The following is a 72,089-nucleotide window of genomic DNA, read 5'->3' as shown; positions in this document are numbered from 1 at the left end:
AGTGTCTGTGTGTGTGAGTGAGTGTCTGTGTGTGTGTGAGTGAGTGTCTGTGTGTGTGTGAGTGAGTGTCTGTGTGTGTGAGTGAGTGTCTGTGTGTGTGTGTGTGAGTGTCTGTGTGTGTGTGAGTGAGTGTCTGTGTGTGTGAGTGAGTGTCTGTGTGTGTGTGAGTGAGTGTCTGTGTGTGTGTGAGTGAGTGTCTGTGTGTGTGAGTGAGTGTCTGTGTGTGTGTGTGTGAGTGTCTGTGTGTGTGTGAGTGAGTGTCTGTGTGTGTGAGTGAGTGTCTGTGTGTGTGAGTGAGTGTCTGTGTGTGTGAGTGAGTGTCTGTCTGTCTGTGTGTGAGTGTCTGTGTGTGTGTGAGTGAGTGTCTGTGTGTGTGAGTGAGTGTCTGTGTGTGTGTGTGAGTGAGTGTCTGTGTGTGTGAGTGAGTGTCTGTGTGTGTGTGTGTGAGTGTCTGTGTGTGTGAGTGAGTGTCTGTGTGTGTGTGAGTGAGTGTCTGTGTGTGTGTGAGTGAGTGTCTGTGTGTGTGTGAGTGAGTGTCTGTGTGTGTGAGTGAGTGTCTGTGTGTGTGTGTGTGAGTGTCTGTGTGTGTGTGAGTGAGTGTCTGTGTGTGTGAGTGAGTGTCTGTGTGTGTGAGTGAGTGTCTGTGTGTGTGAGTGAGTGTCTGTCTGTCTGTGTGTGAGTGTCTGTGTGTGTGTGAGTGAGTGTCTGTGTGTGTGAGTGAGTGTCTGTGTGTGTGAGTGAGTGTCTGTGTGTGTGAGTGAGTGTCTGTGTGTGTGAGTGAGTGTCTGTGTGTCTGTGTGTGAGTGTGTGTGAGTGTGTGTGTGTGTGTGTGTGAGAAAACTCTAAAGTATTTACTGCAGCTTCAGTTGGATGTATGGTTGAATTTAATGATTAACCTTTTTAGTTTTACACCCTAAAGCGTCTGGTTGCTGCTTTTCTCTGGTTACTTTAAATGATCTTTTCAGTGCCTTCTATGTGGTTTTACGCCATATTTGACCTTAAGTACTCTCGGCCAGCTCGTGACCTTAAGTACTCTTGCCCAGCTTTCACATTGTAGAACATTTCATAAGACTTGAGCATTACCATCTCTGCCCTGTGATCTACACTCAGTCTACAAATCTGTGTAATCACCATTATTACAGTGCACAATACGGCTTCGGCATTCGCTTTGTGCTTTTGTGACTCTGGTCTAATTTAATTTCCTGAAATGTTTTCCCCCTAGTATTATATTCAAAGTGGTGAACTTTCCTTTTTTGTATTGGGTTTAAATGTACTTCAGGTCACCTCTCTCTTCTCTTTGCAGGCATACATTTATGTTTTAAAAGATTCAAATTGGTATTTCAATTATGCATACCAACTGGGCCGAGACAATAGCAACAGCCAGAATAAGACACTTAAGGGTAGGTTTGAAAATGGAGATTTGTGCTAATTAGCTGGGATATTTCACCCTCTGTGATTGATCGATTTGAAGGGAAATGATAAAATATGGCACAATGATTAAAGAGAAGGGAATTAAAACTAACTTTTGACTGCACTGCCAGTGCTGGAGACAGCTGTCAAAGCTATCACCTGAACTTAAATTGAACAGCTTATTTATTATGAGGATGCAGTTTTTTTTTTTTGTTTGTTTTTTTTTTTCTTGATGGGGTAGCGGGTGGAGGCTGGATCCCTGCAGCGTATAAGGTGATGGGAAGAATTTTATCATCATTGCAAGACCCTAAGGTGGCCATTATCAACAGTAAACACACACACAGTCATACTTCATGCTGGAATCTAAGCAGTGTCCTTTCAAGGATCGTGCAGGAATGTCAGGATGGGGACGGATCTGCGCAGGCAGGCTGAGCCAGGGATGTTTTTGTCAGGGAAATCACGTCTCTTAGCGAGTGCTACATAGCGCAATAAAGAGCGAAAGAGAATTCGCAGAGCAAAATGGAAAAGAGAGAAATTCTGTACACGCAGCAGTAGCATGGTTGAAAGGAAAGCCAGACGCCCGCTGCCACCCCCCCATCACTCCGAAACAATGGCTTTGAACTTTTAAGTGCAGCACAAGTGGCCTCTTTTCCCCTCAAAGAGACAGATATTGCTCTGATAACAGCCTCTGTCTGCAGGGCCTGATTGACGTCGCTGTCAGCACAGGCTTAATTTGACCTTTCACAAGCCCCTCCATGGATGGGCCATCTAACGCTATAAGTACCCTTACAAAAGTGTGTGTGTGTGTGTGTGTGTGTGTGTGTGTGTGTGTGTGTGTGTGTGTGTGTGTGTGTGTGTGTGTGTGTGTGTGTGTGTGTGTGTGTGTGTGTGTGTGTGTGTGTGTGTGTGTGTGTGTGTGTGTGTGAGCGTGTGTGTGTGAGCGTGTGTGTGAGCGAGAGATAAAGTAAATACCTGACAGAATATAGGTTTATCATATTGATGTTTGTAAATCTGTCTGCATTTCATGATAGGTAGCTTTGGCAGAAATATAGTACAAAAAAGAATCGTACTGTAATTATTAAGAAGAAGAAGAAGATGCCTTTATTTGAAACATATACATTGTAGCACAGTGAAATCCTTTTCTCATACATCTCAGCTTGTAAGCAGGTTGGGGTCAGAGCACAGGGTGAGCTGTGATACAGAGCCACTGGAGCAGAGAGGGTTAAGGGCTGTGTGGCAGTTTGACAGTGCTGGGACTTGAACCCCTGACCTTCTGAGCAGGAGCCTAGTGTTTTAACCATTGAGCCAGCAATACCCCAAACACCTAGAGCTTTGCAACAGCACAGCCTGCAAAAAAAAAAGTGATCTCATCAGAGGTTCTCTCCATGGAAATCTTTAGTAAAAGGCCAAAGATTTACGTGCGAACGAAGAGAAACCTGAGCTATTAGATTTATGCATATTGTTACCAATACCAGTGTGATTACTTTGACACCGTGTCACCTAACTGACACGAAGGAAATGGAAGAACGGTCCAAATTATACCGTCATATTTTTAATGCATAACCTATCATCATATTTACATTTAATCATCAGTCTAGCTCAGTAAGAAATGGTCTATTATTAAGTAGAGTGAAAACGTATACATATTAATATTCCCTGGCAAGATGAATAGAATTTAGTTTTATAAATAGTTTTACTAAATATATTGTCTGTATGTTAAGTGATGTTAACCTGGACTTCAGCGTACAAGTCAGTTGCGCTAGTCGGAGAATACCGGTGTACTATTCCGTTCTGCCGTGTTTCACCGACTGTCGCCTCCGGAGGTCAATTTGACGACATATCGAGCCGTGTCATCAACGCTGCTGTTATTCATGTTCAATGCTCAGTTCAGAGCTGGCACGAGAGAGAGAGAGCGCTCATTACCATGACAGATTTGTGCTTAGGATATGATTTGGGATTATTATATTGATGATGTGCAGGGCTTAAAGATTTCTCCATATGAAAGATTTGATTCATGGAACTGTGACCTATAATCAAAGCTACTGCATTGAAACCTGTAGTTAAATGCAGGGATCCTTTTTTCTTTTTTTATGAATGGCTTAAGATGAAGCTTCGTACAACTGGCATCTATTATGTTATATTCTAGATATCGAGGGAAATTTCACACGGTACTCTCGGTATCATCCGTTTGGACATCTCGCTCTTAAATAATTACATTTTGTAGAAAGTAACATGTTGAACACAATTAAATGAACGGCTGCCTGGTTTATCGGCAGTTTATTTACAATACATATTTTGATGCTTGTGATCGTCTTTTAGTGACATTACATTTTTTTAAGAGGACGAAAGAAACAGATAGCTCAGAGATATCGTGCCTATATCCTGAATGTAAGCATCGTATTTGCTCTACTTTGAAAATTCAACTGAACTTTATGTAAGCTTCGTGCGTTCTCACAGCAAACCTTTTAAAGCATTCGACATGTTTTTTTTTAGCTTCATCCTCACCCTTCATCTTTTATATTTCACCTAAAGATTATGTTGATGTCATATTCATATGGTGGATCATTTTCGGCTCAGGATCTTACTCATCTCTCTGAGCTCAACAAGTGTGTGGTTAGTGTCAGATGTTAGAGAGTTTCCGTGTGTTACGTTTTAAACAGCGTTTGAGTGACGGTGTGTGAATTTTGCTTTGTGTGTCAGTCAGTAAGGTGATAATTTTGTCGACTTGCAAATTTTAGTCTCCACAAACGTAGGAAACTATACTTTGAGAAGTACGGCTTGTGTGCACGATTACCGTCAGGATGGAGTTGTGTCTAATGCATTTCTTCCCGCTACCTCTCTTTAAAGGCTCCCCCCAAACCTATAGCCTTGGAGCCGTGTTCAGGAGGCAAAGCAGCAGTTCTGACCGTGCTCCTGTGCCTCCCAAGAGGACCCTCAGGGTTTCCACCTCCTGGACAGTCAGGTATGTATTTCATTTATATCTACATACAGACAAACCCTGATGCACATGACTAGATGTACAGTCGTATGCAAAAGTTTAGGAACGCCTGAAAATTTCCGTGATTTTCATTTATAAATATTTGGGTGTTTTGACCTATCAGATAACTGAAGGACATGTAAAGTAATAGTTCAGTAGTGAAATGAGGTTTATTGGATTAACAGCAAATGCACAATATGCATCAGAATGAAATTAGACAGGTGCATAAATTTGGGCACCCTAACAGAAAAATCACATCGATTTTTTAGTAGAAAGCAGAAATAACAGCCTCTAGACGCTTCCTATAGCCTGTAATGAGTGTCTGTATTCTGGATGAATGTATTTTGGACCATTCCTCCTTACAAAACATCTCCAGTTCAGTTAGGTTTGATGGTTGTCAAGCATAGACAGACCGCTTCAAATCACCCCACAGATGTTCAATGATATTCAGGTCTGGGGACGGGGATGGCCATTCCAGAACATTCTACTTGTTCCTCTTCATAAATGCCCAAGTAGATTTTGAGCAGTGTTTTGGGTCGTTGTCTTGTTGAAATATCCAGCCCCGGTGTAACTTTGTGACTGATTCCTCAACATTATTCTCAAGAATCTGCTAATATTGAGTGGAATCCATGCGACCCTTAACTGTAACCAGATTCCCAGTACCGGCACTGGCCACACAGCCCCACAGCATGATGGAACCTCCACCAAATTTTACTGTGGGTAGCAAGTGTTTTTGAACAGAGAGAAGAGCGATACACACCTTCTCTCTCCACCAAAGCTACAACACCACTGCCGCTTGCAGCCGTTCAGCTCCAGATGTCACCTAAACCCGGCCCGATATCATGATCGTGACGTCTCTCAGCTCCCAGTTAACCTCTCGTCCATGGAAAGTCGCACAAACCCGAGAGAAATACACCACAGTAAATAAAATGGAAATAATTTAATGTTCCTTGGGCGGCCCGGTACCTGTCCGTGGACCGAATGGTACCGGGCCGCCCAAGGAACATTAAATTATTTCCATTTTCCGGGGGCATTTTCCGGGAGCTGGGGACCACTGCCCTAAACCATAATGTTGAACAGTCTTTGTTTTCAGATCATTTGAGAGTTGTTTTGAGGCCTCCATGTTGCCTACTTGCAATTGGCAACTGTCTATGAAGTACAAGGCTTAATGAGCTCACAAAACCAATTGTGTGTTCTAATTAATCAGTGCTAAGTAGTTACAGGTATTCAAATCAACAAAATGGCAAGGGTGCCCAAATTTATGCACCTGTCTAATTTCGTTTTGATGCATATTGAACATTTTCTGTTAATCCAATAAACCTCATTTCACTACTGAAATATTACTTTAGTGTCCTTCAGTTATGTGATAGATCAAAATGAAATTGCTGATCCAAACACCCAAATATTTATAAATGACAATCCTGGAAATTGTCAGGGGTTCCTAAACTTTTGCACATGACTGTATACTGACAATTATTTGGCTTCATCATAAAACAGTGACATGCTAGCTTTAAATAGCCATCGAAAATAGGATTGTGACGTGCCATGTTTGCCCAGCTGTGCTCTAAACACATTTGACAACACACATTTCTCACCCTGTGAAACACCAACATACCCTGTTGAATATTTGAAAGCACATCTAACACCAGGGAGCCAATTTGATATGTAAAAGTGCCTCTTCTGGGAAGATACAATTTTGTTATTGTGTGAACTTGTAGCAGGACAAAAGTGGCCCTGAAAATACAAACAATAAATGACTACAGAAACAAACTTTTGACAGAATGTCCATGGGGAATTACATAAAAAAAAAAAAAAGACTCGACAAAGCTAGGCTGGCAAACACGTAAACTATTTATTTATTTATTTATTTATTTATTTATTTATTTATTTTTGTTGCACTGATCAGAATAAAAAGCATCTTTTTGTCGTTTTTGACATTGTTTGGCTGACACTGTAAATACAACCCAGTGAAGCACAGCATGGTGTACTGCTCATCAACCTCGAGGGTAAGAAGGTGACACCCAACTAGTGGGCAATCTTTCCAGAAAACTGCACTGAATCAATGCAAAAAAAAAAGTGCATTGTTTAAAATGTTTCATCCACATAAATCACGTTAGCACACACTTACCGCTAGACATGTCTCTGTCCTCGTTTCCGGCATTTGTGTGCTTTTAGTGTGTGGATGTGAATCCTAATTTGAGTAACGCGTTTCTCCTCCCGATATGCCCCCTCACGATACCGACGGAGACTTGAAGGTGCTAAAAGCACGGTGGACACCTCATTGCCTCTCCGTGCTAACACTCAGCAACAGGTTGAGTCACAAATATTGTCTAAAAACAGCATGTGCCCACTTCATGTACTGTATCAAGGTTCCTGTGAAAGATGGAGGAACTTGCCATAATATTGACTCATTTTGCCTTCAGTTTGCTGTTTTCTTTTTCCTACACGTTTAATTGCTTCACCTTGCTCACCGGGTTTATGTTTTGATGGCTTATCTTTTAATGTATTTGCTTGCTATAACGAGCTTAGTTATTGTGAAGAAGCGGTTGGAAACAGAAGTCGTCTAAAATGGGACCACGGCAGAATTTTAGCAAATGGAGACGCTTCATGTTGTAGACATTCTTCTAATGGGTTATTATAGATTTGTTAGAGATGGAAGTACACGTGTGCATATTGTTACATTATTCAGACTAGAAATCTGAGCTCAGACAGGAAGTCAGTCCATTGGATCCATGCTAGTGGTTTGAGGTAGATGATGTGTGTATGTTGGTCATATCCTCTTACACCATAGTGACTCACCTCGCTGTTAGTCTTGATGTCTTTGGTCTTGGTTAGAGAATCTCTACCAGGCTCTGTGGTCTTTTCTTACATGTAAACCGAGACACAGAGTTGTCTCTGTTCTTGACGTCGAGGGTTGCTCCCAAGTGTGTAACAGTGGAGTCAGTTAAGTTATGAGAATCTGAGAATCTATACTTATGCGCAGCTCCTTTCTTCCATTTTTACGTCATTCGTACTTGTTCTAAGATGTAAGCATCATCGAGCTGTATCTCGGGACGCTTTTAAGACCGTGTGAAGGTCGTGATGTGCCGCACAGTCTTGCTGAACTTTAGATCAAGATTATCAAAAACCTTAAGTTATGCCTCTTCCTTCTTAGCCTCGGAAGGTCTTGGCTAGTCATCTGGCTGTTTTATTTTATCGAGCTAAAATGTAAATTACTTAATAAAATTAAAACGAATGCACTAAAGTCAAACTGCAATTTAACGCTCTTCTATGCTTGCAAATCATGTTAAACCCTGTTGCTATGGAAGCCTGAGAAAGGTTTCCAAACTTCCTACCAATCATTGCTTTCACAAAGAGATGTTAAACACCTAAAATATACAGCAATTGTGTTTATTTTTATTTTATATTTTTTTTTTGGAATACATAATCCCAGAAATGTTCCATTTATGCCTGCTTTAATAAACCTTTCCGCTGTAAGTGATGGTGTGAGCGAAAGAAAAGCTTGTTTATTCTTTCCTCTCACAGCTAGACTGTCAATCAACATGCTGCTTTATGAAACCTCAGCTCAGCTTCCTTATCACAAACTGACTGATCTGGAAAAAAAACTCCTGTTTCAGTGCATCCCCTAATAGTCCTGGTTGACAAGCATACCGACTCAAAACGCTACCACTGCCATTGTGCAACAGCAGAAGAATCAGCCTTTCATTCTGAAGGGCGGCTGTTTCATATGTCGTCTTGTTGTGCTTTGTCATTAGAGGCAGAGCAGAGAGAAAGAGGCAAAGAATATTCTCTAAAATGGAAGCTAATGCTCAGCAGAGATCTTTGTCCTGTCAAAGCAAAAAAAAAAAAAAAAAGACACCGATTTGAATACACCGATTTGATCTGTGCTTTTTAAATGTACGAAACCTGTACATCTGCATGGGTGTAAAGTAAAGTCAGCTTATGATTTCAGAGTGCCGTGCAGTCATGAAGGCTGTCATCACCATGCAGCTGCACATCTCCCACTACCTATCATGAAGACAACACTGTTTTATTCAGTCGTGTCAACTGCTTGCAGCTTTATTAGATCACTCACTGCTGTACGATTCAGTCAGCGTCATATGACACCGGAATCTCGACTATAACCTACTGGTCCTGCTGTCATCATGTGCTTCCTGTTGATAGCAATACAGATAAGCAAGTGAGCCGGTGACTCTTATGTACTGCAACAAAAAAAAAAAAAGCTTTTTAGTCATTCTAAAATAAATATTAATGGTTTAAAAGACTCCTACACTCTGATTCGGCATCTGATGACTCTTCTAGTCAGAGCAGCAGAAAGTTGGCTTCTGTGGAAACTTTGTTAAAAAGTAAATTAAATGATGGTTTTTTTATGGTTATTTTTTTTTTTTGATAAGTGGGAAAGGCATCCATGATTGTTAAAAGTTAAACATCAACAACATTAAAAGCAAACCCGTGAGTGATTTATGCTATAAACCAGTGGTCCCCAACCCCCAGGCCGGTCCGCAGACCAAATGGTACCGGGCCGCCCAAGGAACATTAAATTATTTCCATTGTATTTACTGTGGTGTATTTCTCTCGGGTTTGTGCGACTTTCCATGGACGAGAGGTTAACCGGGAGCTGAGAGACGTCACCTAAAGCCGCACCAATACCGCGCATGCGCAAAATATCATGATATCGGGCCGGGTTTAGGTGACGTCTGGAGCTGAGCGGCTGTAAGCGGCAGTGGTGTTGTAGCTTTGGTGGAGAGAGAAGGTGTGTATCGCTCTTCTCTCTGTTCACCGGTACTTTGTCATGTTTAACAGTGCTTGGTGTACGTGTATATTGTGTTTGCTCAAATTTAACCCACAAATGAGCAAAAATGAGCACGAAACACGTCGTTAGAAAGTTAGAAACTCTGCCGGTGTTCTGGATTAAAGTCATGGCGGAATACCCTGAGATTGCCACCACAGACAGCACTTAAATCCATATCGCCATTTCCGACATGCTCTCTGTGTGAAGCGGGGTTTACTGCTGTGACGGCAACCGAAACAAAACAAGGGAATAAACTGGACATAAGCAACACACTTCGGCTGTCATTGTCTCCTATTACCCCAGATGGAACCGTCTCGATGCAAAGCAACAAGCTCAGGGTTCTCATTGATTTAACGTTTAAATATAGTTAAATAAAAATTATTTATTTTATTTTAATTGTACAGCCGCCACCTCCGGCGGGCCGCGGTAAAATGATCAAACATTGACCGGTCCGCAGTGAAAAAAAGGTTGGGACCACTGCTATAACTCATTACTGACACATCTGATTCTTTGTTTCAGCTTATTTCAAAATGGTTTACAAGGCTTCAGGTGTAGGGAGCAACACCAGGTCACTAATGCTGGGATTGATAGTTAAAGCATCAGAAAACACCTTGCAGCACGGAACTGAGCTCTCAAGGACACGATTTGTGTATCTTGGCTAGCAAAATACATGGTGTAGCAAGTTTGGTCAGCTAAATGATTTAGTCCAATAAACAATTAAAAAAAAAAACATTGGCTGTATTTTTTGGGAATTACTTATGCACTAAACTAGAGACTGTCGTAGCTTCTTGGCACATGTTGGCATTTTCTCTACTCTAGTTCATGATGACTAATGAATCATATAAATTGAAGCAGGTTGGAATTGCAGCCTTAGAGTCCGTTTGTTCTTGGATGTAAATCCTGGTTGCTTGGAACAGCCATGGCTTCAGCTTGGCAAGTTAAATCCAATTCATTATGGCCACCCGTTCCTGAAGTAATTAATTGTTCCACTCAGATAATTGTATGGCTGAAATAGCAGGACTCCCTGCACCAGGTCATGGCTGTTTTGTTTTGGGATGGATTTGTGAGATGGCACAGGGAGACATTTTTCTGGGGGTCGTGTCTAATGGCTTTCTCTTTCTCAGCCTTTTTCCTCTGAATGCTGCCATGAAGCACAGCAGTAGGGCACACTGGGCTCTGGGCCATATTTTCTACACACCAGAGATGTGTGAGGGATATCCCATAAAGCAACAAATCCATGATGGATAAAAAAAAGATCATGTACTTGCTGGAATTTGGTGCTTTGTTCTAACATTGGATTCATTATTTGGAAAATGACCCAGATTTGGTTTCTTTAATCCAGTTGTATGTCCATATATACAGTAAGTAGCCAATATTAGACCCATGTCATAGTGGTGTCTACTGGCTCGGACCTTTAACATCGATGCTTGTGTTTCCATTTCTTTTCTTTCTCTCTCTGTCTCTCTCTTTTTTTTTTAACAATTTAAATAGCACAAGAAGAGTTTGACTTGATTTTTCCCAATAGCTAGACCGTGTTTACACAGCCGCTGCTGCTATCAGTGGTGTTCATCTGTTTTCATGTTATGTCTGAAATAATAATAATTATATGCAATCTTGCTTGGTATGATTGGAATCCAGCCGCTATGTAAACTTGCCTTTTCTTTCGTTTGTGTTTCGACAGGTATCGCTATAGCCAGTGCACTGATCGACACCTCACAACAGAAGCCCATGGACTTTAAAGAGAAGAATCCAGGCTTAAAGAACCGAAAAGCTCTGCCTACAGCTCACCAGGGCACCTGTGTGTGAGGCTCATTCCCCTTGTGGCTGCCATCTTACCTGAACAGTCCTTTTCCAAAGAGCTGCGCTTTGTTCCACTGCTGTGGGGCATCGGCAGCATCTGTTTCCACAGAGAGATCCCAACGATGGGGTTTTGCTAGGTAGCAGAGTGCTTCGTCCTCCTCCTCCTCCTCCTCCTCCTCTTTAACACTAAACCTATATCAAACTCCTCCTGCACTACAGCATGTGGATCTCTCAACACACTTCACTATTCCTTCTGCCAATCAGCTACTGTATGTCTCACTAGAAGTCTTTTTTTGGACAGAGCAAAAAACCTTTTCCAAAGTATCTAAATTCAGTCCTATCCGAGGTTCAAGGCTTTAGTCTGGACCTCCTTAAACAGCTTCATAGTCTTTTGAGCTGGACTGTAATCTGTAAAACAAACAAACAAACAAACAAAACTGGCCCGTCTCCCTCTCCCCTACAGCAGTGAGACTGCCGTCCCTCTCATCTGATTTGTACCTTATAGTGAGGACAGAGGAAGTGCGAGATCTCCGCTGCTTACCCAGCAGTCGAGCCTTTCACAGGTGACGTTATAGACTTTTGATGGTATTGTATATGGGTGTAAAGCCCGTTTCTTTGCTTGCCAAGTACACTCTGTGTTAGCTAAAAAGCTTCTTATTTACCATTAAATGCATTTGTAACCAAGTCGGGCTTTTCTAGTTCAAATCCAAGTTCTGTCTTACTGTACGTAGCACAGAAGAGCTGTTAGGTTTGTTTAAGCTAACAAAGTTTTGCTGCTGGTTATATATAAGATTCGAAAGAAATCGATCATGTTTGACTAAAAAAAAAAATAACATATAGCAAAGTTTCTATGTTTCATCTGTCTGCTATTCTTGCAGAGCTTTTGCATGACATACACACTAGATGCTTTAAAAGTCTTTAAGTCCGAAAAAGAGTCTATATTGTTTTAGCCTATAAAACAGTGGTTGGGGAAAAATAACATGCAACATTTCCAGCCATAGAACCCGACACTGATGTGATGAACTCGTTTAAATGAGATGTGACACAGTGGCTCAGTTGTATAGTATTCTTATTATGTAATGTTACTGAAAACACGACTAGGAAAGTTTTTGTCTTAAATTTTTTTTTTTCTTTTTTTTTTCTTTTTTTTTGAGAACGGCTTGGTACTGATTGAAAAAAGGATCGCCTCGTGGTGTAAAACATTTCTTTATAATGGATTGTCAGTCTCTTACGTTTCACATATTGTGAATGCAGCAGTTGGACTTTGGGCACTGTTGAGGCTGTCAGTGATGGAATTTAACTCCACATGCTTCATCCTGATCTCACAGGAATCCCACCAGGACAGGCTTTTCCACAACCCATGCACTTTCTTCCTCCAGCTGAGAGCGAGCCATTAGCAATATTACCAATACAGGACCCGAAGAAGAACGCTCGTGAGGAAGTGTACTGCGCTCTTCCACTCATGTGCTCGTGTAACCCACAAACAACTCAAATGTGAATCACTTGCTTCTTCATCTAGATATTCTAATGGTTATGTTCACATCTGGATTTTATTCTTGTTTTTGTTTTTGTTTTTTTTTTATTAAAGAGCATTTAAAGGTCACATTTCTTTTAGGTCCATGCTTTGTACAATACCCATTGTGGTGGTGATGATGATGATGATGATAAACCATGTCTTTTACAATGTATGTGAGAAAGAAATGTTAGTTTTGTTTTGATAACTGATTCTTGTGTAATACCTCTGTTTTGTACTTTAGTCGTCGACGTCCTGTAACTAGCTTTATTAACCAGTTTTTCTTATTCTGCATACGGTTGCAGTTTATTGCAGCTGTTCGAGGAGACTACTTTGGGCATTTGTAGTTACTTTCAGAAGTCTTCGGTGAATATGAACGATATTTTGATCAGGTTTTTTATTTCAAGCCTGCTTTTGAATGCGAGTAGTTGTATGCCGTAGGAGCACAATGTACAGTCCCGTTACACAGGAATCTCACTGTAAATCGTCACAAAATGTGGAATATGAATGAAACACTCATTCTTAAGTGCATATCATTCATCTTCAGTGTATTTTAAAGATGGACTGAAAAATAAAACACATGATTCATAGGGCCACTGATGTTTTGCACTTTTTGTGTTAACATGAAAAACTGTTCTTTTTATCTTTTATTATTCCCATTTGCAGTTTTAAACCTAATCACTGTTGCCAGGTCTGTGATTATCCAACACAGCAGAGATACTTTTGAACTGTAACTGTTGAATTTATTTTTTTATTGGCTTTGCTTAGGACGTTAGACACTTTGCATACATTAGGTTTTATTTTATTTTATGCAAACCATAAATGCATTAGTAATGGGTTTGTTATTCATAATGTGGTTCTATTGAGCTCCTGAGTAGCGCAAGAGAAAAGCATTCACCCTGATGTCAGGGGATAGCATATCTAAATCCTGTCATAGCCAACCAGCCCTCAAGAGAGGAAAATTTGCCTGTGCTTTCTGGGTGAGACGGATAGGATTCTCTCTCGATGACTATCATCTACCATCACTGAGCACTTTATTAAGAACACTATACTTATACTGGTCGAGTCTCCCTTTGCTCTCAAGAGCCTCAGCTTTTCAACAATGGCATAGATTCCACAAGATGTTGGCCACGATCTTTTGAGATTCTGGTCCACATCGACTGCATCACAACTGCTTCAGTTTGCTTTACTCCCTTGTTGCAGATTTTTCAGGTTCTTCTGTATCCCAAATGTTGATCTACTGGATTCAGATAGACACCCAAAACATTCCCCACACCATCACAGCATCTCCACCAGCCTGGAATGTTGACACAAGGTAGATACAGTCCATGTATTCATGCTGTTGGAGTATTTTAGATGTGCTTATAACCACTACAGCCTCAGATTTCTGTTCCCAACTTCTGCTGTTGTAGCTCATCTGCCTCAGGGTTTAACATGTAGTGCATTCTGTTTTGTTGTTTCCATATCAGAGTAATTATCTGAGTTACTATAGCCTTACTGTCAGCTCGAATCAGTCTGAGCTCTCAGGTCAACAAGGTGTTTCTCCTTCAAAACCGCTGCTCACTGGATGATGTCTTCATTGCTCCATTCTGAGTAAAATTTAGAGAATGTTTTGTGTGAAAATCCCAGATCAGCAGTTATAGAAATACTTAAACCAGCCCAAATGACACCACCATGTCATAGGATTACATTTTTCCCTTTTCTGATGGTTCATGTGAACATTAACCGAAACTGGTGGCCTGGATTTTATGCATTGCACCGCTGTCTCTGATTGGTTCATTAGATAACAGCAATGATGTATAGGTATGCAGGTGTTCTAAATAAATTTCTTCTTTTCTGCTGGTGTAAATAGGCTGTTTTTGGAAGATCTGGCAACTCTGAGACCGAACGACATTCCAAAAAACAACGTCTTTAACCTGACTGCTCAGATCTGGCAACTCTGAGACCGAACGACATTCCAAAAAACAACGTCTTTAACCTGACTGCTCAGTGTTCATTATTTGTGGAAGAATTGACTACAATAATCGAGTCTGTCTTTTCTTTTTTATTTTATTTTATTATTTTAGATACTTGGTATTTTACACAGAAGATGAGTTGACTTAAGTTTTGGGACTTTCTGTCTCTTCCTCTATTACTCAGACCTGCGTACCTCGGTGCATGTGTGTCACTAAACTCTAATTAGACGGGGAATCTGCTCAGGTGTAAACGTTGCCCAAAGAGACAGAGTGAGCTGTCACTGCTGACTAATGTTCATAAACACACTCCGGGGAGCAGTGTGAATAACTCCTTGCACCTTTGTGGATGTGTGTGTGAGGATGTGTGTATCCTGTTGCTCAAGAATGACGGAAACAACCTGAACACAGATCTGTGTTTCACAGGCTTCGATTTAACACGGCAGGGTGGTAATGTCTTACAAATCTGCAGTACACACACTGACACTGCGGTCTGAATGTCAACTCACTCACTCACTCATCTTCTACCGCTTATCCGAACTACCTCGGGTCACGGGGAGCCTGTGCCTATCTCAGGCGTCATCGGGCATCAAGGCTGAATGTCAACTATATATTTAACTATATATTTATCCCGTAATCTAATTAATAAAGTGTCTTTTATTACACTATTACATTAACGCACAGTTTAAAGATATTAAACATCTTTCTGTAATGTTTTGTATTTTCTGCATTTGCTCCTCTGGTAGTGCCATGATAAATACTTTATTATTAAAAAAAACAACAATAAAAACACAGCTTTTCCTGTTCATGTGTGAGTGTGTGTGAGACAGAGTGTGTGTGTGTGTCTGTGACTGGTTGGGGCTTTTTGATTACACCATTTTTGATGCTCCTCTTCAGAATACTAAGCTAACAGCTGCTTATAGAAACACGCAGCATTTTGCATTTTGTCTTGCCGACTGTCTTAAAATTCATAAACCATTCAGATGGAAATGCGTCTTTCTTTCACTTTCTCTCCTCACCTCCTTTTCAGGAATGAGGATCAAATAGCATTTCCATGGAGATGAATCTGTCAGCCGCAGGGTTATAACTCACAGTGAGTGTCTGTTCCGGGTTTCTGTATGTCTCGGATGGATGTGTCAGCAGACGAGTGGAGTGAGGGATCCCTCAGCTCTTCTAGCTTCAGGAGAAGCCCACCTTAAATCAAGGTGTCTGCCGCTAACATTAAGAGATATTAATGAGTGTGTGGCTTACTGCTAATACAGAGGGTGAGACAGACAGTGAATGATGGTACGGTTACATCACTTATCTCTCAGTGCCTTAACCACAAGGAACAGTAAATCTCTCTCTCTCTCACACACACACACACACACACACACACACACGCGCACACATTCACACTCGCACCTATTTCAGAAACCAAGGATTGCTCTTGTGGGATGAAACTTATTTTATTGTAGAGCATTTAACCCTTGGGTTCATTTTACAGATTATATATACTGTGTGTATATAATATTATATATATATATATATATATATATATATATATATATATATATATATATATACTGTGTGTATATAATATTATATATATTATCAATGATGATGATAAATCATTTAAACAGCCCTGACCAAACAACCCTTATTGGCCACATTATAAACACACGGAGGTTTAAATGGCTATTAAAGGGATGTTTCCACACCAATGAGTCATTGTAATTGTAATTAGTGTCTGTAGATAAATAGTTACTGAGTTTCTCAGATCATGAGAAGATGCACTGACTAATATGGTGGTGCAATAGAAGTGTGCTGGACCCGTAGCCCATAGGCATGCTGATCAAAACCGAGCTCTGTTAACTTTTGGGAGTCGTGGCCTAATGGTTAGAGAGTCTGACTCGTAACCCGAAGGTTGTGGGTTTGAGGCTCGGGCTGGCCACGACTGAGGTGCCCTTGAGCAAGGTACCGACCCATCACACACACACACACACACACACACACACACACACACACACACACACACACACACACACACACACACACACACACACACACACACACACACACACACACACACACACAAAAAAAATGCAGAGAATGATTTCTGAGTATGGGTCACGTCACTGACTTGGCTGGATACTGCACCATGGGGAAGACAAAAGAGCTGCCAATGGACCTGCTAGGGGTTGTGCGAGCTCCATGTGCACAGAATAGTTATTAAAAATTGATGGCAAAATGAATGCAGCATGTTATTAGAAAATACTGGCAGACAATTTGTATTATTCAGCATAAAAGCTGCACATGGGAAGCTCACAGATGTTCTAACATGACCATGATCTAAAGCAAGGCAAGGTTGACCCTCCAATGGCTAAAAAGCTGAAGGTTCTGGAGGCCATCACAGTCTCCTGACCTCAATATTATTGAGCTACTGTGGGGAGATCTCAAAAGTGCAGTTTGTGCAAAACAACCAAAATTTTTACAGGAACTGGAGGCATTTTGCCAAGAAGAATGGACAGCTATGAGAGCCACCTGAGAGAATTAAAGATCTCCTGCACAATTATTACAAAATACCGCATGCCATCACTGATGCTAAAGGGGGCAATACTAATATTAATATATTAATAAATAAAGGTATGCAAACTTTTTAACAGGGTTTTTGTTCCCTTATTTTATTGCCTTAGATTTGTTTGTATCATTCTGTTATGCCTTACATATTAATGTGAGTCCTATAAGAAATAAAAGAAATTAGTTTTGCCTTCTCACTCCATTTTATTTATTTTATATATATATATATATATATATATATATATATATATATATATATATATATATATATATATATATAAATTATTAAACACCAGCAAATAATAAAGAAGTCATAACAAGTTGCTGCTTTAAAACTGATTGCAAAGAAATCTACTGAGTATTATTGTCCAGCTTTTGTGCTTATTTATTCCTTTATTTATTTTTATCTTTACTGTCATCAACGAGTGACTATTGGGGACTGCTTTATGAATATTAATGAGCAGTGGGAGGAGTCATTGCAAATCAGAAGCCTTTATTTTTATTTGGTCATGCATACATTACAGTATCGTGTGCCATTCTTTCTTCGCCTATCCCAACTTTTGAGAGGTTTGGTTCAGAGTGCAGGGTCAGCCATGATTTAGGGCCTCTTTAAGGGCCTTGCTCAAGGGCCCAACAGTGGCAGCTTGAACCCCAATCCTCTAATCAAAATCTCAGAGTCTTAATCACTTGAGCCACCACTGCCCTTTATAGAGATGTTAACTGTTAGCTTTTTTTTTGTTTCAAATACTGTACATACCCATAAGGTGTTTTGTCATGATCTACATACTTGATAATATATCTCCATTCTCACAGCAATTTAAACAATATTAATGGGAATGAGGGTGGGAGGGTAAATAAGAGATGGACAGTGACTAACCAATTTTAGGTTTTATATTCATAAAGTCCTTTGCTCTTATTCAGTCCTCGTTTGTATTCAGTTATTATTTTGTCCTTATTCAGCTCGACGCAAAATTTTCAAGGTTAGTGACAGAAAGTTTCCAGTTTAATGCTGGGGGAAAAAAAATTATTAATGGTGTTCCACATTTGGTTAAAATATCCAACGAGACATTTTGGCTAGAAGAGAACACGAGTTAAAGCTAAAGCACATTTACTCAAGCACCCTGTTGAGTATTTGATGGAAATGCCATCTTGCTGAGCAGCATTTTACCTAAGAGTGTAGGCTGAGCACTCAGTTCCTGTGAAGTGAAATGTGCTCGTGGTCAATCAAGCGATGACTCGTACATAGTAATTTTCCTTCTTTCCTCAGGTTGTACAAGCTCTTCTTTAGATATTGCATGTGCGCATAGCTTGGCCTTTGTTCTACTTTGTTTTCTGTCAGCGCTCTCAGACGCTTCTTTATTCCGACTTTCTTGAGCATCTTCTGAAATGAGTCTCGAACTCTGCTGGAAAATTGACAAGCAGCTGACCTTGCAGTGCAGATAAATGCCCCGGCTCAGCCCTCGCTGTGCTGCTGTCATGTCTTTCCTAACGACTTTTTTTTTTCTCCTCCAGGCTGCAAATTGCATAGCCGAAGCGGATCTGGTCACAAAGGCTTTGCTTATCCTCCGGCGTTGTAGTTGCCTAAAATGAGCATGGAGGATGTGCACCCATACACCCTCATTATTCTTGTTTACAGTAACAATAAGTCCCTTGTGAGCTTCATGTGTCCTGTGTCCTTTGTCCAGCCTTAGTGACCTCCTGACTATCAGCAGAGCTCATATTTTTCTCCCCGTAGATTGGTGCTTGTTTGCAGGATGTCTTATGTTGTGCTGCTCTTGTGGCTCGCTGTGCTTGCTGAAATCGTAGCTTTAGAGGTGAACGGGTGATCTGTGAGTAGTGATTTTCACAAAAGCTTCTCAGAATCTAGCTCAATTTAGTAATTTGGTCAATGCATTACGATATTTTTTGACTTTCACATCGTGGAAGGTTAAGATTCCTTCATAGCTAAACAGTGACATTTACTACCTTTTTCTTTTCCATAGCACTCTAGCCATTTGTGCTTTCTTTCCTCTCATCTGTAATTGTCACTTGATCTTATGTAACGTTGTGCATGGAGCAGAAGTAGTCACTCGAAAAACAATTTGAAAGCTTTCTCTGACTTTTATTTATTTATTTATTTATTTATTTATTTATTTATTTATTTATTTATTTATTTATTTGTCTATCTATCTATTTATTTATTTATTTCTTTTCCCGCCAGGTTTTTTACAGATCCATTTCAACCGAGCTTCACTCGCCTTTCTGAGCACATCTCCTCCCATCTATGTTCCTGTGTTGAACGAGTGAATGGCTTTTCACTTTTTAGTTTGGAGTTTGCAGAAATGGGGTCAAACTTTGTCACCATTATCAGTACGTCAAATCCTTATCCCGGCTTATTACCTGTGCCCTTCTCCAGCTCTGAGGAGAAATCATCTCAGCACACATGTTTTTGGTAGATCTCTCAAGCCAGATACACACAGCGTGACATTTACTGCACACAATAACATTTATTAAAAAAAAAAAAAAAAAAAAAAAGCAATGTGTTTATGTTGGAAGAGGTGTGTTTCTGTGAAATGGTAAAGGTGAAATGCAGCAAGGGTTCGGAAAAGAGTTCTGAGAAAACGTGGGCGATGTCAGGAACCGAGGTCAGAGGTGAAGTAATTAGATATAATTTCCTCTCTCATAGCAAACAGTACTACTACGTTACATTATCTCTTGTGCTCGGCTCCCCCTTATTTGAAGAAAGTCATTATGGCAGGGCGACTGGTCACTTTCTCTCTTGGTTCTTTGAGGTTTTGCTGTTGCTATTGATAGACTTGTACAAAGAAATGTATTTCCTTCTAATCACAGTTGCGTCCTTATTGAACAGCTAGCCGAGATAAACCGGCCACGTTATTCATTTGTTTGCTAGCGTATTCTTTTTATTTGCTTTCACAGCTCATAACAGAGCCGATGCAGATCTGACAAGCTGTGCAAGTACAATGAAGCATTTGGACTTCCACACAATAGTCTCATAAGATCATATTAAATCTTGCCTCTGGTCTCTTTTTCTTTTTTCTTTTTTTCCGTGTTCTTTAAACCATCGCTCCAGCGCAGCGTAACCAGTCTGATTTCTACTGTTACTTTCAGTCTTAAACAGCTAATAGTGACAGAGATGTTCATTACATCTATAATCCTGACTTCAGAAAGTACTTTATAAATAAGGTGTTAAATTGGTTTCATAAACAAACAAACAAACAAACAAACAAACAAATAAATCTTTTTATCAGTATTTATTTTATGTTTTGTACACATGTAAAGCAAAAATTAATAAATATTTAAATTTCCTTTTCCTTTCTCCTCTCCTCTCCTCTCCTCTCCTCTCCTCTCCTCTCTTCTCTTCTCTTCTCTTCTCTTCTCTTCTCCTCTCTTCTCCTCTCCTCTCCTCTTTCTCCTCTCTCCTCTCCTCTCCTCTTTCTCCTCTCTCCTCTCCTCTCCTCTTTCTCCTCTCTCCTCTCCTCTCCTCTTTATCCTCTCTTCTCTTCTCTTCTCTTCTCTTCTCCTTCTCCTTCTCCTCTCCTTCTCCTTCTCCTCTTTTCTCCTTTGTCCTGTTGTTTGGATCAATGTGTTGACTCAGTCCATTGTATATTAGATATTAGACACTAGTCATATAGATTTTTTCAAGAAGTCTTTGAACGGTTGCTTGTAGATACTGTTGTTTAGGATTTTATTTCATAAATGTGGGCAACTTTAATAAGAAGTAAAATTTAGGAAGAAAAAAAACCCGTTATATGACGTAGATATTTGGATCAGATAAAGGTTTGCCACCTTTAAGAAATGTTTAAGCACACTAAGAATCAAATGCACAATTACAATTCCTTTTAAACCTGTTTCTCAATGACAGAGTACAGTATGTCCAGCAACGTGCCACGACTCATCTGGCACTCGGTTTATGTGAAGGGGACAGGCTGTGTCCTTGTGTGTTATTGTCCCTTGTGGAACAAACAGATGTGATCTGACTGACAATCACTCTGTGTCCCTATTATCGCTTAATCCTGCCTGCTCAGAGTTAGACTTAACGCAGGCTGATAAGCAGAGCAGGCAGAGCGGCACTGAGGCAGCGCCGAGCCACAACGACACAACTTATAATCCAGCTAACAAAATCTGAAGCCCAGAGGGGCTAAAACCAGAAAATGTCCTGCTGTGTCCAAGTCTCCTGGTTATAAACACTTTTCCATGTGAATGTTTCATTCATATAATAATCATTTGCATGTACTTCCAATATCTTCCAGGGTTTCCTCCAAATTTTTTAGTTATCATATCCAGAATGGAGTGTATTTCCACATCAAGGCCAGTGCTTTAGATCCACCATAACATACTGTAGGATTCATTTATAAATATTTATCGAGGTTCTAGTCATTACTGATATATAATCTGTATTTACGGTGTTTTCATGTTGCTTCTAATAAACCAAATATTGCTGTTTAACTGTCAGGGAGACACAAATTGAGTCAAAGCAATAGCCAGGATTTTATGACACCTCATTTAACTGTCATCTGTAGTAAAATGTAACGTGCTGAAAAGATCCTGTGGCATCTGTTGGATTTCAGCAGCGTACGATCAGCAATTCCTGCGTTTCTGATCTGAATGAAATAACCAAGCAGAAATGGGATCTGAATAATTCTCGCAAATCAGCTCTCTGACGGCTTTGTGTCTTGCCTCCTAGCTGAGCAGATGGACAGCGAGGGTCATTAGATTACGTGTGTGTGTGTGTGTGTGTGTGTGTGTGTGTGTGTGTGTGTGTTACTAAAAAAGGTTCAGCTGACTACCAGACTTTTGTAACTCTAACTATTAGCTTCACTGTAGTTACTGAATAATTCATGGTACTCACTGAACAATTGACAGACAGTTTAAGACGTTCATACATGTAGCATCTGCCTTATGACCTTGAATTATCAGTACAGATATGACAGATATTTCAGGCTCGTTAGCAGGGCCTCTGTATTTCCTGCTCGTCAGACGACGAGAAGTCGTCTGGCTCATATCGTGTGCAATGATGTAGGATTTCTGAAGGCACAAAGATTAAAGACAAGAGATCTCACGGAGATTAAAGGCTCTTCCTTGATTCATTTTAATGTATTCATCAGTGTGACATTACTTACAGCCCTATTATACATGTGTACTTTTTCCATTTTATTTTTTTTAACAGTTCACGGTACCACAACAATGCTGAGATCTTTAGAACACCTCGTCTAAAAGAGAGAGGAAACATTTTGACTTATTTTACAGCACATTATACATAGAGGTGCTCCAGATTGACGCATCAACCTTTTTGTATGAAGATCTTTGCTGTGAATGAATATAGAAGCAAAAAAGAGACCTAAACATTTGAGTGTTAATTAAGTGTTTGAATTCTGATTGTTTTAACACCACTGAATAAAACATAACATTGAAATACACTCACCATTCACTTTATTAGGAACACCTGAACGTTCATGCATATATCCAAAATCGGCCAATCACGTGGCAGCGGTGTAGTGCATACAGTTATGAAGATACAGGTCATAAAGCTTCATTTAATGTTCACGTCAAGCATCAGCATGTGGATTTTTGATCTCAGTGAGTCAGGTATGGATGATTGAGTGTTTCGGAAACTGATGATGTCCTGGGATTTTCACACACCTCAGGATCTAGATTTTATACATAATGCTGCCAAACAAACATACAATCAAAAACAACCAGTTGTTTAGAGAGTCATCAGCAGAGTACAGTCAGACTGGTTAACATGAAGGCTACACGAATTCATATAACCAGTCAGTCTTTACATCCGTGGTGAGCAGAAAAGCTTCTCGGAAAGCACAACACATCACCAGACCATTATGAATTCTGCGGCTTTAAACATTTCAAATCTTTGTCTCTTTTTTGCTTCCAGTAGAACATTAATGCACACAGTTAAACACATCAGGTGGTATTTTACCAGCACTTGTCATTTTATGGCATGAATTTGGTCAATTAAAAGCTATTCTAAACAAAAAGTAGCATTCGAAAGCAATAGTGTGTAAAATGTTTCTCCTCAGAAAATGCAATTGATGCTGGACATTTGGCTTTTAAAGTCTTACTTGAGCAACATCAAGCAACAAAATAATTCCTGTGTTTGTAAAAAAAAAAAAAAAAAAAAAAAAAATCTTAAAGGTGTTTTTTTCTGCCTCATGCTTTTGCCCTAAGTCTCAGTGTGTATCGGGGCCAGGCCATGCCGCAGACACACAGGGGAAACCATGACTGCTCATGTTGAAAGAGCTAATGGACTGGATTAGAAGGCAGATGCTTTTCAGAGATATGTGGGATGTTGACTGTAGCAAGGAGTTTACAAGCTTGTCTCTAGAAAAATGAACATCTGTAAATTGTCAAGTCTTTTCCCATTAGCCCAAAGGGACTTGCTGCAGTAGGGGGTCCTTCTTAATGCATTTAATGATCCTTATTTTCCTCTGCAGCTCCTTTTCAAAACTGTGGATGGATAAACCTTCTACACAAAACACAATTTCCAACACAACTTACCACATTGAGAGCAAATAGTGACAAAGTTAAGGTATCCACTTCAATTTTTTTTTTTGACCGGTGACCTTTTATTTCCATGACGGTAACACTGCGTCCATTTTTTTTGTCCAGCAGGAATCAAAAAGGAAAATGGCTTCAACAAATCTAGACATCACACTTGGTACAGCATCAGTTGCGTTAGAGGAGCTGTGACTATGGTACAGGAGCAGTCTGGAATGGAGAGCGGCTACAAATTCAAGAGCTGGATAACAAAGAGGACGGCGAAGGAGTGGACGAGGCTGGATGAGCTCCCTGATATAGCGTTGAAGCTGCTGGGGTCATCCAGAGGTGGGTCCTGCTGAGCATAGAATAATAAGAGCTAATGAGCCTTTATTTAGGTTACGATTTAGGTGAGATACACTTTTAAGTTTAAGTCTAGCAGGGCCTGGGGTGCATTATTTTTTTTATTTGTTACATTGGTGGAACTAACAATCCATCTTCATCGAATTACCACAATTACCACAGTTATTAGACTCTTATGAAGCTATTAATCATTTGTATAGTTATTAATCACGCTAACTCCAAAAAGCCTACAAAACTTCCTGGAATTTTATTTGTACTCTTGGATGAAAGTTCAGGAAAATAAATATCTCTATGGTCTGTCTAATAAATAACTAGATATTACTGCTCGCTTATTAATAATGAGCCTAATATTTGTATAGTTGGATTAACTATACAAATGATTGAGATTTTTGTGAAGGTGTGTGTGGCTAATCATTTGTGAAGCTTTGATTTAAAGGATCTGTGTAAAGCCCTACAACAGAGGAAGGCTTTTCACACCTGAAATAGTTAACTAGAAACACTGGGTTATTGTTAACTGTTCGTAGTTTACCTGGGGTTAACGATAAAATCATAATCTGTATATTCATTTTCACACTCTACGTTCCTAAACCCGGGGTTAACCTTCGGGGTTTACAGGGTTTGCATGTCAAAACACATGATATGAAACTCATACCACATTGTTTTCAAACTGTACGTTTGGCAATTGTGTAACATTCCTGTAGCTGCGGTTAAAGTCAGGGTTAAAACATCCGGGAATAGTCTACGTACAATCTAAGACCAATAATCAGCTAATATAAACAGACAAATTAATTGTCCTTTGTATATTTAGCGCTTCTCTATATCACTGGATGAGTGTATTTCTGGTCATTTAATTAAAGAAGAAAGTATTCATGAGCTATTTAAATGAGAACTTTACCTACCACACACAGAACATCCACTGTGGCGTTCGCTTTCAGCTTCTGGGCCTAAACAGAGAGACAGCAGGCGTAAGACGTTCATCAGACTGTTCAGTAACTGAAAAACTCATGAAGCTTGAGTCAATTTTCATACTAAAGCCTTTCTGCTTGATCAAGCTGGAGCTTTAACTTATTAAAATATCCCAAGTCGTTGCAGTGAACTCTTGCTGGACCGATGTTTCACTAATCGATCTGCAGTGAGTATAGTTATGTTCTGGCAGCACAGACTACATTAGAGTTTATGACAGCGCAATACATTATAATAGCCTTTTTTTCCCCATAAAACTTTGCTGTGCTATTCACAATCCTACACACGCACAGATGGAATTGGTGGCATGATAAAGTGATTCCATAGAGAGTTAAGAAAATAATAAACTTGCTCCACAATAGAGAGAATGGAAGTAATTTTAGAGACTAGGATTGTGGCGAAACATGATTAATGGTCTTCCTGGAGGTCTATCCTGCTGAAGAAAATATGCCCACTAATAAATCATATTATGACTATTAAAAGCATTATGATGTATAGCTGTGTGAAAGATACGGGTGTATATCTAATGTGATCAGATTCGGTTATAAAGATGTTCCTACAGAAATCTTTTGGAAAATCCTTAAAAGACTCACACTGGACCCGGCAAATGATCTGAGCCCATGTGTGTGTGTGTGTGTTTTTTTCCGTCTGTGTGTGAAGCTGCCTGTCATGCCGGGCAAAGTCAGCTGAAGCAGATGATCGTAGCAGATATGGGACGTTTGGATGAGTCAGCATTCCGCTGGTGTTAGGGCACAGTGCTATGGATGGGTAGTTCCTGCTTAAGGCTGTTCCTTGTGTTAATGTGACAGCTAATTAACCATGACATGACAGCTCTGTTAGGCTTGATGAATCTCGTTTCTATCCAAAGGGCTAGCATATGTGTGTGGGTATCATTATGTTATCATTATGACAGCTTATGGCCGCCAAAAGTGAGCTGTAATCTCACCGGAGGGTCCTGAAAAAAAGTGAAAAGCAAACTTCACGTGTTCAACAAACGACTGGATTTAATACTGACACGGGTGCTGTCAATCTGGATAATGATGATGATGTGTGTGTGTGTGTGTGTGTGTGTGTGTGTGTGTGTGTGTGTGTGTGTGTGTGTGTGTGTGTGTGTGTGTGTGTGTGTGTGTGTGTGTGTGTGTGTGTGTGTGTGTGTGTGTGTGTGTGTGTGTGTGTGTGTGTGTGTGTGTGTGTGTGTGTGTGTCCAGATCTCCACAATGGCAATAATCAGTCAATATCTGAAATTCTAAGTATCTCTTTGAAATCAGTGGCCAAGGCATACGCTTAGATAACCAGTGCTACTCCACCAGCTTACAGTGACATTTATACATTTGCCTGATGGTTTTTCCCCCAGAATGACTTACAAATGAGAGAGGGCACAATGAAGCAGTTAAGTGTCTTGCTCAGTGACCTTCAGTCTGCAGCTCGGTTTGTCACGGAATTGAACTCGCAACCTTGTAATCAGCAGCACAAAACCTTTTAACACTGAGCCACCACTTCCCTTACACAGATCGGCATTAAAGCCTCTGGCAAAATGGGGCAAAAGTTCACAATTTCTGTGCTACTAATGTTCTACCACCTAATAAGCATTTAACAAAAGTAGATTTAGGAAACATATGTATTAAAATACAATTTGTTCACGTATAAGTGACACAAAACTCCACTAATATTAATCACCACTAATAAAAACAAATGGTTTCGTAAGATCATTCAACCTTTTTGGCATGAGGTACATGACATGGTTCAGAATTATGCTGGCTAGAAAATTCACAAAGTCTCCAACTATATATTCACTAAACTGCAATACATCCTTAGGTTTCTCTACTGATTCACACTCTTTATTAAATGTCATTACTTGTTTGGCAAATAAATGTATACTTATTCTATGGTCATCACCAAAGGTACCAGCTTTGAAGACGTGTTTATCACAAGTGGCTAATCTTCTCCCTTTGGAAAAACTTACACGACTTGCAGAAGAAATCCGAATTATTCTGACGGATATGGGCCCCATAGATATAGGATTTACTTGAACAAGCAAGACCCCAACACTGACTTGTTTTGATTTGCCCTTTGTCTTTTCATGGTCACTCTCATATTAACAATACATTGTTGTTATATTGTTATTAATATGTTTGAATGCGTGCTGTGTGAGTCGACTGATCGGCTCTGTTGTTGTTTCGGTTAAGTTTTAATTTGATCAATAAAATTACAAATAGATAGATCGATCGATCCCCCAGCAGTGTATTTATTACATAATAATTTATTAGCATAGCATCATAATTGCAAGTGACACCAGTTACCACATTGAGTTTAAAATAAACTGTATGGATTTCATATTTAACGGCCCACTACAACCCTAATGGAGTTGTGGTTTAATTAATAAACCAGCTTGACCTGGGAATAAACATCGACGGAAAGTGATGAAGAAGATATTTATCTCACTGTAGTCCAGCTATTCTGCTAATCCTAGTTTTTGTTCTTTATATTTGCCACAACCATATGTACTAATACTCTAAAGGTCCAGAATGCCTTTATGTGTGTTCAGGTAAAGGATGAGCTGATTTTGTTTTGTACATACACTACATGGTAAGAAGTATGTGGACACCTGACCTTCACAACCACATGTGCTTGTTAGATGGTTCTCCATTTGACAGCTATTGCAGCTTCCACTCTTCTGAGAACGCTTTCCACTAGATTCTTCAAATGTGGCTTGTCTGGTCATCCACTAAAAGTTTAGTGAGGTTGGTCACTAATGTTGGACAAGAAGGCTTGGTATTCCAAATCATCCTGAAGGTGTTCAGTGAGTGTACAGTGAGTGTTTGAACTGTACTGAGCACACATACACATCAACTGTATGGACTGCAAAAACCTACACTAATTACACACTCTTCCATTATACATCCATCAAACTCTTTACATGCTGTTTTGTGCACTGTTTTGCTCTTTGCACATGCTGTCACACATTTCGGTTGATTGCTGTTTTACACAATACTTTACATTACCTCATGCGACTGCAGCTATAACTCTGTGTTCATTCCAGTATTTCTGCACACACAATATTGATTGAACATACAGTATTTACACTGATTGGTGCTGTTTTTGTTTATAGTCTTTTGTGTGACGTCTTGTATTTTTTGTTTGCACTGTCTTTTGTCCTGCACTGTCTTTCTGTCTTTTTGTCTTGTCCTGTACTGTTTGCACCAGGTTGCACAGGTGCACTTTCTGTGGCTAGGACTTACTTACTTAAGTCCTTATAGCTCTGTCTTTGCTTTTATGTAGCACCATGGTCTTGGAGAAACGTTGTCTCAGTTCACTGTGTACTACGTCAGCTATATATGATTGAAATGACAATAAAAGCTTCTTGACTTGACTTGAGAATGAGTTCATGTATCTGTGTTGGTCATTCAAGTTCTTACACTTGTCTCTTAAGCTTGACTTAATGGACCACACATGCTGGAATAAGTGTGTGATTGTTAGTTCCAGTGAAAATAAATCAGAATGGTAGAAGATAAATGCGAGTGTATGCTTCAGTCTTCGAGTCAACAGTTCAGGGAAGGCCTGAATATGATGGTTAGATATCCACATACTTTTGGCCATACTGTGCTGGATTGCTTGGCATCACTTTTTCCTCAGAACAAACCATCCAGAAGGGAATTAGCAGAAAAAAAAAAAGAAATTAAGAAATCTCTTACCTAGAGAGAGCAATATTGTATTCGCCTCCATATGCACCAATAGGTTTATCATGTATATTTTTATGTTTTCTATTTTAAATTTCTAGTCAAAGTCCCATTAAAACCTTAGTTCTACAATCCCACCTATCTTACCTGGAGGTTTCCACAGAAGCTATAGAGGTGGTGACCATTTCTGGGGTTCAGTTCATTAGTGAAAGTTGGGTCATCTAGTCCATTAATTGTCCTCTCCTGTCCTCTCTGATGAGTACTGGAATGGCCAGTTGGTTGGATGGGTGGCTGAGGCTGCCACACGCCAACATCTGTACCATTCCCGAATGCTTGGATAGCATTACCTGCACAGATGCACCCATGAAGATTAAAATACTGCCCACGTACATGCTGACCGAGGAATTACATTCATCACTGTTTGTTTTGTGTAGAGCTAATATTAATAGGTATGGTCCACTCTATTTTGTGCCTGCTCTGATAAGCTGATAAAGATCCCCAGTTCATAGAGGCACCAGACAGAGTATTATTGCTTAAACATACATGCCTCGGGAGGGTTCTGTAATTTTTGGATGATAAAAAGAAGGTTTATTATAAGAGAGGTTCCTCTGTTGAACAAATTCATTCTTTTAACCACCTTGAAAGGTCACAATTCACTCTTACTCTCTTTTTTAATTAGTGCAAGAGGATAGAAGACGTGTTGATATGTTACAGTGTCCTGCATGAGCAAATATGGCATATCTGAATTTGATGGGTCAGTGAAGGGAAGGGCTTGGTGAACTCCAGTTGACTCCAGAATTATTGGTACCCTTCAAAACAATGGGCACAAAATGATTGAATAAAACAATAATTACACGTTAAAGAAGAAGAAGTACATAAGAAAATATAATATAGTGGTTGAATGCCAAGATTTCTGAAACCATTGTTTGGCAGAAATAATGCACAAATATATATATATATATATATATATATATATATATATATATATATATATATATATATATATATATATATATATATATATAATACTTTCAATGTCCCAGTGTTAAAGCCCAAATAATCAGAATAATCATGCATTTCCTATTCATTTTATATATTAATTTTCGAACACAGGGACATTAGCCAAATGCAGCTGCCTGTGAGCTCATGTATGCAGTAAAGGACAGATAACTATTTCCTCCAAGCATATGAATCTGGCCAGACTGTGGAGCAATTTATGATGAATAAGAACTGGCAGGTGACCAAACTGGAGAGAATCCAATTTATTAAAGTTGATTAAATTTTGACTAAAGAGTGCCAGTAAATCTAGAGTTAACTTTATCTGAACCTACAGCACCCTGATATTAAAAGGCACTGAGCTCCATTGTGCTGCCTCATCATTCTGCTTTTACTTTTCTGTAAATATTACGTCTGCCTCTTGGCACAATGCTCCACTGATCTGTATCTGCACACTCTGGTGCATGGAAATGCTCTTGACTGAGTTTATAGGAAATGTTATAGTGTTATTTCAGATTTATTAGAGAAACATACATTATGTTGTGAGTAAACCAGATTCATTTAGTTTCCTTTTTTTATATGCCTTTCCTTTTTCTGACCTTTAGCCTTTTCTCTTTAAACGGAAAGACAGGCAGAAACTTGGTACTAAATATCGTAGACGTTAAAACCAGTGAGTTTAATGCTAGACTTTATTTGACAAGCTACTGTCCCCCAAAATTACCTTCTCAAGTACGTAGATCACACACTGCATTATATCACTATGCCAACTGTGTTGCTGTGGTGTCGTACAAAGGCTGTAACTCCGTGTCTCTAACTACACTTTTAATTAATGTGTCATAATATGCTAAGTGTAGCTTTCTGCACTGACGCTGCTGTCCTTCCCACTAGTGCCTCACAAAGACATCCTCCTTTCCATCTCCTCACTGTCTATCCCTCACACCCACTCCATCTAAATGGATGCTTCTGAATAAGCTGCTGACAAAATAATGCCAGTTTTTCACTTTTCTCCAGCTCAGACACCCAAATAATGCTTCATTGCCTTTTTTTCTGTCAAGGCCTCCCTGTAGCTGTTCCACTTAAGCGTGATTTGTCTGTCTACATGCTGTCTCGCTGCCCCGACGAGCATGCCATGTTCACGCAGTGGCCACAGATTTGATTTACAGGTACGTTTAATGAATAATCACAAGGGGGCAACAAAGCAGCATTGGACATGGCCTGTCTTACTGTAGGACTCTTGTCCATCAACCCACTGTGTAGTACACCAAATGACATGACTGCCAGACACCGAGTGAGCTGTCAGTCAGACAGGAGTGGACATGTAGGAGCATGCTGATTTGAGGAATTAGTGAGTGCAGGGGGACTCACGGAGACAGCGGTTGTTAGTGAAGAATTCGGAGAACTTGTCACACTCTGGCTTCCCGTTTCCGCTGCTGGTGCAGTCGCACCAGGGAGATACGCTGATGCTTGAGCGCAGGTAATTCGGGGTCATCACTGTGCCTGGCTCACAAAAAATAAAGAGATGTATTCATTTTTTTTACACAGCACTTGTTTCATTGACTTTAACCACTGTATTCTTTGATTGAATCATTTATTCTACAATTAAATTGTCACCTCAAATTATGCCAAAGGTTTAGACAAAGATATGCTGACAGCCGCATCTGAGTCACATCTATAAAATAATTATTAATCAGAAGGACTTCAGGCATATTTTATTCTGCTGAATAAAATCAACATTGGAGTTTTATAGTATTTTGAGATTTTTTTGTTGTTTTATTTACTATACAGCAGCTATGAAGAAAATATGATTCATTTTGCACAAAATTCTCTATACGCACTTAAAAGTCAGCAATTTTACAGGACAAATAACAAAATAAAGTAGTGTTAGACCACCAGGAGCTACCAGAACTGCTTCAGAACAGCTTGACATCGAATCCCTGAAACTAATTTTCCCTCAACTGGTGTTTGGATTATAGTGATGGAGAGAAGTGTCTCACATATCTGTCCAGAATGTCTCATGGGGGTTCAGTTGGACTGGTAGAAATCTGGTAGTAGTGAAAGCCATAGCAAAAGATTTACAGTACATCACACTGTATGTGCCTTGTAGCTCTTTCTCTGTGTATGGGGGCATCGTGATTGTGAAAAAGACCATCAGTGTAGAAATATTTGATCTCATGCTAAAAGTGATCTGTCTGAATAACCTTGTAGTGGAAATTTTCACTTTAGAGATGTTCATAAAAACCTGTCCTTCTATGCTTCTATATTTCTCATGGCTGGTAGTTATTGTGATTAGAGATTGCAGCTTCCAGCAGATCGTTCCCGTGGGACCTTGGTAGGTACAGATTAGCTTGGTCAGAAGATGAGCTTCCTTATACATGTCTTGATGATGTTTTCCTTATACATGTCTTCTTTGTTTGAATTCTGTCTATAAAATCCTGAGGTTATCTATGATGAGGGCCCTTCCTAATTCATGTTACATGTGGAGTGTTTGGTCCTGCTTTCACTGCTGAACACAATAAAATATGTGAAGCCTTTTTTATTCTTGCCTGTGCCTACCAGTGTGATATTTTATGCTTTAATTCTCTCAAACCTCAAAACTTCCACTACACCTTGTATTCATTTACAGTGATACTTCCTTCTAGCAGAGCCACCAGAGTTTGCTTTCCTTTTTCACCCATCTCTATGTTATGTACATGATTAGGTGGTCCAAACCCTTAGTGTGCGACTCTATTGCTAAAAAACTGGACCTATGTCACTATGGTAGATTTTTCAATACCTTATACGTTGTAAATTTTAAGTATACTGTAATTTTTCGAGGTATACTGTATTTGGGGGATGTGGTAGCCTAGTGGTTAAGGTGTTGGGCTAAGAATCGGAAGCTTGTGAGTTCGATTCCTACATCCACCAGGTTCCCTGAGCAAGGCCCTTATCCCTCAATTGCTCAGTTGTATAAAAATGAGATAAAAATGTAAGTCGCTGTGGATAAGGGCGTCTGCTAAATGCTGTAAATGTAAATGTATACTGTACCCCAGACAACTGCGGTGGTATAAGTACATAACACATCATCAGACCTGGTGAATTCTCATGTGCTTAGTTAGTAGGGATTTATTTTGCATTTTGAGTTTTACTTTTAACTCTCATTAATTCTAGACCAAGGCAAATACAAGGCTGGAATTAATGCACTTTGTTCAATATAACATACAGTAATAAAATGTGTAAAATGCGTTTCCATAGTAACAGCATATACAGAGGATGGTTCACATGTAGTGTAAAGGTTACATGGTTTACATGTAATAACCAACATGAGGAATCAATGATATGGTGAAATTTTTCTAAGGTGCGTATTTAGCATTTATGGAAGGAGTCTCTAGTGTCAGGATTATGTAACTGTAAGGGATAAAGCTGTAACTTTTGGTATTCTAACTGAGGAAAGTCTTCAGGATCGAACTTGTTGGGCTTTTTTGGCTCTTAGTAACTTGGCAAGGCATCTTTTTTGTTTTTTGTTTTTTGTTTTTATCTTTGAGGGAGGAACTGACTTGTTTTGCAGATGTTCCACAACATTAAATATAACAGATAAAATGTACAATGTGACATTCTTCAATAAAAAAAATAGAATTGGCAATTTACTGTGGTAGAAGAGGAATATAACTCTTCCAGACATGCTATATCAGCCCATGCCATCAGGTTTTACTGTATTCCTTGAAATATTTACGGTGTTACGTGAGATGATTCTTCTCTGTTAGACTTACCTATAAGGCCAGAGTAAGCCAGCAGACAGTCAGCATAGCTCTCCTTCAGGCAGCCGGATATCGAACGAGCCTCTGGCTGGCAGTTGGTAAAGAAGTCAGCCAGGCGAGACCTAATGTAGCACACCAGGAATAAATAAAAATCCATCTTGGATCAGATCACCTCACATACTATGAAAAACATAGTATGAGTGATTAGCCATCCTAGACATTCACATCATCAGGTACTGTAGGAATGGGGAAAATGGGAAAGTGATGATTCATCTGTTCACCTCTACTCTGAATGACATTACTACCTGCCTGAACCTTGGATTCACCTTCTCCGTAAGCTGATTCGTGATTTACCTGCAAATGTAGTTGGTCTTGCAGTTGGCTTGCAGGGACAGACAATTGGGTTTGTCCTTGTCCTCATAGGAGCATGCTGGAACGATGGTCTGGCGTCTGCGCTCTGAGCAGGCTGAGTGCTCTCCAACCGGACACGAACAGAAAAGCATGCCATAGCTGTGCTTGGCTGGCACCTTGTCAAAGAACTGCCGCAGGGCTTTGTGACACTTGCGCTTGTTGCACACCTCGGTGGTGGAGACCCGACTGGTGCACGGGCTGATGTAGGCCGAGCGGTATTTCTTACACGTGTCGTTCAGGTTGCAAGCCTTGGCTGCATTCAGGCAGTTGTTGTCCTTGCTAAAAGCAGCTTCACCTTCACAGACAGAAAGGAATCGCAGAAGAGTCATGAAAATCAGCCATAATGCTCATTATGTGTCTATGCAAATGTTAAGAGTTTGTGCAGGTCTACATGAGTGGACAAGTACATGATTACATCATCTGCATAGAAATATATGTGCATATAAACATAAGCGACTGACATTTAAATAATATGTCAGAATTGTTTTGTAGAATGCACTGATGTTAGACTTCAGTCCTCAAGGGCCACAGCAATGCACAGTCTAGCATTCTGCCTCATTTAAAACATCTTATTCAACTCATCAGCTAATTACTGAGGCCTTCCCAGCATGAGGGAAAACAGACATCTCTGCAGGGTTGAATCCTTCCTGGACCTCACTCTGACATTCTTGGTCTGGTGGGACTGTAAACATATGGCTACTTTAATTACTGCTCTTTTCTTCTTCTTCTTTGTTTTCTGCTCCGGCTGATAGAGTCTTTAAAACATATTGTATTGTGAAAGCCATTTTCCTCCCACACCGTCAAATAAGAATAAACAAACATTAATCAATAGTAATATCTAGTAAATTAAAGATTAATGTGGCTACATTTTGCTTGGAGGACTTTCCAAGTGCAAAGCATAAAAACATTGAAAAATGGTTAAAATGCAGATAATAATTAAATATATATATATTTAAGTATTTTTCAGTATGTTTCTATGTTTTGCACCTAGAAAGTCCTCCATATATATGTTTAATTATTCTGTAAAAAGGGCTGAAATGAATTGAAATTACATTACATTGTAAAATAAAAAAGCTAAAGGAAAGGAAGGTTATTTCAAAGCTAAAGGAAAACAATAAAAAGTTAAAATTATGACAAACATTATTTTAGACTGTCATGCAGTTCTACTTAAAATTAATTAATGAGGTTATTATACTTCTTAAATGTCGATGACTTGTTCACTGTGCGTTTATTCGGTACTTGTCCAATGTGCATCCAATTAAAATCTCTGTAGTATGCATTTGCCTCGTGCCTTGAGCACAGTGATGGCTCTACAGTGGCGGCTCCTTGATATCAAACAGCAATTCTTTGTGTTAAAAATATGGTTGTCTGCATCATGTCGGTATTCTTTTCTCCTTTAAACTCGTGTGCTCGGCTCAAACACGTACGGAGAAAAATCATGAGCTGCACTGCTGGTGTATGTGGAGTGTTTAGCAGTTAGTATGCTCACAGAGAATATGTAGAGCATTTGGAGGTATTGTTGCAGGTTAATGTGTGTGTGTTTGTGTGTGTGTGTGTGTGTGTGTGTGTGTGTGTGTGTGTGTGTGTGTGTGTGTGTGTATATATGTCTATGTTTGCATGTTGCCTAAGCAGATTGTTTCTCAACAGTTTTATTTTTGTGCCTTGTGTTAATCTTTTGTCTCTCCCATGTGGGAAGCCTAATGCCCTCACTACAGTGGAGGAGGAAAAAGCTGATGAGGCGTGGTGGATTTCTACAAAGCTGCTTTGTGAAAATGTCTATTTTTAAAAGCATTATACAAATAAAATTGAACTGAATGGCTGGGAACCTCCGCTCTGGGGTGCTGAACACAACAACATTGCAATGAGCAAATTAGCAATGAGAATAGAAGCGAGCCACACGACTAAAAACACTCCGACTTTAAAATCTGTGTTCGAATTCGTTCGGATGTTTAAATCTCATTTCATAGACACACTAAAGTTTTATATTACTGATCTCATTGGCTTCTTAAATGAATTGCTATAGATGTAGTTATAAAAATGCAGTTATTATACGCTTACTGTGTTTATCCTGCAGAATATATTTAATAGAATACTGTATATGTTTCCGTGCAGACCCGCATCTGCGCTTTACTTAGCTTTTATTATTCTGTGCGTTTCGTAGAAGGAGGAAACGAAGCTGCTCTGTGCTTTTTAAATCTCTTTATTAGCTTCACTAATTTCACTTCATTAAATCCTGCAGTGCAAAACTGCTTTCACTGGTTCTGCATTCGATGTGATGTTTAAGGATAATTATTGTGAATGTTTGTGAATCAAGGAGTTAGAAATGATTAAATAATTTTTTTTTTTTTATTAGAGTTTTGCTACATATTCCAAAATATTCTGCGGGACAGAATGATGATGAGATGATATAATGGTGCAGTGGGTAGCGTTTCTGCCTCATGGCCCTGGATTTCCTGTTTCGAATGTTTTCCCTGTCCGAAAACAGGTGTATTCTCTGGTTTCTTCTCACCTCTCTGCGGACAGATCAGCTGTTGAGGGTGAATCTAATTGTGTTAATAAATGCATAAATGATGGAGTAGGCTCTGGATTTGCCCTGACTCTTGAGAAGGTGCTCAAGGGCAATATTGTTGCCCGAAGATGAATGAATGACTGAATCAATAAGAACATCAAGAACAGTAACATGACTACGTGAATGAAATATTTGCTCCTAAAATCCTAAGAACGACAGCTATCCTTTCTTGTCTGGATGCCATTTTATAAAATGTTAAAGAAGCGTTTTTCCTGTATAATCAGAGTACAGAGTGCTAGAGTATCTCGCTGTGAGTTACTTAGAAAATACTACTCCAATCTGATATGAGCTACAGTATGGAGCTCAAAATCTCTGTTCATACGAGTGCGTGTGTGTGTGTGTGTGTGTTTGTGTGTGTGCATGCAGTGGCTGGCTGGCTGTGTGCTCTTGCTGTTGATGTACAATAACAGATAGATTAAATGTAGATTTAAAATAAGTGGAGGCAGAAAGTGCTGATGGAGGGCACCTGAAGCTCTTCCGAGTGGCACTTAATAGTGTCGCTGCCACACTTGAATAAAAACGCACACTGCTGCAGCAAATCAAATCATACAGGGACTCGACCTTCATAATAGAACTAATACTGTCTCTCTTCCTGTTTTTCATTTCTTATCTCGCACGCTCTCTTTCTATCACTCTCATCCTGCTCTCTCCAACAGTTCCGTTTTCTTTTCTTTTCTTTTTTTACTGCACACTCATCTACCTCACTACTTACTCATCATTAGTTGTTCCTACACATACACATCTTCTGAGGAAGGAATGAAAATGACTGAATCGATATACTGTCAAGTCTTCATCAGTCAGAAAGGGCGTTGTGCTGAGTCATGTTATGAGATGGACTCTCTTATGGCCATCTTTTCATTCTTTAATGAAGAGACTTTATTAGTTAAACAGCACTGTGTGCTCTGTACAAATAGTCATTCCAATAAACAACTGCCCAGGGACATTTAAGGGAATTGAGGGAATCCTGCTTGTTAGCTTTGGACAATATATATTGAGAGAGTCTATTGATTTATCGATGATTTCCTTTAGCTTGCTTTTAGCAGTAATTAACCTGTAAAGTGGATCAGATAGCAAGTGGATTGAGCCAATAACTAAAGACTTTCAAATAAAAATATATGGTAGAATTCTTGGTAAAGGACTAATATGTAAAGAATTATAAATGCAGACGGTTTACTAAAAGAAGAAACATCCAGAAAACTGAATCTTGTCCCTCTAGATGAACCCTTAAAGGCTCCAAGTACATCCACTTTAGGAAACGCTAAAAGCCCTAAAATATACATAAAAGACCATTTCATACGGCAGTTTACGGCATTCAGTTTGTGTTTTCTGTGGTCAAATTCCTAAAGCAAAATTCATGAAATGGGTTCATACAATAGAGACACATAGTTTTGGGGCCAAAGTGGCTCAAGTGGTCATGGGGGTAAGTATGACTGTCAGAGTTCAAGCCTCAGCACTGCCACTGCTAGGCACTTCAGAAAGGCCCTTAACCCTCCCTGCTCTGGGACTCTGTGTCATAGCTGCCCCTGCGCTCTCTACATCTGACAATAATAAAGGCATCTACTGTATGTCCCAGTTTCATTCAGTTATCCAGACAGATGCTGAAAATCTAAGTATGCAAAAAAATGTCTAAAGGACTAATATCAATGTGACACATTGGAGCACTTGAATATTAACCCAATCTCACAATATTATAAAGTGCCATGTATTGCTTATTAACCTCTTCAATGCTTTCCCAACATAAGTCACAACTTGACGTTATACGTCTCATGAATTAAATGACAACACAAACACCGCAAACATGACAACTTAGCAAGTGAGAATATCTAGAATGAGCAATCTTATAATGGTAAGCTTAGATTTGTTTTTTTTTGTCATATTATAATAATAAATACTAAATAACTAGATTTGACTAATTTGACTATATTCAAGATATTTTGACTTGCTAAGATGTAAAAAATTGCAGTGTAACCAGCTAGTGGATAATTCAGACATACCGTAGATCACGTCCCTCTGTTTCTCATACTATCTCCAGTGACAAGCAGCTGTCTGAGGCAGGAAGTATGAGAAAACTCCTGACATCTGACAGGTTCATATAATAGGCAATTTAAGACTACTGGGGATTTCTGACTGTTCTGCCACGTTACACTGATCCTGTATAATTGTCGAAGCTCACAGATTTCTGGTTACTATTACGAGAGCAGTGAAATGCAATTGAAGCAGCAGCTTTACCCAGAAAACAAGAAAGTAAAAGCACTACACAACGTCGGGTCAAACCACATCAAGACCACGTGTGTGATGTAAAAAGCATCAGATGGCATCGGGTAGTTCAATTATCAGAAAAATCAATGTCTAATACGCTTATTATGTCATTTGTTGCTTGAGCACAGGCCGCTGCCATTTTAGTACTCGTAGGGCCGTGCTTTCAATCTCCATGCATTAGTATTGAACCACTGTTTATTAATCAGTAAGAAATGAAGCCAGCACTGGGCCATTACTGGAATAAAAATAAAACACAGTGACACTACTGACTAGACCATTTCCAGATGGCACTTTCCCAAGCTTCTGTTCACTGCAGCTACAACGTATAAGACAAATGTGCAGAAATGGATATCGGACACTCTCTTAAGCTTATTATTCAAGGTACTTGACACTTAAAAATTTCAGTGCCAGAATGTGAGCTGACATTATCAGAGGTATGGTGTGTTATTTTGTGTTTAATATCTGCTGCATACAGTATGAGTGAGTCTGAGAGACCAGAACTGAATCCAAGAGAGAAAGTGGTGTATAGTAAACCCTTCAATACCTCAACAGTCACACAGATCATGTCTCAGGAGCCATAATTACAGCCGACTTCATAAATCTCTCTCTCTCTCTCTCTCTCTCTCTCTCTCTCTCTCTCTCTCTCTCTCTCTCTCTCTCTCTCTCTCTCACTCACTCACTCACTCGCTCTCTCTCTCTCTTTTTCTCTCTCTCTCTTCACACCATGAAAAATCAGTTCTCTGGCATAAGGACATCAAAATGAGAGATTCTCTCTCCATTCCTCAGTTCCATTTCAGGGCTTTTTTTTTTTTTTAAATTTCGTGCTTATAGACAGTATGAAGAAAGACTATTCACTTCCTGCTCACCACTCTGTGGGTGTGCAAACTAATTTCGTATATGGCACTGTATCAATTCATGCTCCGATGTAAAACTAGGGTGCTGTACGTCTACAGTTACAGTTACTGTACTTTAAAGATATGCGACTAGACATGAGGATTAACATCATGTATGTTCTGGTAAGTATACGGACGGGTAATCAGGTTATTGGAATTTATTGGCCTATAGATATTGGTCTTTTTTATTTTTTAACATTCACTCAAATTCTTAGTCTGAATCACATGTAAACAGAACAGCTTCAGAAAATCTGTATTAATTATCACTTTGATAGTTAAATCGGGTTCAACCCAAGCTGAAGCTCTCGACTGGATGAACATCGGTTCTAAAGTTAAACGTCAGCTGCATCTCTGAATCCCCCAGGCTGAAAAACAACCTACCAGACAGCACTTTAGTTTTAATTATATGTGCAATTTTTGTCAGCACTCTTCCCACTTTTATCTGCTGAAACCTTAAAGAAAATGAGTCTTATGCACACAGAAATGTTTACCATCTTATTTAAGACGTGACAGGATTAATTTCGTTTAATTATAATTTCATACGTTTTCATAAGTATAAGTGGCTAAAACTCCAAAATCTGAAACAAGTATAAATATCAACTTACTACAGTTTTTAATAAGCCTAGTAAAAGTGATGTTAATTACACAAAATGTTTTAAATCTACAGTGGAACTCTGTGGAACTCTGTTTGTCATAGAGTATTTATTTTATTTATTTATTTATTTATTTATTTATTTATTTATTTATTTATTTATTTGTTTGTTTGTTTGTTTATTTATTTTATCCAATAGGCTGCCTGTGTATGTTCAATCACGCGTAATGCTAAATGTACACACTTTAATTGAACATTAATTTTTTTTCTGGTGTTGTTAATGTGGCTTTTGGGATTTTAATTGCATATTTGAGTGTTCCTGTGGTGATCAACCTCCTAAGTCCTAGACAGATGATGAACACATCTTTTGAGCCTCTCCGTATTGTCAACACGTATGGGGCTTTTGGCAGGTGAAGCTCATTCACTTTTTTTTCCTATTTGGTATCAGTGCTTAATGGATCAGATTTCCTCGATTAGTGGATTACATTCTTTTTGTTTACTCTGTGATGGCGTCCCAACATAAACCAACATAAACTGATAGAGCATGTTTGCCTAATGTGGTACTTTTTCAAGTAGTTGGGTTATGTTCTTAATATTACTTTGTTTTTGTTTTTTTGTTTTTTTGTCCAGGATTTGTTTTCGGAGAAAATCTCCCTGGCCTCAGAAGTATTAGTACCTCTTGCCATGCTGCTGATAAAAGGTTATTGGCTTTAATTGATTACAAAACAGTCTACACCGCTCACATTACATAATGTCCAATTAAATCTTCTGTCAAAAGTGTGTATATCCACTCTGGAATGTGTCCAAGTCCCTTAATCGTTTTATGAGCCGGTGACTTTTATGAGCTCGAAGTCGGTGACTTTAACAGCGTTCTCACCTGAATGCATCCAGTAATACTGCGGAAACAATTCTACTGTTTACGACGGACGCATCGTTGCCATGCCGGGATGCGGTGTCAATTCTCAACAGTGCAAACTGCAACAGAAACTGGTGCTAAATATGGTTACACCATACTTACCCCATTTTATTTACAGCCCCAGTGTGACCCATGCTAATAGGCGATAACTAATCATTCTTGTTACTCTGTCTGAGGGTAATGACATTACTATAATTCAGGAGGAATTATGAATTCTGTGCTGTAGAGTGCAGTAGGAAAAAAATCTTTAACTTTATGCTAAAATCATTGTAATCCTTTTGCTGTAGTTTTATGTGAACGGAAGAGCTTCCTTTCTTTTATGATATGCAGACTACATACACAGGGCCGGGGATAAAGTACAAATAAATCGACTCGAAACACTGAGGTGATACTGCGGAGTGTGCTGAACTTTTTTCTTTTAGCAAAATGAGCTTTAACTTTAATATTCTAATGTAAATATTACCTAACCATGACTTAACTGTGATAAAAAGAATTATAATTAATATTCATTGGCCACCAACTATATACAGCAAAGCTGTGCTTCAGTCTAGACTGCTTATGTCACATTACTCGTTACAGCGTCTCTGCTTCGGGTTCATTTCAACTTGCCTTTACATTTAATTATAATTTCGCTTGATATTTATCTACTAAGATGAGGAAATAATTACAGCCATGAAGGATAGGATAGATGTTCTTGAATGGATATTCTTATTTCTGCTCAGATAGATTATCTTTAAACCTTTAAGTCAAGAACATTCAGGATGCATACAGTACAGTATATCTCACCTGCTTAATCTAAACTCCAGTATATCTCAGTGTATATTGTATTGTATGATGATGTGAATTGCATGATTGACAACTCCATGGATGAGAAACTTAAGCATGTTAATAATGTTTTTCTTTGGTTTTATTAGTTTAGCTGATCGTGGAAACACCACAGTTCATAAAGATCCAGCAGGACACAGCTCGAGAGCTTAGGTTCATGTTCACATCAAATATCAGAACGGGGAAAATTGTGATCTACTGGGACTTTAACCATGGCGTGGATGTTGAAGTCAAATGGGCTGGTTTGTGTGTTTCAGTAACTGCTCATGTCTTGTGATTTTCACTCACACCAGTCTCAGGTTCAAGCTCAGAATGTACGACAGCAGAAGAACCACAGGAAACTAAAGCTATCATAAACACAGACTCACTGAAAGTGGACAGATTAAGACATGAAAAAGACCAGGTCAAATCTTTAACTATTCAGTTTCTACCATGCTATAGTCACCGAGATCACACTTTTTCCCATTCTGATGTTTAATGTGAACATTAACTGAAGCTCTTGAGTTGTATTTGCATGATTTTATGCATCGTGCAACTGCTATGATTGACTGATGAGATGACTGGATATCCGTACAGGTGTGCAGGTGAGTGTATCACACACACACACACACACACACACACACACGCACACACACACACACACACACACACACACACACACACACACACACACACACACACACACACACACACACACACGAAATATGATACATACTTTATATTAGTATAGCTGTCTCAGGAATACGTATAATTCATGCATTGCTTGTTATGTTGAAGTTCAGGGCCGAACTATAAGGCTCTTGGAAGACATACGGTGTTAAGTAACGTCTGTATAATCAAGGCCAACACTGTCTGAGGAGTGTACGAGCGGTTCAGAGTTCACACTCCTGCTGAAACCGTGTGATACTATACGATACTCTCAGGAAGGTTCATAAAGTTCACTAAACATTATTCACGTGTGCCATGTGTGCGGGTGTCAAAGACAGTTACACAGTAGACTTTATGATGTATACTGTAGATTATTTTCTATATTTCCACACTTCATTCTTTCCTTTCTCTACCTCTCACATGCTGCTGGTGCCTGAATACTTGGCATTCATACACAGTGCATACACCAGTGTCGATATCAATGCTGAGAAATGAGACCGAATCGAATTGCACTTCCAAACAATAACCGCTGACAGGGCCATATTTCCATTTTTAATAAAGTCTCTCCCTTGTATTGCCCTGGGTGAGATTCATGCCAATAGCAGAGAATGAATTGAATGGATTTTATTCCATCAAGCAAACTGCCAATTCATCAGAATATTAAGTTAGATGTCTGATTCATACAGTACCAAGACAAATGTTTAAAACAATGATGGAATCTACTTTCCATACTAAGCTTACTGTCTTTAGAAGGAAGTATTAATAAAATCAAATCCCACTCTAAACATATTCATATCCGGAATTCAATTAGAGTCACATCAATAGCGGTTTTATATAAAAAGGAAATGAAAAGACGTTCGACTCTGTATTTATAATTATTTCAGCTAACAATCATTCAGCTTAATTCAATAGCTTCTTAATAATCCCCATATTGCAACTCTAATTATATGGCCATGATGTTTCAACTCCATCCACTTCCTTGCATCTGACTGACAGATCCATACAATCCATTCGCACACTTTAACTGCATCGACCCACACACACGGCTGCCTTCTTTCATCATCTTGCAGGAGAATAAGTCATGGACACATTCTGGACTTCTGCTTTTTATCGAGAGAAAGATACCAAGGGATTTTGGTGGGATTTTACTGAATTATTTAAGGAAACTTGTGTACCTTTAGAGCTGCTATTAGGAGAACACATGCTGCTTGCTAGATTTGATCCATTTCTCACCAGCTCACTTCAGGAGGAAGAAAATAAGCAGGCAGTCCAGAAGCCAACATCATTCATCGCTCTATTCTGTTTTTATTTATTTATTTTGCTTAGGCCGTATTAGAGCAAGCGTATGTAAACTGGTTTATTTTAGTTTCTGAGATGCATACAGTATATCATCCATACATTTGCTTGGAGATGAATTAAACATCATAAAGTGTAGGATGATGGATGATGGAGGATTTGAAATAGTAGAAATGGTCATATAATATAAAATATCTAATATATTTTAGTCATACAACATCTTAATACGTTTTTTTCCCCCCTCAAAATACCACTATTCAGCTGACAGATGATACATAAACGATACTGTGTCCCACAGCAGAATGCCAATACTGGTATAATTTGATTGTTCAAGTCTCATCGGCCAAAGCAGAAGTGCAACTGCAGTGCCAAATTAAATTCTGACGTTCAAGTCTGGGAAGCCTCACAGTAAAGATTCATTTCAACTTCTATATAACAAAATGCATTACTTTTCATTAATCAGATTACTTTCTACATTCAACTGAACTGTCAGATCCCAACCATCTACTTAACATCAAATTTATGGTGCAAAGAAAATCTCTCCTCACCTCAACATTGTTCTAGACGTAAATCCTTGTAGCACAAAATAGTTTTTTTTTATACAAGATTTTAAAGTTGCCCTGCGATGGGTTGGCACTCCGCCCAGGGTGTAATCTGCCTTGATGCCCGATGATGCCTGAGATAGGCACAGGCTTCCCATGACCCAAGGTAGTTCGGATAAGCGGTAGAAAATGAATGAATGAATGAATGAATGAATGAATGAATGAATGAATGAAAGATTTTAAGGTTGTGTTTAAATTCTTACTGCTTAAATTATTGACAAGCTTGCAAACCAATGCAGAGACACGGGGAAATCAATTAACAAGGTCTGTAGGATTTATTATCATCTCGATGGCTAATAATGGTTGATTAGGTAATAAGGCCCTCACAGTGTCCTGGTGTACATCACTTCTTCCTCCAGTCCAATGCTGTGTTCACAATAGTAGTATTTTTTCAAATGCAGAAACGTCTGAAACCCTATTTTGTGCTGATATATGAACTGCTACTAGTGAGATTTAGCTACTGAAAAATTCAGGGTGGTCTCACTGGCTTGTAAAACACAGGCTGAGATGGTCAAACTGGTAGACCATCGTTGTCTTCCTTATTAGTTGACTGAACTGATCAATACAAATGTGCAATTCTGTTTAATTTTGTTTTCCCTAAAATGACCTGTGTTTAGATGGAGCATTAGTAACTGAAATTCAGAGCGGTTTCCTTTTTGACAACAACAACTGGCAAAAATGTTTTCCCAGTTTGATACGCTCGGTCTCGGTGTTTGGGTAACTGCTAGCTGTTCAGGCTGTGATTTTCAGCAGGGAGAAATTTACTAGACTGGATCTAGGTCGGATAATAATCCATTCATTCATTCATTCATTCATTTTCTACCGCTTATCCGAACTTCTCGGGTCACGGGGAGCCTGTACCTATCTCAGGCGTCATCGGGCATCAAGGCAGGATACACCCTGGATGGAGTGTCAACCCATCGCAGGGCACACACACACACACACTCTCATTCACTCACACACACACACACTACGGACAATTTTCCAGAGATGCCAATCAACCGACCATGCATGTCTTTGGACCGGGGGAGGAAACCGGAGTACCCGGAGGAAACCCCCGAGGCACGGGGAGAACATTCAAACTCCACACACACAAGGTGGAGGCGGGAATCAAACCCCCAACCCTGGAGGTGTGAGGAGAACGTGCTAACCACTAAGCCACCGTGGCCCCTATTAATAATCCAGGGGAAGTTTATTTTCTTAACAATCATAAAGGCATTTCTTCATAATGTCTTCTTCTTAACATGTAGTGAAGGTAGATAATATGACAAGAACGTGTCTACTTGCCTGAATTTTGTCATTGGAGGCAAGAGAAGTGAAGAGATTTTAAAACCAAGCTACTGTTTACTGACATAATGAAATGGGGCTATAAGACAGAATTCCCTTAAACTAAGACCTTTAGTAACAACACATCTCTCTAGCATCCATGTTGATTTTTCTTGCTTAGTCCTGATATGTTTTTCATCATTCATCATTTTCCTGAAGTGTTGTTTTAAAGCTCTTTTCTCCATTAAAGAAAAGCTGAAAAAAGCTATTTATTCAGGTGTACAGTGAGCATGTTTATCTGAACCCAAATGAGCAGCTGATCATTTCAGTTAGATGATATGCAACTGTTCATTCATGTTTTCTTCTGCATGTTTCTCTCTCTCTCTCTCTCTCTCTCTCTCTCTCTCTCTCTCTCTCTCTCTCTCTCTCTCTCTCTCTCTCTCTGTTTTTCTTTCCCTCTCTGTTCAGGTTGAAACCTATTGTAGGTGTCTGAATAAGTGCTCCCTCAAAGCTGTCTCCTCTACTGATTTATAAAGCGGAGGCATGTTTTAATTTCAACACTTCCTTGTAAATTCATTCTAATGGGTATTAGCCTGTATGTCACATGCTGCTTGGTTTGGATAAATGGTGTAATAAACCCATCTGAGGAAAGGCCTGAGTCACACCGAGGCTTCTTTCAAGCCACTGAGCAGCCAGTGCAGACATGTCTGCTTTTTCCTTTTGTCCTAATCCATGCCAATTGAGGCAAACAAACAGCATAATGCTGTAGAATATAATAACAGCATAGAAACCATAATCGCTATAACTGTCATTAGTTGAGCCACCCACCGGGAGCTATTATCCATTTCACTTCACATGTAACAGAATTTACCCCTGGATCCTAGATGCTATTTTCTAGGAACTTGAGACATGTTTTTCTCTCTTTTTTTCTTTCTTCATCAGACTGACTTTTCCCTCATTTGGTAACTGTAGGAGATTTGTTACTAAAGCCTAATGCTGACAAAACCATGCAGACCTGCCAGAATTGGCACGACATCAAAGATCAGAAAGCTGGAATACAACCACGGCTGTGAGAGTTGCTCTACAGCAACAATACATGTTCCAATGATATCTTAGAGCCGCCACACCTAAAACAAGCCTCCATCCCATTTTTATTAGCAGAGAGATAATCTCCACAATTTATAATTATTCTTTGTTTTTGAAGGAAGACAGACTCGTTTGGTCTGATGGTACTGTATGTACTGTAACCATCCCATTGTGTAGTATTCCTTAACGGAAGTGTAAAGGCTCAGTGAAGGCATTTTCTAACATAATGGCGCTTTTATTTCTTTAAGTCGTGTTACTGTAGAGAATTAGAGAAGACATTTTTGTTGAAACTGAAAAAAGAGTCAGTGAAAGTGACAACAACCCTTTTTTTCGGTTCAGGCTGCGTTTTAAAGATGTGATGTATTTACCTGTGTTACAACCTTGCGGGATATACAGTACAGTGGGGTCCAAACGTGTGAGAAAATGTTTCTATCTTTCATTCTTCTCTAATTTAATACAACAATTTTTATTACAAGTTATATTATTCGCAACATCTCGAGTAAAAAGAAACAAATTTACATGAATTTCAGTTTCTTAGTATTTGGTTTGTCGCTTTTTAGCTTTATGGACAGCGTGCACTTGAGCTGGAATGGATGGATTCCACAAGTTTGTGCAAAACCCTATTATCCAAATCCTTCATTGTGTCATCACATGCTTCAGTAGAAGAGATTAAACATTATGAAAATAGGACCTTTTGTACAAAGTAGTTACCGAGGTCACTGTTAGACATTTACTTACATTTCAGTAGGGATGTAGAAATACAACAGTAAATAGATAACAGAGATATTGCACGTTCACTTTCTGTGTTTAAACAGTTAAAGCTTCTGAAACCTTCTGGTTATTTACCATTTTAAATTAACAAAAATATTTTTATCCTTGTTTTGTTTACTGTGTTATCAGACTTTTGGTTCCCACTGTATGTTACTAGAGTGAGTAAACGGAGGAGCTGAGAGAAAGTGTCAGGATTAAGGTCAGTCATTCATTATGTTCCACAAACACGTTTACTTTCAGGTGGGTGGATTAAGTCAGATTTAAAAGATGCAGGCATTCGTGTTACTAGTATAATAGAATGCAGACATTTAACCCTTTCATGCAAAAATCTTCAGGTGCTTTAATTGGTTAAAATTGCGTGTCATTTCAAATTTTGACCTAATAATTATGTTAATCTTATATTAAAAAGTAAATGGATTATCCATATGTGGGAATACCAACATGGTTAACGAACTGGTCTAATGTATTTAATGACCAATATTAGTTAGTTAGCCAAATGTAATAATATTCTTGAATTCCGGTTTAGGATTAAAGAAATCAATTTCAATACATTTATTATGTTTCATTTCATTTTTTGGGGGCGAATGCAAGGTTTATAAATATATACCAAAGAAATGTTGTTTTGAGAACGGAAAATAGTCTAGAACAGAAAACAGGATATGGATTAAAGCTAAAATACTGCGATGGTCTTGAGTGAGGACTTCATCTGAATGACCGTAAGTGTAGTCATTGTGCATGAATCTATGTAACCTCTAAAGGTTTATCTATTCTGGTTGTGAAAGCTTTGCTGCCTATTTCAGTTACACAGTGAAATCCAGTGCCTGCTGTAGTGAGAGGCTCAGAATAAGAATCAGACTGCACTCTCACCATTCACAGCTCTGCCAAATGGACTCTCAGAACAGCTTTGTGGTGGCAGTTATAAAAATGGTGCCTGCACCTGCATGGGACAGCTGTGAGCAAATACTGAAGGATGCCGTGACCAGCCATGACCACTACACCCTTTTATAATGGCCCTGTATTCACCAAAACTCTGCTGGACATTAGAAGGTTAGGTGAATGGACGCGTGATTAGATTTGGCTCCAGATTAATGTCTCAGTGCAATTCCTCCATATATGGAGATAATTCTGCTAAGTGCAGTCTCCTTTCTCAGTCTGTACAACTCACATGATTTAATACACCTGCAGCGCACTGACGCACACAGGCAGAGTGATGTGAACATTACTGAGGCATAAAAACACCTCAATCTCACAGCTTCGTTATTTATTTTCCACTAGTGGGAAAAAAGTAATTACATCAGTCGTAGAGACCTGGTCATTCAGAACAATGTTTTCTACTTTAACTGGGTTGTGCTTGTGTCCATCTGCTCCAACTGTGTCAAAACTCTGACACAGGTGGGTGTGACGGTCTTGGATGATGAATTCGTATCGATTGCTAGACGTTTTTTTCTTAAATGCGAATTTCAGGTGACTTTACAGAGACAGAACAATAATTAAGAGCAGCCTTGCAAGGTTCCAAAAGGAAAGACAGCACTTATATAAAAAGATAGAGTAGTCAAATTCTATTAAAGACCTGTTTGTAGACGTTTACCAGGGGTTAAACAGCACCACCTGCAGATCATTGCTTTTCTCTCAAATGCAACTCCAGCATAGCATCAGGTCTTTACAGTAAACCATAAATTCCAATGATCAGTAGCCTGCTCCTAACCTGTCCATGATAAGCATTCACATTTCTTAGAAGACAATCAACAATCCAGGTCTACAGCGGTATACCAAAGATAAGTGACTTAATCATCTGTGACACTAGTAGTGTATAAAGTGTAGCTGTGCCATGATTATAGCCAGTAAAATGATAAAGCAGCAGGAGAAACCAGAAAGCAATCAACACCAACTGAGCACATTCATATAACCTAACAAGAATGACTAGGCCCAGCATAAAACAGCTACTAGACTTCTAGTTTGTGATATTGCCTCTATAATGCTCTTTGTATTTCAGCAGGCTATGCTATAACAACAGCAGGCTTGCCTGATATGATGGGAGCCAGGCGGAATATGTCAGACAGGCGGCTGTTCACTGGCTCGTATGGAGAGTCCTCCAGCAAATCATTGCCTGGAAAATGAGAACAAACAACTCAATTAGCACACTTGAAAACAACACCAGGAGAAATGCCAGGAGGCTGCATAGCGCAGTTGCAAAGCATTACATACATGAACACAGCTTGCAGAATTATTACTCCAATTTAGATGGAAATGTGCTGCTCTAGATTTGTACTCTCAATTAATCCCTTTTGAAAAGTTTTTCAACTCAAGGTCAAAACGTTGGTTTCTTCTAGACATTTAACAGCAGAGTGCGCTTGTCACGCACGAGAAGTTTAACTGCAAAACTCATCATCTTCATAAATGAGGAACTAATTATGATTTCAAGCCAAACAGCCACTTGTTTACGCACCCTGTAAACTGTGATAGACACTCCAAAAGATGCGCAGGCACTTCTTCTCTTTCTTCATGCCTCTCTTGCATTTGCAGTTATTTAGAGAGTTCTGTCTCATGGACTCCATGGCATTCCTGCAATCGTCTTGTGCCTCGGGCTCGTTTAGTGCGCTGAAGTTGCGCCCTGTACCCGCCAAACACTGCCTCATTGTGCGGAAAGCAGAGCTGCAGCCATAACGACCCAGACACTGCTCATGAGCCCGGGCACAGTCCAGCCGGGATGCTCGAGTCTGCGCCAGTTCAGCACACAGTGACACGTGTAGTAAATCTGCACAAAACAGCATTTATCTACAAATCGGTATCCAAAAGATATGTGGAAGCATTTGAAATGTACATGTGGCTGTGTTAGTAACAATACAGGGTTAGAACACTTCCATGAGTTTAATATGTATTATATACAGTATAGAAATACTCCATAGAAAATTAGAATGCTGTATTATGTGTGATGTCAGATACTAATTATTTAGCTTAGTTTAAAAAAAAAACCTAAGGTGAAAACTACACTACAAACATAAAAAGAGGTTTAAATCATTTAAACGTGCTCTTTACACTGAGTATGTTTAAATGATTATACCACCGACCATTTAAACACAAGCATCAACTTACCTAGAAGAGGAAACAATATCCAAAAAGTTAAGAAAGTCATCATGGCTTTTAATTTGGTCCCTTTTAACAGTGGATCAACTTTATTAATTATTAAAAGACACGGTTTCCCAGATAAATCCTCTGCGCGCTGATTGCGCACCGCACCAGAACGAGTGGCCACACATAGTACAGCTGTACATCCAGTCTGATCACTCCGATTTCAGCTTGATATCGTTGTTGGGATAAAAACCCAAACACAATCACGTCCGCGAGTATTACAAATCAAAACGATCCAGTGTGAAGTACGTACACCCGTGCGTAACGGACATGTCCGGTGTCTTTTCTATACCGGCGCGTTAAGTGTCCTCAGCAAAAGCAGAAAGATTTGTGCTTTCACAACAGCAAAACGGTTCATTTCCTTCTGTTTGTTTTCTAAGCGTGATTTGCTTTGGAGTTTGGAGAGCGTGTAAACTGGCTCTCTGCGCACGGAGACACTTTCCACACTTTTCTTTCTTTCTTTCTTTTTTTTTTTACACGACTACAGTCTGTCCGCACGCGTTAGTTATACTTGTGACCAATACCCGATGCTAGACGCATATTATTCCCACTGTTCAGCTTGTGAACCCCGATCCGGAGCAGTTTCAACCCTCTCTAGTGTCCCACATGGGCTCAGTGGCACTGCGCTCTGTGACGCTCTTCGCTTAAAGTGGATCTAAACATGGACGCGTCGCTGCGTCTAAAACAAGCGACGTCATCTTCCCTGTACACTGCTGTAGGATTGGCTACTGTCTGGACCACTTTTACGTCCTGCTGAATTATCCTGCGATGCTTTTTGGCTAAGTTGGATTCACGTTATGGTTAACACAGGGAAAGAGAACAATAGCGTCACCTACTTGTGATATTCTGTTTCCCATCCGAAATATAACCAAAAACATATATTGTAGTTCAGCATTCACTCACAGGGATAATAGATAATAACACGCCTCAGGAGCCATAAACATTCTTTAACTATAATCAATGTCAACATTATCTCCTCTTTTATATTAAAAATAAATCAATAAAAAATGATGTCAGTGTATACACAGAGTATGGGATACATGAAGAAAACATTTGGAAATTATGGGTTAGGAAAATTCACTCTGATTATGTTAAAGAGACACACAAGTCTCTCTCTCTCTCTCTCTCTCTCTCTCTCTCTCTCTCTCTCTCTTTTTCTCTCTCTCTCTCTCTGTGTGTGGGGGGGGGTATTTAACTATAACTTAGCTGCATTATCATTCATTCATTCATTCATTCATTCATTCATTCATTCTCTCTCTCTCTCTCTCTCTCTCTCTCTCTCTCTCTCTCTCTCTCTCTCTCTGTTTTCTGTTTGTGTGTGTGGTTGTGTGTGTGTGTGTGTGTGTGTGTGTGTGTGTGTGTGTGTGTGTGTGTGTGTGTGAGAGAGAGAGAGAGAGAGAGAGAGAGAGAGAGAGAGAGAGAGAGAAGACAGGAATGATTAGTTGATTAATACAAACTCATTAGTTTTATGGGTTTATTTAGTTATAGCTTAGCTGCATTATTTTCTGTAAATGTGTGCCTGTGTGTGTATGTAAAAATATATATAATTAACAGTGCCAGGTTGTTATGCCAGCAATTCTCTATATTGTTTATTAATCTATTGCTCATGTCATTCTTTTATTTTTTGCCGAGTCAGAAGTGCATAAAAGGCATGTATACTGTGCATACTGTTGAAGAAAAGGAAAGTTTAAATCAAGGGTTGTGTGCTTGTTGGGGGGGGGGGAGTAGAACACTTAACTCAAAAATGTTATATATCATGCTGTAACACTGTATTATGTCTGAATGGCTCACAAATGGTTTAAAAGTTGTGTCATACTGTAAGTGTAGAATTTTCTGACACTGCAGTTAAGAATACAGTGACATTAAAAGGGTCATAATTTTAATGTTCAAAATATTCCACAAAGACACAGTTTTTTTTTTTTTTTTTAATTTTTTGGGGAAAAAAGGTCTTATTTGTCTTATTTTTCATGTTTATTTTTTACTTTCATCACTATGAGTATAGCCGTAAGTCATTACTAGTAGGAATTGGACAGATGTCTCGATCAAACAGTCTTTTTCTTTTCACTGGTAAATGATGAACACAGCTATTTAACCGAACATACAATTATATAATTACTCAAGTGCCAGTCCAATTTATCATCTCCAGATCTTCACACTGCTTTAATTGCCTCTCAGTAGCATGTTAGCAAGTAAACATATATCCGAGATCAATTATTTGCTGTGTTTTATGAAATTCACAAAGCATTTGTGATTGATATTGATATTGTTTGACAGGTTACAATGTAATAAATTAGGCAAATAAGATTTTATTCAACACTGCACTTTCTTAAAGAAGTCAATAAGTGGCCTGATCAATATTTAAAGCCAATTTGGAAACAAGTGACATCCTGCTGAAAAAGCCTTATAGGAAATGAGCTCTGTTGAGCCATGAATCAAAAAGTCTGTTCAGTTCCTAATCGATGTGCAGACAGAAGGAGTTGTGAATGTGTAAGGATCACATTAAAAGATTGTTAATTAAAGATAGTTTGTTGTTTATTTTCACTGTCCAATCCTGGTGTTTTACAGTATCTGCTGGTCTGGTCATATTGTTTCTAATGCATGGTATACTGTATGTGTGCAAGTTTTAGAACCCTTTTATTATGTAAGAAATTAAACTCAACCGTTGGTACGTCACCGCCCTTAAGTATGTCGGCAATTTGCCAACAATTACAATGTTTTTTAAATGTTTTTAACCAGGCGTAATTACATTTAATGATGTGAAATCCTTGAGACAATATCCAGCTTAAATGCAGCTTGTCATGATATGAAGAAAGAAAGTCCTCCACCCTGAAGACTTCCCATAGCTCAAAACATACTAGACACACTGTTACAAAGTACTGGCACTCAAGCCTTAAGAGACTGCTTTTATATAAATATATTCATATATATAAATATACAGTCAAGCCCAAAATTATTCATACCCCAGGCAAATTTTGACTTAAAGTTCCTTTTATTCAACCAGCAAGTTTTTTCTTGATTAGAAATGACACAGGCGTCTCCCAGAAGATAATAAGACGATGTACAAGAGGCATCATTGTGGAAAAAATTATTACTCATCTTTTATTTACATTTGAACAAAAAGTGGCATGTCCAAAATTATTCATACCCTTTTCAATAGTCAATAGAAAAGCCTTTATTGGCTATTACAGCAATCAAACGCTTGCTATAATTGCTGACCAGCTTTTGGCATGTCTCCATGGGTATTTTTGCCCATTCATCTTTAGCGATGAGCTCCAACTCTTTCAGGTTGGAGGGTCTCCTTGCCATCACCCTGATCTTTAGCTCCCTCCACAGATTCTAAATCAGATTTAAGTCAGGACTCTGGCTGGGCCACTGAAAAGCGTTAATGTTTTTATCTGTTAACCATTTCTTCACCACTTTTGCTGTGTGCTTTGAGTCGTTGTCATGCTGAAATGTCCACTGGTGCCCAAGGCCAAATTTCTCTGCAGACTGCCTGTTGTTCTTGAGAATTTTGATGTATTTCTCCTTTTACATGGTGCTGTTTACTGTGATTAGGTTCCCTGGTCCACCAGCTGAAAAACACCCCCAAAACATTAGGTTTCCACCACCATGTTTGACAGTGGGGATGGTGTTCTTAGGGTTGAAGGCTTCTTTTTTACTCTTTTTTATCTGCAAAGTCCAAGCGGGCTTTTGTGTGTCTTATCTGGAGAAGTTGTGTCCTCCTTGGTCTGAGTCCATTGAACCCAGTGTGTGCAGTGTCCGTTGGACTGTCTGCCGTCACATGTTGCCAGAGCCCAGATTCATCAGGATGGCCTTGGTGGTGATCCTTGGATTCTTTTCACCTCTCTCACTATCCTCCTGGCCAGCACAGGTGTCTCTTTTGGCTTCTGACCATGTCCTCTGAGTTGTCTCTGACTTTCCTGACTTGTAAGCAGCCACAATGCGCAGCCGCAGGTCCTCAATGAGTTCCTTTGTCTTAGCCATGACTGTCCACAAACCAACAGCAGAGAGCTTCTGTTTTTCACCTGTTGAGTTGATTAAAACAGCTCTTCCCAATGAATCAGTGTAATTAGGATGCTTTAGAACAGATTGGACTGTTTGGAATGGTATAGATCTTTGGATTTTCCTATAGACTGTGACAGTTTGCAAAGGGTATGAATAATTTTGGACATGCCACTTTTTGTTCAAAGGTAAATAAAAGATGAGTATTATCTTCTGGGCGATGCCCGTGTCATTTCTAATCAAGAAAAAACTTGCTGGTTGAATAAAAGTATCTTTAAGTCAGAATTTGCCAGGGGTATGAATAATTTCGGGCTTGACTGTATATATATAAATATAAATATAAATATATATAAATATATTTAATATATATGGGGGGGCACGGTGGCTTAGTGGTTAGCAAGTTCGCCTCACACCTCCAGGGTTGGGGGTTCGATTCCCACCTCTGCCTTGTGTGTGTGGAGTTTGCATGTTCTCCCCGTGCCTCGGGGGTTTCCTCCGGGTACTCCGGTTTCCTCCCCCGGTCCAAAGACATGCATGGTAGGTTGATTGGCATCTCTGGAAAATTGTCCGTAGTGTGTGTGTGTGTGAGCGAATGAGAGTGTGTGTGTGTGTGCCCTGCGATGGGTTGGCACTCCGTCCAGGATGTATCCTGCCTTGATGCCCGATGACGCCTGAGATAGCACAGGCTCCCTGTGACCCGAGAAGTTCGGACAAGCGGTAGAAAATGAATGAATGAATGAATATATACTGTATATAGTGCAATGCAAATAATTATCACATATAAGCAAATGACAACTGTTAGTAGTAAATACCTGACTCATTTAGTTTTACATATTGGCTGGATTTCTTTCAGGAAACTAATCAACCAGTTAACAGGAAATATCAGTGTCATAAAAACACATGGAGTTCAACCTACCTGTTTACACCACTGCCTCATGTTAAGTGGTTGGTTAGATTCATCAAAGCAAATAATCAGGGTAATTGAAGGCCACCACCCATTAATCAACCGCAAGTTTGAGTGCGAAATCAATTGTGTGTATCCGCAGGATTACATTAGTACAGTAATAAGGTTGCGCTTTCTTCTGGTGCACGCTAATGTACGTTACCGTGTAACCCTTAAACACCACAGCACGTATTAAGATTGGAATTTATGTGTCATGAAGGGTGAAGAGATGAGCTAAACAACATCCTTGGTATATAGATTGGCAGGTGATGGGGTCTGTGTGGGTGTGTGGGTGGGTGGGTGTGTGTGTGTGTGGGTGGGGGTGTTGTGTTTAGAGACACACACTGAGAAAGTATATAAAAAGTAAATTAAATAACAGTGCCAGGTTGTTATGCCAGCTAGTCTCATCAAACTGAGTGCTACTACAGTGTTCTTCTATCCATGTGGTGATAAAAGTAAGATCAATGTGAGATTTGTGGTAGGAAGTATCATATATGGTGTTTCAATTATCCAGGGCGGATAAGAGGAAAAATCCTGTTCTGCATGTGTCAAGCCCACAAATCTTATCTTGAATGTCCAGTATGAGGGATAGGTTCCTGGGCACAATTATTCACTGCTGCATTAATCACACTTTAAAGCACATGCTGAATAAGCAGTCTGGGATATTGATTCAGAGTAATTTAAACAATGCTGTCTGTATAGCTAATTGATTTCTCATTTCAGATTCAGGATCGACGTGTAATCAGAGCTGGCCTTCACTACAGCCTGTTACTCCTCCTTCTGTGATTTCATTAGACTGTATTCATTTAAAAAGAAAGGATTAATGTTCCAATTCATAATGTGGCCTCTATAATACTAACAGCGAACTCTCTTCTCTCTCCATGAAAAGCCATGTGTGTATATACACATCATTTTTCAGTGGGGAACTACTGTTGAGAAACATGCTGGTAGGTGGATTGGGTTCAAATCGGTGGTGGTGGGGGGTGGAGGGATTGGTGAATTGGCCCCATAAATGCTTCTAGTAGGTATGAATGTGTGTGTGTGTGTGTGTGTGTGTGTGTGTGTGTGTGTGTGTGTGTGTGTGTGTGTGTGTATCTGCTGCCCTGTGATGGACTGGATCCCATCCAGGCTGTTTTCTGATCTCATCCCCATTGTTCTCACAATATAAGCACAATGAGTGACTAAATAAACAATATGCAGCCCTTAACATGAATGAGCTTAAAATACTTGCCTATAAAACCTGCCTGGACTACTTAAAGAAAACAAAAAAATCTGAAAATAAATGCATTAATGTACAAACAAATACATTTCCAGTTCATGCTTTCATTGTGTTTAAATGACAGAGAAGCCGTAGCTGTAGTATTTGATTAAATATAAAGAAAATGTTGACTGATCTGTAAAATGGTCCATGAAAGCACACAGGTGTTGGTCAGAATAACATATTCACTAAAGGTTTCATTGTCTTTAAAGGGAAAACGTGTCAAAATTTTGATCGTCTGCTAAAGCTGTGTTAACTCTGACTGTTACTTTAATAATGCACTCTGATTCATATCCGGCATTATAACATCTGTCTGTCTTTACGAATGACGTTCGGATGAGACGCACATCTGTCAGAAGTGCTGTGCACCTGCCTGATCTACATGCGGTATAAACAACAACAAAACAAAACCTGGAATATCTCTCATGCATCATTTCTGTATGGATTTTGTATCTATATTGTGTGTTTCTCCAGCTGTGATCCACAGCTATGGCAGTGATATGCATGTACTTTTATGAGGTGTGGTGTTAAAAACAGGTCACATGGCCACATTTCAGCTATGCATCTTATCAATGATCACATATGACATTAGCTGAGATTTAAAATGGCATCATGGTGCACATCTGTAATATGAACGGCAGAGCCCTCCATCTAGTGGCCAGACTACGAGGAACAATTTGTCAAGCAGTGCGAATTAAATCACCACTACCTAACCACGTAATAGACTATTTTCTGTCTTACATAAAACGGAGCATTCATTTTCTTTATGATCTGGACTAATGTAGAAGCAAGCTGTCTTTAAAAGTGACTGAATCTGCATAGTAGCTTATGGAGAAGATTTCATTTCTGTGAGTATAATTTGCATCTAATTTCAGTCACTACATGCCCTCTGACACAGACACACAACAGATGTGAGGTTTTGAGTGTCATCCTGCTGCAAGATATAAAAAAAGAGTCCTTCAGCAGTGAGACATCCCACTGAGACAAGAGCCATCATCTACCACCATGTCTGTGCTGCACACTGCAATCATACAATCATCAGCCATGTCTCTTTAAGTGCTATTTTGCCATATACAGCTTGTCTCAGTTTTTGTGCCCTTTGTATAAGATAATGAAATCATCTCTCACCCCATACTGCTAGCAATATGCAGTCTTCTGCTTGGTTGTCAACAGATGGCAGTGTTGTACAATGTGGAGCACTGGGATCTGCATTCCTATCACGAGTAGGTATGATATGAGAAGACATCTCCCATATGTCCCTGCTCAGAAGATGTCCAATTTCTCTTTAGCTGTTGGTTACTAGAAGCATACAGCTGTTTCTATTTCACAGTACTGTTTTTTTTGCTGTGCTTCTGCACTTGGTCAGAGTTTATAGAAAAAACAGTAATCAGCTTATTTCCCCTCATGCTATGATGCAAAACCTGAACCTATGTTGTAAACCCAGATACCACCCAGCACGCCGTCTAGGAATTGTTTTAAAATGTCACAATGTTCTTTCTGACTTTTCATCAGGTATGAAATTTGTTCCCCGAACTGCCAGTATCACTGGAAGAACAGAACGATCTTATCTTAGATGACGCCGAGAGAGAGAAAAAAAAAAACACGACTGTTCTCTTTCACAAGGTGCTCACATCTTTTCCTCCTCCCTCCTCTTCTCACTACATTATACTTTGTATTCCTCACCACTTTTAATCAGCTGAGAACTGATTGCAAGTAATAGGACACACAAAGACAAATGGCTGCCCCCACAGAGATGTGCTTCAGTGCCAGGTGATCACATCATGTTTGCCTTGTTACATGTACAAAGCTCCAGGGAGAAACATGTTGCCCTTCTTCAGCCTGCTTTCCTATGCAAATTTTTTGTTTGTGTCCTCCTGACATTGTTTTATAAATAATTTAGTGTTTATTCTGCCCCAATAACATCGTCCTAATGTCAAAGTGTCACATTTAATCGCTAATTAAAGAATCTACATGATGCTAACAAACAGCTCACATTTAAAGGTATTTGAAATTCGCTTTTATGTACAGTAGTGACAGGTTTCTTACAACAAGGAGACACACGTCGTAAGGATACGGCTCTCTGGTGGTTAACCGTTTTTCTGCTGCCGAGATATGAAACCTTGTGGTTATGGCTATATGAAGCAGTCTTATAACTCATCTGTACAGTATTAATGCGTATTTACCAGCTCCAGGGTCCGTGTTTTTTTCATGAGCTAAATTTCCTGGCTGTGCTGTTTCATGCGTTCTTCCTGTGTCTATGTGGTCAACTCCTTCAACCCCAAACAATGGGTAGATGTTTGATAGTGCAATGGGCTGATACGCCATCCAGCATGTCTTAGACTCCAGATTCACTGCACTGCTAACCAAGCTAAAGCAGTTACAGTAGATGAAGAAATGTAAGACCTCATCATTACCAGTACTCATCTACCAGTGCTATGTAGGCAAAGTAACAAGAAAAAAACAAACAAATAACTCCATTTAACCTCTCAGCTGCTTTAGGAAATTTTAAAAATAGTATATGATGAAGGAAATAATCAGCTGGTGGCAAGTTAATGAAGCACGGTACTGTATGATACAGGGAATTCAAAAATGAGCTGATTTTTTAAATAGTGTCTCTCATTTCTTCACCCCCAAAGAATAAACGGATCACACTAAGATCCTCGGTGTCCAGGTTTCACAGCTTAAACTTAAAATCGCCAATTCCAGCTAGAGCAACAGCTCCGTTCCTCTTTGCTGCCTCTGCTCACTGATGTGTCAAGTACGCCTCCTGATACCCTCCCACTGCCTCTGTCCACCAGCCAATATGCCCATGCACGACTGCCACTTGAAATGAAATAAATAATATAAACGAAATGCAAGTGCCGGCTTTGTCAAAGGTCCGTCTGTACCTGCTGACTGCTGAAAGACAACAGTGGGCCACAGGGGGCTGGTGTGCATGTCAATAGGTTTTACTTGGCGCTTCTTCACTTGCAAATGTCAGCAGCTCAGACATTGCTGTCTGTTGATGTAGTCTTCAGAGAGCACTCTTTCAGGCGGCAACCCTCCTCTGTGCAGCTCGATGTTCTTCAGCAGACTGCTTTATACCCCTGGACGAAAGGTCCTTTTTGTTTACGGAACTGCTCTTTAGCTCCTGGTGGGAGACTTCTGACTAAGGAAGCATTAGACAAGTTTAAGATGTTCAATTTTGCTTGTGAGACAGTAAGTGAGACATAAGGATGATAGACACAGGCTAGCAAAGCAGAGTAAAATATTGGACAGCTGTTATCCAGATGAACAGAACAGGGAGCGATTTAGAGGCTGGTTTGTCCTTGGTCCCTTTGGGAAAGTGTTATTTAATCATCACCTGCACAGCGGAGAGAATCGAGTCAGCTTATGATCAAGAAACCCGAATGTTTGCTTTTCTTTTGGGTAATGTATGCTATGTATGCTACCACACAGATCAAGCTTTTTCTCTGCTGACTTCATCTCAATCCTTCAGTCACGATTCTGGAGAAGAACCACATTGGAGTTTGGCCATGCTGTGAGTCCTCTCAAGCCAGCAAAAGTTGCACATTTGGTAAGAGAATAGAGTAAAAGTTCAGCAAGTGGGAGTGAGAGCACGACGTGTGCAATTTAATTAGTCCTAATTTAAGCCATGTTTCTCATGGCCTGCTCTGTTCTTCTATGACTGCTGGGCTCTGTGCTGGCAGGCCTGTGTTGCCATGAGCCTTAACTATGCTAATCATCTGAGGGACTTCTGTTTCTGCAGCCTCGCCATGACAGCACGAGAAAGGTGAGAGCATTGCCATGGTAACGCACTGTAGGCCGAAACAAAAGTCAGCAATGCTTATTGTCAGTGTTTCACATTTTTAGAAGTCTGTTCATGCTGGTCTCACACTGCAAAATTCAGCTCCTCGCTAACACGACACTGTGGATATTTTGAGGTACAGACTGAGCTACATGAACCGACCGGTGAAATGTGCTATAACAAAAGTTCTGCTGATATCTAAATGGGTCATGTCTTTAAAAATAAAAGCCTCTTTGCTGGCTCTTCTTTGCAAACCTCCAGCCTCTTCCTTTACTGACTCTGTCATGTCCCTGCTAATTACAGTAAGCCTTACACATTATCCAGATCTCTTACAGCCTGAGCCACACATACAGTACTGTATGAAACAGCCTGTCTCTGTCCACCTCACTCAAGTGAATTAACATTACTCAATTCAGCTCAGACTCACAGAATCCAGTCATTTTTCCTGTTTAAATGCAGTTAACTGGTTTAATAGCATATCTGTGAGAAACATGAGTCTGGATGTCTGTGTGGGAGGAGAGGATGTAATAAAAGTAGAGGAAGACGATAGCTGTGTGGTTGGTGGAAATGTGAGCTCAGGGCCTGGGGATGGAATATGAGTTTAGTACAGTCAGGACCCTGAGGCGAGCATTTAAGCAGTTAAGGAGTGTTGCTCATGATCTGAGAAGGCCAGGAGTAGCCTTTTTAAATCTACCATAATAAAGTACACTTCTGAGTCCCTGCCACAGCTCAGTAAATGGGTTATATGGAGTTGTGGGTATTTCAAGCCTCCTATGTGTATTCTCTAAAGAGATAAATAATGCAAAATGAGATGATTGAACTGCATACTAAGTTGTCAAAGCTTGTAGAGTTTTGGTTGCACTGATGTGACATAAAGCTTTATAAATGCTGAAATAATTTTTGAAGACTTCACAATGCATCAAGATCTCAACAATTTCAATTTTTTTCCTTATCTTGATCTTGAAGAATTTCCAGTCCAAGCCGCTAAAAAAATTATTTTTGTCATGGTATATACAGTAGCATGGCCAGAGGGAGATGTAGACAAGGCATTAATGCTTATATTTGTTTGCGCAATGAATTTTAGAGACAAAATGATGAACAGCATGAAAGGACAATGCACCGCAGAATATCACCACCTCTCATCCTGATGAAAACAGGGCACATATTAAGGGCTGGTTTACCCTCACGTCATTCTGACAAACTGTCACTTAATCATTACTTTAACAGCAGAGCAAAGCAAATCAGCCACAAGAAAATAGAAGACTGATCAAGAAAGACGGATGCTCGGTTTCCCCTCTGGCCATCAGGAGTAATACTGCCCAGTTCCACCATGTCCTGCATCAGCCAAACAGTCATGATGGATCAATAAGAACATCACATACAGTACAGCAGACATTTTCAGCCTACAGTTTAAGAGTTGACTAAGGGAGTTGGAGCTCTGTGACCTCCTGGCTTCTGTCACATTCATAGAACTTGGCTGTCTCCAGTTAGGATGTCACTCAGGCTTTTTCAGCGTGAGACTGGGTGACCCAAGGTTTAATGAGCCTGTCAGAAAGGTTATTGTCACCCAATGACTTCTTAATCAGAGCTATGAAATTAGCATAGTTTCCGAATCCGCAGTTTAACCCTGCTCGCCTTTAATAGCCCTAGCCTTCTTTTCATATTTGGTGATATAATGAATGCATTCCTCACAGCTCATTAGCTTCTGCTGACATTATCTCACTCAGGAGAGTCTTAAGCAAACAGGGTGAAATCAGCCAACATTTGCAAACATGTAATACCCCTGTAAATCCAAGTGGATTCCGCACACTGGGTAGGAAAACGCTCCTTTGAGACCCCTAAGGTGTAGCCTGGAAGAAATGTGTGTTTGTCTGGTAACAACAGCAAATGCAGAACCAAGCCCATATACTGTAGTGCAGGTATATACGGTAATGATCCGCATGCTTGAACGTAGTTTGCTTAGTTTTGCTGCAACTAATCCGACATGCTTTGAGAACAAAAGGGGCTATAAAAATGTCTTGTATAAGTGCATGATGGCTGCCTTAAGCCTGAATGAATAGCACATAGTGGAGAGAAACAGTATTTTCACTGGGAAGAGGTGTGGAGAAAGAATGTGTGTCATATTTTCATCTCTAAAGTTGCTATGAAACAAAGTCATGGTAAAATATGATCAGTTAGTAGCACAGATTTACCACACATTTAGCCTGGACCTGGAGAGGAAACTATGAAAGTACGTATATAGAGATTTGCCACAGAGACATTCATAAAAAAAAAAAAAAAAAAAAAGGTAAATCCAAAAGGAAGAACCACCAGAATGCAATCATATAAAGAAGTTCTCTTTTACTTGGAAAGGAAATCTGCCAGGTTGACCATAAAATCTTAACATGAGAACGAGGCCATTAGAATACAATAAAGAACACATCCACCTTCTGTCTATTTATGTATCCATATGCATTTGCTTTGCTTCATCGACCATTAGGTTTACATGTCCTTGATGATCCATAACTATGTAGAGTTATGATTTTTCCAGAGCACTGCCAGATCAGAGCTCAGATGTGTGAATGGCATGATGGTATGAGAGAGAGAGAAAAGTGAGAGAGAGAGAGAGAGAGAGAGAGAGAGAGAGAGAGAGAGAGAGAGAGAGAGAGAGAGAGAGAGAGAGAGAGAGATGAGTGATGATTAAGACCCTTTAGGAGAGTGTGATTTTCATCAGAGCTGTTGGAGCTTTAATTAGAGCCCTTGGAAATGCTGCGTTGAGTCTTCACTAATTTTGTTAAAAATGCAAGCAATTACAGCACAGATGTGCACAATATGGAAGTTTAGCATCAACTAACTATCATTTGGCTTGATTCACATGGCAAACTGAGTGAGAGTCTCGGTAATGTCAATGGCAATTTGGAACTCCGTTTTAAATAGTGCACAGTTCAAACTGCAGAACAATGAGAGCACCTACTGGCTTAATCCAACTTTAACTTTCAGATGCATAAACATGATCATTGTGTTCGGGGACTGCTTTTTAAATGGTGGAGGATTTGGTTACTGTCTATGTTGCGTTTTGCATGTATGTGTGGGCTATTTCCAGGTTCTCTGAGTTGCTCCCACCTACCAAAACATGGCAGTAGGTGCAATGGAGGCTCTATTTATGCTTACTGTGTGGTGGGTAACAATGCAATATGCTTATAGTATTTCTGACAGTGAAATCAATGTGGCAGAATTTTTATTGCTGTTGAAATATTTAAACTCATCCTGTATATGTTTTCTGCTTGTCATATTGTATTCACTTTGGAATTGATCAGATGTTGGAGATGATCTCAAAAGGTTCAGACATCTGTTTTTTTCATGAGACTTCTAACATCTGTTTCAAAGTGTTTCTACATAATACATTGTTCCATCCGCTGGGATTTTGCTGCTGTCTTTCTTCAGCTCATTCAAGATGTCAGTCAAATGAAAAAGTATTCAACTAGAGCATTGTCAGTACAGAGAGACTCTGTGAGAGTAGTCACTTAATCAGATTGTTTGCGTATTACACCATCCATCTTTCCCTCTGCTGTCTGTGTCCATAGCTGGATTCTTTTAACTCTTTGACCATTAGACACTATCTATCTATCTATCTATCTATCTATCTATCTATCTATCTATCTATCTATCTATCTATCTATCTATCTATCTATCTATCTATCTATCTATCTATCTATCTATCTATCTATCTGTATGTATGTATGTATGTATGTATGTATGTATGTATGTATGTATGTATGTGTGTGTATGTATGTATGTATGTACATTATGTATGTACAGTATGTATGTATGTACATTATGTATGTACAGTATGTATGTATGTACATTATGTATGTACAGTATGTATGTATGTATGTGTGTACAGTATGTATGTACAGTATGTGTGTATGTATGTATGTATGTATGTATGTGTGTATGTATGTATGTACAGTATGTATGTATGTACAGTATGTTTGTATGTGTGTATGTATGTACTGTATATATTACATTTTAAGATCAATTTAAGTCATGTTGTGCGATATCAGCCTTTGTATAAACAATCTTCACTCCCCGTTGTGATAATTCAGTGGCTAATGACAAACGGTGAAATGCACGTATGAATCATCTACGGTGGGTGCATATTACACCATTACCTACCTCCATCTTACCATGGCTGGGGTGTAATTATGTCAATCACAGGGCTGCTAACAAACATGAGTCTCCTCTCAGATCAGCTCACCCCACTGCTGATGATGGTTGTTTTCAGTGCAGATTCATTTGCCTGTTTTGTATACTCAGTGGGATCAGGAATATGAGCTCATTAGCATATTTGTGATGAGAAAGCTCGCCTTGCCGACAGAGAGAACGGGATCAAATGTGAGATGCATTAGCAGATGGCAAACTGAAGCAGCAAGTGATGTGAGCACAGGAATTTACACCAGATTCCTTAGCAACGAAAGAACAATGGGATTTTGTGTGCATTGTTTAAAATGTATTTGCGTGCTTGGGTGCTTTGGGAGTATAGTGAGCGTATGAAAAATGCTGCACATGTGCATTGTATACAGAGCACTGGTTATACTAATCATGAGATAGTAACCTAGCAACACCATGGCAGGAGTTGCAAATGTTACATAGCACCTTTCTCTTCACGTCTGTGTTCTCCTGTCTCTCATTTTCTATTTTTCATAGCCAACTTCGTTTTTTTCTCTCTCTCTGTCATGGCCCATGGTGAACTGTTTCCATTCCGCATCCTATACTGGCATGTCATCTCCTTCTACCTGATATTTTGTTTCCAGATCCCAGCATGTTCTCCTACCTGTGCATTCTGAGTCCCATCAAAGCCTCCCCAGCTCCACATATTGCTTCAAATCTAAGACGTGGCCTTGGAATGAGGTCTCTGAAACATTGAGTCAAGATTTGTGCTAGAAGGAGAATAAAATGGGAAAATCCTCTTATTCTTTTTCCCCCCTTCTGGCTTTGATTGGTGTGCCTCTTCTGGCTGCAGCTCCAGCACATCTCTGCCGCTTGTGCTTGTATGCCTGAGGACAGCTTAATTTTAAAAACCTTTCTGGGTGAAATCGGCCATCGGTGATTATAACGTATATTTTAGAAGTCGTTATTGAGGCTCTAAGTGCAATTATGGCTGATTTGGAGGGATGAACTTACTTCTAAATCAGAATACATACAGTATACACCACTGATGACAATAAAGAATAGTCAAACGTGACCGATTAAAGAGTTCAAGTTCATGTTTTAGTTGTTCTGAGTCATTCCATTTAGGACACTGTTCAGACTACAAAGATTAACTGTCAACTAGAAAAAAATCTTTCTTACACCAAAGATCTAACGTATCTGCTCGTTTCTTCACAGTGTGTCATACCGTTGAAGAATTGTCCTAAATTACCTACATTTTTTTCTATAGTCTTGCTTTGCATGGATTATTAAACAAAAGGAATGAAGGAATTTCAGCTATATTTAAGAATTAGTGCTTCCATAAAGTCTTAACATTAAAAAAGATAAAGTAAAGTATGGATTCTATCTTGCGTCTGTATAATTTAAGTGACCATATTCATTTTGCTTTGCCTCACATGTCCTTGATGGCTTGAAACAGTTTAGAAACATTATTTCTCTGGAGTGCTGCCAGAACACAAATTGGTGGTACTGTGGATGTGTGAAAGGCAATTTTTTCCAAATTGCTTATATATATATATTTTTTTGCTTTAGGCTTTTAGTCTTGCTTTGCTTTACTTATTAATCAGAAGGTCTTTGCTTTCAAAGACATGATTAGAAATGGTTAAGTCTCTGCATATTTTACGAGCAAAAACAGTTAGTCTTTTTCACTGTTTAGCTAAGGCAGATTGGATCTGGCTTCTTTGAAAAACACAGCTGTACAGATGTGTCCCACTGGCTATTGTGTTAAGGCCTAAAAGGACATACACTGTCCATTTACACAGGAGCTTGCATTTAGATGAAGTCAGGCATTACAGATACACCACAGATTCCTTGGAGGCAAACAGTGAGCAGCCTGCTCTTGGGATACCCTCAAGCAGAGAGTAAAAAAAAAATTGGACAGAACTTTCCCAAGCTGGTGTGAGAGACTGACACGATACTGCTTAGCCCTCTGGCCAAAAGCAAGGACAGGTACCCGAAAGATGAATACTTGCAACTTTGTTTGAGCCAAAAGAACAAAAACAAGGATGCAAGAGCTTAGACATAAACAATAAGGCTCTGAGACAGAGCACACTATTAATAAAAGCCCTCCGCCATGCATACAAATTGCCCCAAGTCTGTGAATGGCAGACAGACGCTCTCATACTAAGCTTTTTCACATTTACCACTCTTAGACTAAAACAGTCTGTCAGTCTTCAAGATGGACATGATGACCATTCATTAAAGAAGAGTTCTTCCACTCAGTTCACAGATCTGGGGACTTCACACTCTCACAGCTAATCTTTGTCACTCAAATTCCTGCCATTTTTAGGATTAACCCAGGCATTTCAAAGGTCTACTAATGGTGCAAACAAGTGTCTGGGTTTGTTAAAGGTGTCAGGGTTTTGTTCACATTGAGGCATGTGCAGTATGAGTTAGATACAGTGACAACTGGACATGCTTTTGGATGGGAAGGCTAAATGTCTACAATTATTGTAGGGCAATGCATTATACAGTATCACAATGTCTCATCAATGGCATCAGAAAGAAAGATGTGATAACTATGATATCTGTGATAAAACACATTAAAATTCATGGATTGGAACGAGTGAAATAAATGTGACTTCAACGCTTACACAATCCTGACACTAATCCTAACCTTCAGAACTTTCTATTAAATTGAAATTGCAAGCATGAGACTATGTTGGTGTATAATGAATGTCTTGTGAGAAGGCTGTAATAAAATTAATTTTCAAATCCTTTTCGAACAATGGCTGTAATTATGAGTCAAATTCATGCCACAAAAGTTCATAAGCAAGAAAACTGCTAACTGGCACAGCTGATATCAGTGGGAGAGTATAGCGGTCTTTAAAAAATAAGAAGGTATACGTATATATATAAATTATAGTAAATAAAGTAATAAATTAAGGTGGTTATTTTGGACCAGGCATGACTAAATTTATACAGAAAGGGTTGGTGTGTGTGCAGATTTTCATTTCAGCTAAGCACAAGCCACACCTGAGTCTTGAAAACTGATTAAACAGGTAGAAAAAAGTTGTGACTTTTGCTTGAATGGAACGAAAGTCTGTACCCGCACTGACCCTTTGCAGATGAGATTTAACGTTTTGATCGGCCCAAGCACAATAGCACCACCAATGGTTATAAGAAAAATACACAGAGTGGTATGAAGAAAAGAGGCTGGGGCTGATTCCTTTCTAACCCAGACTGTAGATTTAGGAGAGTAAACAATCTCACCCCACCTTGAGAACTGAACTCCATTTTACTCATTCCAATCCATGAATATTTTTATTTGATATCAGATCAGGTTTAATACACAGAAAAGCAGAAACAAAATATGATATGCAGTGATTTTTGTTGCTATTTATCATTTTGAGAGATCACTTCATTTTGTAGCTGAAAGGAAAAAGTCAAAACATGCAATCATTCTAAAGGCTCTGCTCTATTACACAACACATTTTTTAGTTGTCAGAGAGAATAAAGTATGGCACTTTAATTATGTTTGCTCTATGGCTCTGCTTCAGGGACAGGATTTTCCCCTTTTTCAACAGTTTACGCATTATCTCTCCTACCGACCTTTTTACATTAAAACACTCTGTACCTCCCCTATGTGCTGTTATTCATCACACACACACACACACACACACACACACACACACACACACACACACACACACACACACACACACACACACACACACACACACACACACACACACACACACACACACGTATTTATGCACCTAGCAGTCATATGCACTTGGATTAAGTGAATTCTGTGATGTCCAAATGAGTTCTGTGCTTTACATGAGCCAGGCACTGCAGTGATAAAGATAAATGAAAAAGGCGAGCAGAAAACCGCCTGACTGGTCATTTGTAGCCTTACTCCCCTGAGCTAAATGTAATCCAGTGCAGCCCAGCTCACATGATTGTGGTTTATCTTCTGCATGGCTGCCATGGATCAGCTCTACACTGCAGCTCAGAGCAAGAGGGAAATGTGGTGCCAACTCAGCAATACATCATACATCAACACTCCGTATGCCATGTGTTCTGGCCTGGAGGAATTATGACATTGAAATAAACAGAGCCATAACTCTTTTGACTATTCTGGACTTTCACCGAACAGTAGTAAATTGATTTACTTCGACATTTTTGTTATCTGCTATATTTTTTGCTAGAATTAATAAAAAAATATATCTTTCTTTCAAAATCGGATGTTTTAATAATCCGAAATGACTGACACTACCGTATTTCAGATTATATGTAGGTAAAAATTCATTTCTGCTAAACTTGGACTAATTCCAGCAGATTTATTAGTCCTATCTAATTAGGATGCGTGTAGTTAATAAATGAATTCATCTTCAGCTGAAGGATTGACTCGTTAGTAAGTTAATCTGTCGCATTCTCCTTTGTGTCTGAATGACAAAGGGATAATTTTATGATTAGTAAAATGAATGATCTCAAAGCAAATCTAAACAAATCGACATGATGTTCACAACATAAATCTGAATGAATCCGAATCTGTACAATGTAAATATAAAGGCTGAATTAGTGATCAGTGCACTATTGTTTCCTAGAATAAAGCCATGTCCATGTGATCGCTTCTCTTTTATTCCTGTTGGCAAGAAAGGAACTGTAGCACACATTCTTTTCATTGCATTGTTTTGGTGAGTGACTTGAACAGATCGATGAAGTGCTACAGTTTGAAAACAGGAATAAAGCAGCTGTACCACAACAAATTGAAATCACTGCACCTAATATCACTTGCTCTAGTAAATAAAGTCTCTGAATGGAATGTTTAAGTAGTTCAGTCATCTGGTACCAGTATCAGTTGACCAGAACCAGTTGCATAAATTGCATTAATATTAAACAAATAAAGAACTAGTGTTTATTTTAGCAAACAGCATGACAATAAAAAAAGTGTCCTCGGTGACCTTTACGTCAATCAAAGCGATTTAATGAGCTGCGCCTCAGTTCTATTACATACTAAACAACATCGTATGGATATGCAGCTATAAATTACTCCAGAGATGTCACACATGCACATAAAATTAGTTTAACACTATATTACACTATGGTATGGATCTCATATTTAATAGATATGTATGTGGTAATTACCTATTGATTTTAAAGTACATAGTAACTTCATTCAGTCTCGAAGGTAACTGATATAAAATGATGAAAATCATGCTAAGTAAAATAGTTAGTAAATGCATACATGTATTGCACACAACTGTAACGGTAAATACAAATTACAAAGATGTATAATAATATTTGCATATTTTCATAGATAATCAGCAAGCAGCTGAATTTAAATGGTTATCGATGTCCAAATAATGAATATAAGAGAGCTTGGACCTCATTTATCACCAGTGCATAATAAAGTGCATATGATTTATCACAAGAAATGTTTGCTTAGAGTTGTGCATATTTTATACAGAGTTTTAACAGAGTGTACAAAAAGTACCCGGCGATGTGAAACAAACCCAGAAGTAATGTGTTCTCTCAGGCACACGCTTACGTAGGGATGTATCGTATGTCATACTGTATGACTTCTAATGAATTGAATTACCTATGAACGTAATCAGAGGTAAATACAAAACAATGTTGCACTGAAAGGCTAACAAAAAATGCAGCATGGCTCTGTTGGAGGATGATGAAGGATGCTGTTGTTCCGGCTGGACTGAGCATATTTTCAGGCACTGGACCATTTTCTTTTACCTGAAAGTTTTGATTTACTTAACAACAGATACTTATGGATTTGTGCAATCATTTGAGTTACACAAGCTCACAAATGTGATTCCTGTGAATACCCGATTTCTTTCAACCCGGCGCATGCAGAGAGAATTTGCAGATATAGCATATATACAGCATGTATTAATGGGATTATGCTTGCAGCGTTGTAGGACACCATAATTTTTCTTAGTCTGACCTTTTTTCCAGTTCCTCTACACCAATGCACAACAGGCAGAAACAGGACTACTACACAACTGCTAGTTTTACTGCCATCAACAGTTTGAGTATTCTAGTCACAGTTCAAATAAATTCAGTTCTGTACATTTCACATACTTCTTTTCCATTTAGCTGCAGCTGACTTGCAATGTGCATGTTAATGTTCACTCATTTAACAATATCTTAAACAGCACATGTTAACAACTCTGTACTTATTTTATAAAGTTATTCATATTCTAAATCTCTGCCAAAGAAAAGGTTCTCTTTTCTACCTGCATTTTACAACTACAGTACACTAGCAAAATATCGGCACATAAGCACCTTTTGAAGTGATTCATAAAATGCATAAAATTTGAATAAGCACCGACATGCATGTGTATGACGGCTAGGTATTTATTAAGCCTCATAGCTTATCCCTATGCATAAGATCTACGTACATGTTATGAATCTCAATCATATTGTGTATATAAGACTTAAAATTTTACGTGTGAGAAACAATTCGGAACGCTGTTTTGATAAATGAGGGCCCTGAAGAAAAAAAAAAGTAGACGCTGGGATCAACACACCAGACATAAAGACATGCCACACTGGTTCATAGCTAAATAAACCAACCCAAGAACAATAGCACGCTATGTGCAAGTGCTGTGTAGAGTCTGAATAAGCTCGCAGCATCCGTTCTAGTCTGCAGTACCCCTCTGAGACAATCGTCTCCTTTTTTGTGCTTCTGTTATTTAGCAGCTGTGTAATACTATATTACTCTACAGTGAGATAATTGAAGTTGGAAAGCCAGTAAGAAGTGTTTCAATGTGCTTTTTCACAGTTGTTCTCATGCAAATGTTATAATATGTCACAGCTAGGTTTATTTTTAACCTATATACAAACAGCCTCCCACTAACCTCGGTAGGGAGTATTGGAAACACATTTGTTCAACTAACATGGCACAAGCATACACAGAGTCTCTTCCCTTTACCAAAGAGTGTGATGTTTCATTATTGTACAGTTTCACTTCAGGCATTTTTGTGTAAGCATTTTGGATCATAAAGATCAAGGGATTGTGTAACATATTGAGAAACAGCCAGAAATGCACTTCAGAAGCCACACTCAGGCTAATTATTTTCTGAGTATATGGAACATGATCACAGAATTGCTCCCCCTTTGTAATGAATCACTGACACTAAATTTAGAAGTACTTAAATACTGCAATTAACCATTAGGTTGTATTTTTATTATTATTTTTTTTTCTGTTGTGAGAATAATAGCTGGGAGGTTGGCCGATTTCTGTCCGTGCAGCCTAGTTGAGATTGCAAATGTTCTCTGAGCCTTACTCATCCACCCGTCAAATATACTCGGTACATAGTGTACATCATTATTTTTGAGCTTTTCTTTGGTAGAAAATTCTCAGCTGAATTATAACTATGTAATTGAGAGAGCTGAACTCTTCACTGGCTTATTAAATCCTGCTGCTCCCCACACTTGTGGTGACAATTGATTT

At 39.2% G+C, this 72,089-nt stretch overlaps 2 protein-coding genes and 1 non-coding gene across 4 annotated transcripts in view; 1 reads left to right on the top strand and 2 right to left on the bottom strand.

Annotated features, from left to right (window-relative positions):
* The window catches only part of atrnl1b (attractin-like 1b), a 110,449-nt gene extending 97,361 nt beyond the window's left edge, over positions 1-13,088 (top strand). The window contains exons 28-29 of the mRNA XM_027140657.2: positions 4,258-4,372; positions 10,861-13,088. Of these exons, the coding sequence (XP_026996458.2) occupies positions 4,258-4,372; positions 10,861-10,985 (240 nt within the window). The 3' untranslated portion in view covers positions 10,986-13,088. The remainder of the gene's footprint in view (positions 1-4,257; positions 4,373-10,860) is intronic.
* On the bottom strand, positions 2,739-2,853 carry LOC113639037. The gene has a single exon (XR_003439743.1). It is a non-coding gene; the product is annotated as a U5 spliceosomal RNA (small nuclear RNA).
* Positions 13,089-22,061: 8,973 nt separating the features above from the next.
* Positions 22,062-51,399, bottom strand: gfra1b (gdnf family receptor alpha 1b). Of its 2 annotated transcripts, none has more exons than XM_027140380.2 (9): positions 50,456-51,399; positions 49,809-50,117; positions 49,386-49,469; positions 33,583-33,934; positions 33,241-33,350; positions 30,860-30,991; positions 28,646-28,845; positions 24,758-24,802; positions 22,062-23,850 (listed from the first exon to the last, which is right to left on the bottom strand). In XM_027140380.2, exons 1-9 carry the CDS (start codon positions 50,496-50,498, stop codon positions 23,743-23,745), a joined length of 1,383 nt encoding a protein of 460 aa, XP_026996181.1. In that variant the 5' UTR covers positions 50,499-51,399; the 3' UTR covers positions 22,062-23,742. The 2 variants fall into 2 exon arrangements, with proteins under 2 accessions (XP_026996181.1, XP_047672947.1); XM_047816991.1 differs by having other exon boundaries at positions 22,062-23,853; positions 50,456-51,398.
* Between the last annotated feature and the right edge of the window lie 20,690 nt (positions 51,400-72,089).

Source organism: Tachysurus fulvidraco, chromosome 8, assembly GCF_022655615.1.
Source record: "Tachysurus fulvidraco isolate hzauxx_2018 chromosome 8, HZAU_PFXX_2.0, whole genome shotgun sequence".
NCBI classification, from domain to species: domain Eukaryota; kingdom Metazoa; phylum Chordata; class Actinopteri; order Siluriformes; family Bagridae; genus Tachysurus; species Tachysurus fulvidraco.
The sequence above is the reverse complement of the archived record's forward strand: the minus strand, read 5'-3'. Positions and strand labels throughout refer to the sequence as shown.

What these genes read in the sequence shown, in the direction of transcription:
- gfra1b (XM_047816991.1), bottom strand. Translation starts at nt 50,498, where the DNA reads ATGATGACTTTCTTAACTTTTTGGATATTGTTTCCTCTTCTAG. An exon ending in CCTGGCTCCCATCATATCAG is followed by an intron (nt 33,935 to 49,385) that starts GCAAGCCTGCTG and finishes CTGTCTGTGAAG; the next exon opens with GTGAAGCTGCTTTTAGCAAG. An exon ending in CACTAACAACCGCTGTCTCC is followed by an intron (nt 28,846 to 30,859) that starts GTGAGTCCCCCT and finishes GCATCTGTGCAG; the next exon opens with GTAATGCTATCCAAGCATTC.